We start from the raw sequence: 52,502 nt of genomic DNA, 5'->3' as shown, positions 1-52,502 counted from the left end.
ACCTTGTTATTTTTTCAATATTTCAATAAAAATACTCACATTTTCAAAAAATAAAGTCATTGAGAATTTATACTTATTTAGAAAGGAGGTCAGAACCTACCACGTGGCAATCTTACCAAAAAAACATGTGTCGGGCCGCAACTCGGACATGTCGAGAGGACAAGAAGGGCTCGAAAAACCCGCCTCTGATTATTTGGCGGGAACCCCCTATTTGGAATCGAAGATGTGGATATCAATTGTAAAAGATATGCTAGCCATTGGTAGATAATTTGTTGACTATCAGGTAAAGAGCACCAAAATAACAGGACAACGCTCTTCTCAAAGTTCTACTTTAAAAAGCAAAGTCCTTTCTCATAAAGGTATGCAATTTCTACATAATACTTACTAAAGTTCGATTCGCTTGATACAAGGGTCTCTATGCAGGTCATCAGCTCGACTGACTAGGCATCCACCTTGAATTAGAAACATTCAATATTGTGTTTCAAACTCCTCCTATAATATTTTACTGTAACGATTATCTTAAAATTTGAAGTTCAAGTACTTGGGGGAAAAAAAAACTTTTTAAGTTCAATAGATGTCTAAAATAATACCGACCCAATGCCTCCAAAGCTTTTATTTGATTCCGTTTGCTAGATTTCTTCTTGACATTTCTATTACTTGTTTGAACTAAAACAATTACATGAAAAGTGAGACCGAATTAATTTGTCGCCCAAGTAAGATGTAGGGTCGAGGAAACATAGATAGGAGGGGGGGCAATATAATGAATGAGATCGGCAAAGCATAATTTAATTTCACAACCACAGCGAAATTTCCTCATCTCTTCTAACCAATGCTGTCTCAATCTTAGCAATTTATTTTTTTCTCTCTTTGCTCCCTGCATTTTCACTTTTCTACAATCTTTTTAAAAATTTGTTTTTATTTTTCAGTGCTTTCTCTAACAATTTTTCATGTCCATCACATTTATCGTGACGTGTTTCATCATTAAAGAATTGAACATGTTTGGTGAATTTATGGTCAACATGAACTTAACTAAGAGATAAAAGCACTTTACAAATTAAGTCATCCTAAATTTGGGAGCCGAACATTCTCTTAAATGTCAACCGCAGCCAGAATGATTCTCCATTTGTTTCTAACATTTCATTTTTGTATATTATTTTATTTCGTGTTAAATCCAAAAGCTTAAATCAAATATAACTACAAATTTGAGTTCGGAGATTCAAATTTTCCTACTAAAAAAGTTACTAATATACTTTAACCATGAACTATGCTCGATTAATATGAAACTGATATTCTAATATGGCATTAAATCGTCATGAAACCTAAAAGATTAGAATATATTTAGTTTTTAGAGGGGAAAAAAGTAAAGGTGATGGGGGTAGTTTCGTCCTCCAAAATGCTCCATACAAGCTGGATACAATTGAAGCTTAAGGACAAGCTGCCATGCCCCCACCACCCATGTGCTTGGATTCCTTATTCTTGGAGGACAAGTCTGTAAACTAATTATTTTATTTATTTATTTTAATTTATAGAAGAAGAAATAATAATATTGATTTTTTTTTTTTAAAGTTATTTTTTTGGTTAGGGCAACTGGGCTACCTAACTACCAACCTTTTCTTACATCCTTAGGTAACCCATTTTTTCAAAAGGGTCATTTGTCAAAATTGGGTAATGGAAGTTGGAACTTACAACCCTTCTTGTGTACATTTGTATTCACACAACACAACTTTTCCACACCAAAATATGGGACCCTAATATTACTATTATTATTATTATTATTTGTATAGTTTGGTTCTTGAAGTATCCTATAGTTTTTTTTTACAAATATTTTTAAAGTTCTAATTTTATCTTTCACGTGTCATTTTTTTTTTACCAATTTTAGTGTTTTTTAATGATTATTTTTCTATATGTTTTGCGCCTTTTTAAAAGTTTGAATATGGCAATCTATACTTTAACCAATTGCTATAAGTTAAGAAAGGAAGAATGTAGGGTCAGTTGTACATTTTTGTAAATATAGTATAGGAAGAGAGAGTTGCAAAATTTTCACTAATTAGGGAAGGAGTCGAGTCTAGAGATGAATGGAGAATTATGGGTGAAAAAAAAACGTGCATCTTCATAGGAAGTTATCAAAAATCTTCTTATCTTTTCCGCATTTTAATACAATATTTGAAAAATAAAAACCTTATTAAGAGGGTTTTTTTTTTTTTACCTGGCTGGGTTTTTAATTGTATAGACACTGAATTGGATATTCAACGAGATATATATATAAATAAATAATAAAAACTGATAAAAATATTTGTTTAGTATTTGATAGAAGGCTTCTAAAACTTTTAAAAATATTATGATTTAAAATATATATATATATATATTTAACTATTAAAAATTAAAATATGGCACTGGCATGAATGTTGAACTAGGCCATATATTTCTCGAGTGGGCCGTTGTGAAACAAACTACAATGGCGATTTGCAAGATTGGGCTGACATAAAGCAGGCCCTTTAACTATTGGGCCGCTCATGATTTGGAAACGCATTATCTGGCCCAAGTTATTGGGCCTTATCAATCATAGATTCATGAGGTTTTATTTTTTATTTTTTTTGGGGGGGGGGGGGGGGGGGGGGGGTGGTGGGAATGAATAGATTTTCACGAGTTTAAACCGCATCTAGTCTAGTTTAAGACGAAAATCTTAAATTTAGATTCTTTCATAAAGGCGAATATGATACGTAGATAATGGAGTGGATTACATAAATTTTTTTTTTTTTAACTAGACATAATATTTGTGTCATGGAGATTAAATTTAGAATTACGAAAACTGAAAACAAAAAGAAAAAACAAAACAAAATTAAGACTAGAATAGGGAGGAGAACTTTTTTTTTTTTTTCCGTCCAAGAGATCTTATCTCAATCATTATTATCTTGGGTTATGGAAAAAATATTTACAAGACAGATTGCCTACTTCATTCATGGTTTATTTCCTTATTTTCAGGAGGAATATTTGTGTTTAGTCTTGAAAGAGTCGCAGCCCACACTTTTACCTCTAATTTATAGAGGTTTAATGTCTAGTCCCTCAAGACTAGTGTTACGAAACACTAATATATTTTTGTTGAAAAAAAAAGAAGAAAATTTGAATCTAAAAGGGACAGTTTTAACTTAGTATAATGCTCCTAAGAAAACCCTAAAATTAACCCGAAAAGGAACTATTGAAACATGAACCAAGACCATGAAAATGACATTATCCAAACCAACCTCGATTTCTCTTGAACCAAGAAATAAACACACTCATGGGGATGTCTCAATCTTGGTTTGTTTGTAATTAGAAGGAAAAAAAATAGTTAAAATGATTAAAAAGAGACGACATCATCATCATCTCTCTATATATAAAAATTAAATTGTAACATGATCATTAAGGTTAAGTGAAACAAAATGATGTGGCCCCACAAAGGGGGTGTAGGTAACTTAGCTAGTTAATTAATTTAAAGGGGTAGTAGGGCAGTAGGGTAGGGGTAGTATTGTCCTCTCATTAAACTCCAACATTACTAGTGAAGAATTTGCAAACAAACAAAACAAATCGTTAGTACACAACAACTATATATGTGATCTCTTTAATTTTGTCACTTTTCTCTTATTTCTTTAATTTGTTCATAGCTAATTTCCAAATTGCAACCATGTGAATGTGATTCCTAAAACCCTTCACATGCCTCATCCATGTGAAAGGAAAATTTATTATTTTAAACGTAATTTATATAAAATGGTCACCTTCAATTTTAAGAATTCCATTTTATTTTTGTCCCATGCAGGAAGTTTTACCATTAGTAGGAGAGAGTATAACCTTTTCTAGTGGATTTGTAAAATATGTTCGGAGTGAGTCCAAAACATCTCTCATCATGTGTGTCGTCGCCATCTATCGGATGAGATTCCTCTTGTTCCACAGCACAACAAGTTGTATTTTCTCAAAAAAAATTTTAACTTAAAAAAAAAATAATGTATGCGTGACTATTATTTTTTTCTTTTTTTTTCCCTTACTCTTCCAAATAAAAATGGAGTGATTTAGGTAATTGATAAAAATAAAAATATTGAAACGATAAAGACGTAAATGGAATTGAGATTTATTTTGAAATTGGTAATGAGAAAAGAAAGAAAAAAGGGTAATATAAAGAAAATGAGTGGATATGATTGTGATATCGGGGGTGCATGAGATTCTATACGCACGCCATGATTGTGTGCGGCATGATTGTGTTTAGTTTCAATTTGACTGCCTTTCAATTCTTTTTCTTTCTTTCTTTCTTTCTTCTTTTCTACACCATAAACTTTGACTCTCTCTCTTTCACTCTAAAATAATAATATATAAACAAAAATCTCTTTTTCCTTCTCCACTGCCTATTCTCTCTCTCTCTCTCTCACAGTTTTCCACTTTTTTCAAAACATGAAAAGAAATACTTTTCATTCCTCCGTGTCAAAGTTATTTGATCGTTTTTTATCCTGCAACAATTTAGTTTTTGTAATTTATAAATATATTTGATCATAGTCCTCGTCAATTTATCGCCATGTAGATTTATAAGAAACTCTATTAAATACTAACAATATTGTTTACGATATGGATCAAATCATTGTAAATTTTAAGTTATAGGGATTAAATTGTGATGTATTAAAGTTTATTGAACTAGATATTGTTTATAAATTTAAAAGTATAGAGACTAAATAGTTACGAAGTAAAGTTTAGTGACTAAATTATTACTTCAATGAAAAATAAGATCAAAGTATTTTTGCCATGTAATTTAGCTGCGTTTTTTTACTTATTTCTCTTCTCCTCATATTTTTACTTTGGGAGTAGGGTAATCTTAAACTTATTAAATCTCTCTTTTGAAGTTAGTAATTAAATTTGGGCAAGTAGGTAAAGAAATAGGGTAGTTGAGAAAAAGAAAATGTATCTATTTAGAAACGAAATTGAAAAAGACTCATTAAGCACAATTTTCGAAGTTTAATAACCTTTAGAAAATTTTAAATAATAATAGTAAATAGTAATATTAAAAAAACAAAAACAAAATTTTAAGACATGTTTACACTACTCTCTATTACCTTTGCAATAATAGTAATAACAAAATAATAATAAAAAAGAAATAAATATTATTTATTTATTAAAAAAATACTTTAAGAGTCTGTTTGGTATACATGGATGCGTGTTAAACTAAAAATTTTGTTATTTTATATATAAAAAAAAATAACTATATATATATGTGTACAAAAAGTAGCAATCAGCCGGTGATCATTTTAAAATTTGATTATTTGCTTATTATAATAATTGTCCAAAGTCCACAGACATGGTGTCCCTTGATCATGCATTTTACCCATTTTGGTTGGACAAGGAAAATGCAAAGATGCAAAGGGTGAAAAAGTTCAAGAGTTTCAGATTAATAAGGGTTTTACCTTTAGGGGAAAAAAATCCATTCAAATATTTTGTTTTTATGAAAAGGAAAGTATATTGAAAGATAATTATCCCTCATGAAAAAAATGATCAGCATGAAATAAACTTTGTCTGAATTTGAAAGTGAAATATGTGTTTGACATTGAGGTGGTGGGGGGTGGGGGTATACTGGGGAAGATGAAATGTGAAGAGAAGAGAAAGGGCAATAAATTAATTGTGGTAAAGGTGGCTGAGCTTCATTTTTCAAACTAATAATGATGAAGAACTCACTAACATGCCATGATAAAGGCCACACCTTTAAGTGAGCCAAAAGAGAAGCAAAATAATGAAACAAAACAAAACAAAACAAAACCCCTTTCTTTTACTCTCCTTTTTGTTGTTTGTGGGGAGCAAAATCAATTCCCAAACAGCTCACCCATCATCAATTTAATTATACCATTCACCATTCATACACAAATAGACATGGTTCCCAAAACCCTACTTACCTACCATTTCATTTTCTTCATCATTCTTTTCACCACCCGATTAGTTTAACCCAATTTTTTTTATTATCATTGAATTGCCCATCGTCTCGAGATGACAACGATCTTGTGCGAGATGTTTATATAATGATATTTAGGTCGATATACAACTTTTGATATGATATACAATATTGCACTTAAATTAATCTATTGGATGATGAATTTGTGTTTCTAGTCATATGATGAGCAAACATGGTAAATAATATGAGAATCAATCATACATATGATTGAAGGAAATTTGTCCAATTGGTTGTTTCATTAGGAAAGACATAAAATAAAGAAAGTACAAAATGAGGAGAGAATCATTTGTATGTATATATATTTTACGTGTTTTCAAGTTTCACAGCATATTCCATTCTTTCAGAGAGAGAGAGAGTCACTTTCATTGCTATCTTATCTACAACTATCATTTTTATGCAATGTAAAACTGACACACCTATTATCCAAATTTTTACAATAACATTTGAATATTTTTTTGCACTAACTAATATAAGTTTAGCTTTTTTTTAGTATAACAAATATGGGTATAGTTATTGTAAGGTTCGAGCCAGTACCACATTAGAATGGGAGAGATCTTGAGATTATGAAAATATAGTTAAGAAATACTTAACAAAATTGATAGTCACTATCTATATCAACAAGATGTACATTCTCTTTTAGTAGTTCAATAGTAAAAACCATCATTATGGATTTTGTGGGTTGCTCCTCCCCCATTAATTTTAAGATGGAATTCCATATATATATATATATATATATATCTCTCAGTGATATTATGGAGGAACTCTTTTTATCTTGTTTATTTTAATACTATTACTGAAAATCATTATCAAAGTCCATAATACCCATGCATAATCATTTTTTTAATTTTGTTATATATTATAAATATATATAATCGTAGCCAAGAAGCCATGTTATTGGAATTGGAAGGAAGATATAACTAACTAATTAAAACTATGTATAGGTCAGTAGCAGATTAGTTAAGATCAAGATTGAATTATACAAATAATTAAGATAAGGTAGCGTTAATTTATCCAGTAGAGGGCTACTTTAGAAACGTAACTAACATTTAACAATATATATTTCTCTAATATTCCCGAAACTTTTAAAGGGAAAAAGGGTCTAATTTGGGAACTTCATTTCCTTCCATTGCACGGCCGTAAATATCAAATCAAAACGCCTGAGATGGGACCACAGAGCACAGCTCAACGGACCCGTAATGAACCAATTCCTCAATCATCTGTTCGATGTGAGCCTCTTCCAGCGCCTCGAACGGCTGCTGCCAGCTCTCCGCCGCCGCCCCCTCCTTCTCGCCGCCTGCCGTCGCTGCCCTTCTTTTCTCCTCGCGGTGGGCGGCCGGTTTCTGCGGCGGCGGGTGCGTCAAATGGAGAGACGCCATGTAGCAGCGGTGGAGCTTGGCGGTCAAATTGGGGGAGAGGAGTTTGGAGGAAGAGGAGGAAGTGGAGTTGTTTGTGTTGAAGGGGAAGTTGGTTCTGGCTCTGGGGCCGCACATTAGACGGGCGGCTTCGTCGTAGGCTCTCGCGGCGTCTTCCGCTGTCTCGAAAGTGCCCAGCCAAATTCTGGTTTTCCTGAGGCAGAGGCAGAGCAAATTAGGAGTGTAGAACAGAGGTGAGAATTGAGAAGAAATTAATTAGGGGGACTTACAGTAATGGGTGGCGAATTTCGGAGACCCAAGAGCCCCAATGCCTTTGACGAACTCCTCGATATCGCTGTTGTGGTCTGGCCATGCTGTATTGGTGGGTTTTTTTTAATGTGACGAAAGGTGTTTGTGAAAATGCCTGAAAGGGAAATGAGGTGATGGTGGACGGTGTGTGTTAGACTTAGTGCCAACTGCCGAGTCCCTGCTACTGCTAGTGTGAGAGAATGGGGGGAGGTGGTGATTTAAGTAAGTTTGATAAGGAAGAAGTAGGGGCCACGGGGCGTTGTCTCTCTGAAAAATGTTCTCAATCAAATTCATATAGATAACAAACCATGATTAAGACCTATTATTAAAACTGCTTGTGGGTAAAAACCACACTCTCAAACTTTCAATTTAATTAATCACCTTCACGCGAAGTTTTACATTGCCTGATTTAAAAAAGAAAAAAAACTGATGTAAAGAGTTTGAGTTTGATTGAAATAATAGTTCAAAGTGTTCAGACATTTTGAAATTTTAAGGGTTTAATTGCTAACAATTTGGTAAGTTTACGAAGTTGATTGATCAAATTGAAAATTCAAGTGTGTGATTGCAGTGACAGCTATAGTTGAAAAAGGTGGTTTTGGCAAATATTATTATACCAATTCCTTTGGCTTTTTGAGATTTTTTGTGTTGGGTTTTTGTTGGGTAGGGGGAAATTGGGATGTAGAAAAGAAAAAGCATAACTACTTTTGTGTTGGGTTGTGCAGCTGGAAAATCTCACTGTTGTTAATACCTATCTTTTGATGTTCAAAAATTGTTGGCTCATGCCTTGTGTCTTGCTTTATAATTACCAAATAGAGGATACAACATGCACAATCATGGAGATTCTCTCTCTTTTTCTCATTAACATGGACATTTTGCAAAATCTAGCCATTTTTAAAAGTGAATACTCTGAAAAATGATGGTGATAGATTAGACAAAATGATTATTAATAGTGATAAATCATGTATTTTCTAACATATTGATGAATGATGAATCCTTGATGGATTAATTTTTATTATCAATCGAATTATTGTAAATTATTAATGTATTGCTCTTAATTATATTAATTTCTTCGAGTATCGAAGTTCCTTTGTTGTCCATTGTGCTTGTTGTCATACAATAAAAGTAGGAATTTTGATGCAAGAAGATGACAGCCCAGTAGATGGATTCCATGATTCAATCATTTTCAATCAAATGCGATAAACAATATTTAAAGTTATAAGAACCTGTAGACAATAAATACAAATAATATAGTAATTTATTAAACTTAAATCAAGTGCAATTAAAGATCATGAGCATGCATAAAGTAGAAAAATGGATACTAAATCAGTTTTTCTACTTTATGTTGAGGAGTTTTAAAAGATTTAATTATCAATATTTTTCCTATTATTGCAAACTATTTTGTGACAATAAAAATATTAACACGTTTTTAGACTAAATCAATCAATTAATTATACTAAAATTGAGTAGTGATACTTTGCCTTTTTAATTCTTATTAATTATTTATTTCCAAAACTTTATAAAAGGGAGCATATACTTCCTTGGGCTGCACACTTGAGTTCCCTAGTCGGGCAAATTTTCTCTCCGGCAAAAGTCGTCGCGAATTTTGGCTTTTCTTTTGCTTGGGGTTTCGGGAACCCAAAAAAGGAAAAAAAAACAAAACAAAATTAATTCTATTTTTTCAATTTATTTTATTTTTGCTTAAGTTGATTTTTTTTAGAATATTACATTGCAAATGAGAATATGAGGTTCCATAAAAATAGAAATTATTCCTCAGAGTAACTTATTGGAGAATGGTCTAACTTTCAACAATAAAATGCCACATGTCAACGCGAGCATAGTTCAACGGTAATTGGTATATACCTCCAACCAAAAGATTGTCAGTTCCAATCTCTTTCCTAACACGTTGTACTAAAAAAAACAATAAAATGCCACATTTGAGAAGTTGAGAAAAAAATAATAATTATTATTATTATGATGGCCCCGCGGGCTACCAAAATTGGGCCCAATTTTGTACCTACTCCAAATTGTCCATTGTAGCAGTCCGTGAAGCCCATGGCCGATTGTTATCCCGCAAGCCCGTTGAATATGGGCGTTTCACGGACGCGACACGTGCTGACGTGTCTCTTTATGACTCGTCTGTCACGATCACTCCGAACCATAAATCAACCACTCTTTCACGGTTTCCTTAATTTTATTCTTTCTTTTCTTTTCTTTTCTGTTTTTTTTTAAGATGAAAACTCCGAAAAAAAGTATATTAATTGAATGATGCAACAATTTACCGAATTTTTGTACGGTAAATGTTTGAGAGTGATTTCTAAAAATAACTTTTTTATTTTTCAGAGAAAAAAAACGGAGTAGGAACATGTCTCGATATTTGTTGAAAATTTTTAATTATTTTCATTGTTAATTTTGCAAGTCGGTGAAACATAATGATCCTAGAATTAAATAAATTTTGGAATAAAAAACAAATAAATAAATTTTAGAATAAGTAAAAACAAGCTGGTTCATTAGATTTTTTGTCGGGATTAATACACTCATAGTCTATTTAGAGACTTTAATTACCTAAAAAAAAATTGAATGGTATAAAATTTACACTTTTGTCGTAAAATAACCATTTAAGATGGTACCCATCCCCAAATTTACTAATATATTTTTTTTATTTTTAAAATTCAAAATTGGTTAATTGGGAGCTTACATCTTAAATCCCTGTAAAAAATATCAAATCCGCAAAACCTTCCATTATTGAAAAACTCAAAAACTTCATTCCTCCGGTTTTTCTTCTTCCTCTATCGTTATGTTTCCGTTCATTTCTTTGTCTCCGACCGTCGTCTGCGTTCCTTCATTTTCGGCCATCGTCGTCGTTCTTCTTCATCGTTGGAACAATCCGTCTAGCTTCTCCTTCGTCTCCGACAGCCTGTCCATTGTTTCTATTCATTTATCCCGATGTTTCTTTTTTGTCGCCAGCCGTCCGTCGACCATTTGAGTCCTCCGTTTATCTCGACCATTATCTAGTCATCGATCAAAAGGTTTGTAGGTTCTTTGCTTTGTTTGTTAATTGTAGAGGGATATAGTCGTATATATTTTATAACCAGATATATCTCCATATAAGTGTATGTTATAATGGCTATAGTTTATATCATCATTGTTAAGTGTATGTTTTAATGGCTATAGTTTATATCACCATTGTTAAGTGTATGTTTTAATGGCTATAGTTTATATCACCATTGTTAAGTGTACGTTGCTTAAGTTTATTGCCGGATATAGTTTATATTTTCATATAAATAAAAAGGTAACCGGATATAGTTTATATCTCCATATATATATATATATATATATAAATTAAAATAAAATCTTACCTGCAGAAATCGAAATGGGAATGAATCGCATATGTTGGTTGAGAATTGCTCGGGAATTCATTGATAGTGACTTTGCCAGGTTATAGGGGTTCCCCTCTTCTTTTTTGTCGATCGAGCCGCTTTCCCTCATTCCATTCGTCCAGCCCTTTTCACGAACTTGTACAATCGATGCCACAAAGATAGCCAACTCGATTATCAAAGAAATAAGGAAACGGGCGACGATTTGACACCAGATATCCGGAGGTGTGGAAAGAGCTGCTGTGAAAAGCGGAAAAACCATAAAAAAACGACGATTGTTCGTGAAGGTTTCCACAGAAAGATCTCTTAGTTCTGACAAATGGATCACAATTACAGGTACTTGGGAGCATACCGATAGAATGAACGAAATACGAACAGTTAACATAATATGGTCATAGATCTTGGATAATTGGTTTATATAGATCCTTCGAGGTTGTAAATAACTTTCTAAAACAGCCCTTCCAAAAACATTATCTTTTTTTTTTTTACATAAATACTGTTTTGATCTTTTAGATTTTGTTTGGGTTGAAAATAGAGCAGTTTCACATGAGAGAAAGGACTTTCAATTTTAGAAAATAGTTTCTTATTTTTTATTTTTTTATCTATTAGATTTTAGATAAACTTTCAATTTTTGGTCCACAGATTATATTCAGTGCACTTTTTAGAAAAAAAATAAAAAATAAGTGTTTGACTTTCATAAAGATATCCTTACTATTTTTAGTACAATATGTGAGGATGGGGATCGAACTCACAATCTCTTAATTGGAGATATATATCAATTGTCATTCTACTCTTGAACCTTAATTGGTTTTATTGTTGATACGCCTAAAGTTGATGATTTTATGTATTTTTTGACCAACTGTTGTGGCAGGTATTTTTTTTTTTTTAATTATGTATCCTTTTATAAAAGGAAATTTGAAAATACAAAATTGTCTTTTATCCTCGCATGTGTCAAATTAATTAATTAAAGAAATTAATCGTAAAACAATCATTAAGTCAAATTAAAAGTTCATAAAGATGATGATAATGGCTAATGATGATGGGTGGAGCTAGCTAGCATCCATAACGGCTAATTTTTTATTTTTTTTTTCAGAGTCTTGAGGTAAAAAGAAAAAGAAAAAGAAAAAATTTCAACACACAAGTTTTTTTTTTTTTTTTTGGGAGTTCCAACACGTAAGTCATAAAGGTAGGAAATATCGTGTGAATCTCAAACCCTTTTTTCCATTGTCCTCTTTGTTACTCCAATTATTAAATAAAATAAAGTGGGATCCTTAGTGTTTTTCAATTGTAAACAAGTATGTCACACAAACATTACCCAATTTCAACTCAATAGTCCCCTCCTTCTACGATGATGTGACATTAGTGGTTGAAGCTTTAATTTAAGAAATTCAAGAAGCTTTACCATAAAATGTTTTGCTTATATTGATTTCATTTGTCCCATTTTGAATCATTTTTAAGTTATTATATACGTTTTATTTTTACTTTTTTTTGTTCAAGTTGAGCTCATCAATAATAAGGTGGAAATTATTTGACCTTCTTCCCTCTTAAAATATTATTTTATGTCTTAATCAATAAAGTCATGTTGAAATTGGTACAAGTAATTGCATATCAAATATTTTTTTTATTATTATTTGCTTGGAATGATGATATTACTTAGGAAGGAAAATGTAAGGTGATTCCGACTATTACCTTTAATACTTATATTTGTTAGGATTATTTTTTCGATAAAACTTTACCATGGAGATCTACTTCTTTCTTGATAAAGACAATTCGAGAGGAAGCTCTTCTTCTTCTTTTTTTTTTTTTATTTTTTATTTTTATAGACGATTTGAAACAAAAATTAAAAAACTATTCTTTTCTAGCCTTGCATCTACCGACAATCTTTCATCACGTAATTTAAACATGATTCAAATAGTTAGACATTTTTATTTTTTTTCCTTTTTTTAACTAAGTAGACATACGTACCTCATCTTAACGGGTCATAGATTTGAATCTTTTTAATTCTTATTTATGTAATATTTTAAAAAGAACCATCATTCCAAAATATTTAAGAAGAGATCAACATAATGTCCACGATGGGAGTGAGGAATATTCATGGTATAAAAATTAAAAATTAATATCTTGTTTGAAATAGTACATTTGAGGTTAAATAATCAAAAGCAAACCATTAAAAAAAATATATCATACTATTGGAAAATTATGAAGATGGCTCACTGTCCTAGTACTAAATGCCCCTAGCGGTAATAAATAAATAAAAAATAATTTTTTTCGGAAGAGGGGGCCTTTTCTAAATGTAATAAATGTTTTTTATATAGAAAGAAAAAGAAGAAAAAAGAAAAATTGGAAGTCTTGAAAAATAATTGAACACGAAAGGTGAAGTGGCGGTATCACACTCGACGACAAAAGCAGAGTTTAGTATATAGTTGCAGTTAATTTATTTTTTGTGGTTTCAATGAAACTTACCTTATTTTATATCACTAATATTTAAATAGTCTATGGCATTGTACGTATTTGTAGAATTTGACTTTGTTGCACATTGAAAGTGATTTATCAGAAAACAAAAAAAGAAAAGAAAAGAGAAATCGTAGCGTCCCCAACTTTTTTGCCCTCTACAGATGAGTGCATTAAATTGAAATCAATAGATTAAATGAGACTATTTTGATTAAATCTAAAAAAAAGTGCAGTAATTAAGTAACTAATGACTTCATAATTAAAAGGTACATAAAGTAAACTTGGGAGCCGCCACTCAATTGGCAAACCAGAGACAAACAAATCTGGGTGGCCAGGAGCAAATTAATGACCTCAAACGATCAAAAGTCGAGTTTTTTTAAGGGGGGGTTAAATTAGCTAAATTAATTGATATTTTGTACATGATTAGGGAAAATAAAAATTTATAGTTGAAGTAAGAAGATCAGACGACTTAACGGTCAACTGTCAGATGGCCGTGCGGAGCTCAATTTCCCCGTAATCAAGCAGCTCCTCGATCATTTGTTCTATGTGGTCATCATCCAGAATCTCAATCATCAACGGCTGCCCGCAATCGCCGCTCTCCAGTTTGACTTTCATCGGGGTCGCTTCGGGTGCCACTCGGTTGGCCGGGGCAATGCTAGAGGCCACAGTAGCATCGGTTTGGATTGGGTTGATCAGAGGTCGATGGACGGCGGAGGATTGCTTGGTTAGCTGCAGCGATGCCATGTAGCAGCGGTGGAGCTTGGCGGTCAAGGTGGCAGAGAGGAGTCTAGAAGAGGAGGAACGAGAGAGAGACGCGTCGTAAGGGAAGTTAGTCCTTGCCCTTGGACCGCACATCAGCCGTGCAGCTTCGTCGTAGGCCCGCGCCGCATCCTCCGCCGTCTCGAATGTGCCTAGCCAAATTCTAGTCTTCCTACATTGTCAAAAACTACATTAGTTATATATTTCTTTAGCAAAAGAGCGAAGATTCAAACTTATAACTTTCGGAGGGATTAACTACTCACAATAAAGGGTGGCGGATTTCCGAGACCCAGGAGCCCCAGTGGCGCTGTCGGACACCGCGGAATCTTTGTTGTGGTCTGGGCATGGCAATGGGGAATTTTTCTTTTCTTTGAGAGGGGTTTTTGGGAAGTTTGTAAAGGAAGTGAGGTTGGGGGGAGGAGTTGAAGGTTTTTGTAGAGAGGAATGGTGACAAAATGGGAGCCATTTTCAAAACCTTGTTCTGGCAAGCAATTTTGGTCATTTACAGAAGTTGGGTGGGTTCCACTGGTGGTTCTGGGTCTGATTTCTCTCTCTTATATTCTTCTTCATTTTTTCTTCTCCTCTGCATATGCATGTGAGGAATATTAAATAATAATTCATAAATCAGGTCAAGTGTTAAATTCAAGACTCACCAAATTTATTCACATGATCTCGATATTCTAATAGATTTTGCTCCCACTACAAAACAAATGGGAAAACACTTAGAAAATTCAGCTCTCTCTCTCTTAAAAAGAAAGAAGGAAAAACTTTATATATTCTAGTTCCTATTGGTAAAGTTCCACATTTTTTTGCAGTCCTTTAATAGAAACCCTTATTTTTTACTTGCTCAATTTTCAACGTATATGGAACTGGCCGTTTGAGCTTCATTGTTGATTGAGATTTCGTATAATGTACTTTGTGCTTATGACATGATTTTTGATTTGTGGATCTCGTATTAAATTAAAAGTTGGGGTTTTTTAGGAACATTTTCGTTATATCTTTTATTAAGTTCTTTCTATCTTCAATTTTGTAATGGATCCAATATATTCCTTAAAAAAAAAACAATGAATTCTTGTTCTTAACTTTCTTTATATCTATTATTGAGTTTTTTTCCACAGATCCACCCTCAAGGATAACTTGGACGGCTTGGGACCTCAAGTCTTGAGGTCTTGGGTTCAAAACACATGAAACGTAACTTCACCAAAAAATGACTCATTGCATATGTCAGTTGGTATAGGGGCATAAAGGCCAAATATTGATACTCATCTTCTTTGTCTCACTTAAGTGAAGTTTTAACAATTAATAGAGAGGTTAGTTCATTTACACACCCCTCAAACTCTTCTTTAAAAGTAGTAAATTAAAATTACTACTTTGTAAACTAATAAAATACATGACGTCCAACTATTAGATTATCATTGAACTCAAAAGTTTAAACGGACGAAATTTGTATATATAGCCCAACAAACTACTATCAAAATTAGTTGGAGTTCTAAAATAAAACTTTCTACTCTGATATGATATCACGTTAAATTAAGATTGAGTTGGAAAATAAATAATATAAATTAAGGAAAGGAATAATGAGAATATAATAGGGGCCGGCTGGGGTGGGGGATGGGTTAAGGGAATGGGCGAAAATGGAAGCGCATGTGGGGAATATATGTGCAGGGCTCGCGCCCTGTTGCTGCAACTGCAAACATAACCCATCTGGGATCACTGCTTCTGCTTATAATTCCCATTCTTCTCCCTGTTCCCCCATGTGCCAAATATGTCTTTCTCTACCTTGTGGATCATGGATCATGCTTAAGGACCCGCGTCGTCTTGCACACGAACCGAGCTAAGAAACGAGCAAAATGTTATGTTCTAATTCTCTTATATATATATATATATATATATATATAAACGTCTTTCATGTTTTGCAATGTTAAAGTTCATTTGACCAGGACAAAAGGTATACCAGATAACTTACCATATCAAATACGTGACATATTTTTATTTACATGACACGTGTTAGTGTTTTCTATTTAACTAACGGCATATAGTTGACTATATATATATATATATATATATATATTTAAAGTTTGAAGCTGAGTGGAAGAAATTGGTAGAAATAAAGTGAATGAATGTTCAAGAAGGTAAAAGACATTTTAAGGACGTAAAAGATTCAAATAAAAAACTTTTAAAATTGTAGAGATCAAATTGAATCTTTAAAAAACTATAATAAATATTTCAAAGAGGATCGTGAATTATGCTTGGTAGATCCAATGACAAAGATTTGTTTTCTCATATTATATATTATATATATCATATCCAACCCCCCTTCACTCCTACCATATGCTTCCCTCTCTATTTTCATTACATTAATTATATAAAAATTAATTTGGCCATGTGCGGTAGGGACACCAACATAAAAACAAACAAACAACTTCTCCTCTTTCAAGCGATTTACTTTTATCATTTCTTGCACTCTACTCTCCTTCAATCTTATATCATATCATTCTCCTTATAATTGGTCTATATCAAGTGAATCAAAGTACAATATTTTCTATATTTAAATCTTCGCAAAGTTTTATATAACATATAATATATATATATAAAATATGTGGTTCTAGTTTATATTTAAACAATGTTGAAATGGTCTCTAATTTTGAACTCTTACATAACATTTCTATGATATATTTTAGATTTCATAAATTCGTGTATGAATGGAACTGTGAGGATTTGTGCAAGTTTGGTTGCCAGCTAAAATGGGAGAGTGATTGGTTTAATGAATTAAAAGAGGTCAAAAAAAGGTACATTCATCTAATCATTTGGGCCCACTTTATTTTTATTATTAGTTTTTGCTTTGATCATCATAATACCATATTTTACCCCATTATATACAAAACGCGTAACGTGGGCCCAACACACAACATGGGTGATGATACCAAATTTGTCCTTTTTTCTTATTCAAATTAATTTCTATGCTTTAATCAAAAAAAAAAAAAAGGAATTGTTGTGAAATTGAGGAACGAAACGAGACAATGTCGGGGAAATAAAATAAACAAAACAATTCAAATAATAAAGAAATTTCAAAATTCAAAATGACATTTCCCACCAACTTTCAAACTTGATTTCCCACCAAATTTCTCTTTAATTCCTCACAAATTCTCACCACTAATTTCTCACAAATTTTCACTACTAATTGAGCACCACATTGACCTTATTTATAGGCCATGGATAAGCATGTGGTGTGATTTACATGACACTAATAATGTCTAAAATTGAGACACATAGAGCATTATGATTTCAACACATGGTGCATGGATAATGGAACATATGTGGTTTATGAATAAAAGACACATAGAAAACATATGGAGCATGGATTTTGAGACACCTCAAAATTAGACACTAAGCAAAGGTCAGTGGGCATCTATTTAATTAAAAATTTATAATAAGAATGATTTTTTTCTTTTTTCTTAATCAAGTTTGCAACTTATTTATTTATAATCATGATTCATAAAAGATTAAAACATAATTTTAGATATTCAAGAAGCAATTGAAGCGTCTCAAAAGTTAAAGAACTAACAGACATTTTGAATCGAAGATTTCCAATCACATCAGTCGTCGTCGAAATGTTTCTCCCTTTCCCGCCCCAAGACATCACATGAAGAGTCCAAGGCAGAAGAAACAAAAAGTCAAGATATTTATTGTGGGATTTTGTCCATGATTCACAGGCCTTTGTAAGCTTCTGGAAGTGGGCTGATTTAATGGTTCATTCAAATTGCTTGTTTGCAATGCCAACTTCAACACCAATCTCGCTGAAAATTTTGCTGATTCATGGACGCGGTTTCTGAAGAGTTAAATAAAACTAGAAGAGGAGAAGGGGAAGAGAAGGAATTTAGTTTTGGCAGGCAGCCACTTCCATGGCCATCAATCAACATCATCCCTCAGGTGAAGATTTGGACTAATTCCTACTAACCACATGTGCATCCGCCTCCTCTCTCTCTTCACTTTAATGCCCGCAAACCTAAACCCATACTCAAATTTATCGTATCATATGTTAGAATTAGATTAATTGGAAACCATATCGGGTTACGAATACGTACGAAAACGAAGTTCTTTGCTACACGCTATAAGATAAATTGTTGTGTTTGTTCTATTGATCTAAGGACCATAAAAAGTATTGAGCCTTAATAGAAGCATACGTTTGCACTTGCTCATTTGAGTTGTTAATTTGTAGGAGACCGAAGAGGTGGGTCAAGTAAACTCCTCTAAGATCAATATTCTTTAATGTCTCCATGACTTTGAAGCGTGAGAGCATATGAATAATCATCTATTTCTATAAAAAAAAAAAGAGAGGTGTAACGGTCATTTTATTTATAATATGACATATAATAATAAATAAATAGGTCTAAACTTAAAGTAGACAATAATATTGTATTTGTAATGGGTATGTTGTTCAACTATATTTACTTAAATGGATGTAAATGAATTTGTTCAATAAAGTATTGTATTTATGTTTGTTTTATAATACAACATCTAGAGGTGGAGATTCGAATTTTTGATTTATTGAAGATAGGCGTTTTAATTAGTGGAGGTAAATTATGTTTGTGTTTGATTAGATTATATTGAATCAATATTATATAAAGAAAAGCCTATGTTTCATGCTAAATTTAATCATTCAACTCAGAATATTATTCCAATAATATTTATACCCTATATTAGCGGGAGACGACTTAGAATTAAATTTTGTACTCATTTAATAAGTTGTATTCCTAACCAATTATTTAGCTCAATGTTTTGTCGTTTTTTCCTTTTAAAATTAAAATTCTACATAGACTATAATCTATAACCCTTCTCCTACGGAAGTCGTTTCTCGTCATTAATTGTTAAATCACGTCATAATCAATCAAAGAAAAGCCAATTATAGTTAATTTAAAATAAATTGATGGAATCGTCAAATATTTAATTAATTGCAACCAAATTGAGATGTACATGATTTAAATATTAACCATTAAGGCATTACTTTTATCTAAAAAAAAACTTATCCATATGTCCCACAAATTAAGTTTAAAAAGAAATTAATAAAAAGTAGGATTATTGGAATGTTAATTAACTAACCTGGGACGAAATAGTCAAGCTCAAGCACGTGCTTCGACGGCCCGAGAGTCAACAGTTTTAACATGGGAGAGGGAGAAATTGGAGTAAATTTTTAAATAATTTGGACCAATCGCTTAACCTATAAATCCTCTTTTTTTCTTTTTTTTTTTTGTCACATTTCTTTATGAAACCATAGCTTAGTTTTTTTTTAAAGAAAATCTTTAATTATTAAACCATGAATTATCAGAGAATTACGGAAATTGCTTCTGCTCCATGTGAAGCCACTGTGTCTCGGGGGATTTTAAACAAATAAAAATATATGGAGGTTGAATTCAAATGGTTGTTACCTCTTTATTTTAACAAGTAAAATTTGAAATTATAGTGGAGCTTATATGTCAGCGTCACATTTATATTATATATTTTTTTACCTTGTAAATATGAGGAAGATTTAAACCTACGTGCTGCTAGAAATATATATAAATATGTCGTAACACATTAGGTTAAATTAGTCAATATTTGTTTAATAGATATATCATATTATTATTGAGTTAAATCTCTATAGTTATAATGATTATATTAAATCACTATTTAAATCTTAAAATTTAATTCAAACTTTTTAAAATTTTAACAACAAATAGACATAAGGTTTTTAGAAATAAATTTAAACATTAAGAAAATAAAAATATATAGAGATAATGTCTTAGGAGGGCTATATTTTAAACTTAATTTTACAAATGTCCAAAGTTTTCAAATTTTACACTTTATTTCTGCATGTAAGATTTTTTTTTATAATATCGATTTTACCCTTATTTATTACATTTACTTCTTATTATAGTTTTTTTTTAAATCTAAAAGATTTGAATCCCTAAATTGTAATCATATTCCTTTAATTATTGTGGGCCCCATAATTTAAAGCTTCATCCACCTCTTCAAAAAAGATTTATTCCCATCATTTACCATTATTATTAATGGAAAAAATATCTAATTTCATCTCTCTTCGTGTGTAAATTCCCACCGGTTGTTGGAAGCCACCGCCGGACGCATTTCAAATTTGATTCAACAGGTTCCTACCCGTTCGAGCACTTTTTCCCCCATATATCCCTATACACAAAAAGGTAAAGAGTGCAAGGCAACCATTATAAGATATATCGCATATATCCCTACACACAAAAAGGGAAATGCACAAAATTGTTATGATGCTTTGTATGCTAAGATCAAACTCACTATAAGATATATTCCCATATAACCCTATATGTACAACTATTGGATACTACTTGGTATGAAATGAATATTAGGATATATTGGAATATATAAAAAAAAAAAACAAGGTTTTCAACATTAGGATATATTAGGATATATTGGAATGCAAACTTTTCGATCGGGATAAACGAAGACGAACTGCTCCAGCGACGGAGAAAAACGAAGGTGGGGACTGGAGACAAAGGAGCGGACAAAAATGGAACGATGGTAGAACGGAAACGGTCTGCTCGGCGACGAGAACAGACAACTCTATGACGGATACAAAGCCTCTGAGACAGACGAAGCAAACGAATCAAAGCAGACGAAATCGAGGTGAATCGTCGGAGAAGGAGAAGGCGCAAGCAGTCGGAAGAATAATCCCGACGAACGGAGAAGAAGACACGAACCATCACTATTTTTCGAATTTGGGGATATTTTTGGAGGTTTTTGAATTTGAGGGATTTGAGGATATTTTTGGATGTTTTGGTATTTTAGTTTCTTTTGGAAAGTATGATTAAGCAAATATCATAAGATTCAAAATATAACCGTCCAATTAATGAATTATGGAATTTAAAAATCAATTAATATTAATGTGTATATACAAAAGGATAGTTTTGTAATTTAGGTGATGGATACTATCTTAAATAAATTTGTTTCATGACAAAATGTAAATTTGATACATAGGATCTCTAAATAATCCTACTAATCCCAAATATATAAAGCAATGTTAGGACCACCATGAGAAGAAGCCTTGGTCTTCGGCCCACGCTGTACTTCCAGGTAGGCCCATTTCAACGAGGCTTATATCTCGAAAATACCGGAGCGAACCAATTCGGTTTTCACCAAGTTCGGTTCGATTCACCTAATTCACAAACCGAACCGCCAATGAATTTTGTTTTATGGGCCAGCCCATTACATTTTGGATCATCGAATGGACTGGGTTTCCCAGGCGTCATTCTTCTAGCGGTCCATATAAAATCCTCTTCTCCTCCTTTTCCCGTTTTCTGAAACTAGGGTTTCTGCTTGTTGCTCGCCGTTCGAAGCCGTCGCAGCCGATTCTTCAATCTTCAAGATGGTAACTGATTTCTTCCTTGATGTGATTTCGATTTTGTATATTTTCTGGGGACTTGTTTTTGTTATTACGGAATCGACTGATTCTTGTTTTGGGAGGTTGTGTTGTGATGTGAGTTTTCTTCAATGTGCGCAGCCGTCTCACAAGACCTTCATGATTAAGAAGAAGTTGGCGAAAAAGATGCGACAGAACAGGCCTATTCCTCACTGGATTCGCCTGAGGACCGACAATACCATCAGGTCTTTACTCTTCCTTTCTATTTTCCTTCGTATTATCATCTCCGTACTTCTAAGTTTTGATTCTAAAGCTGCATTTTGATGTGTTCTTCAGGTATAATGCGAAGCGAAGGCACTGGCGCCGCACTAAGCTCGGATTTTGAGGTGTTTTGCTTATGATTTGCTCTTCACCCTTCGCAATTGTTTTGAACCTTTTTAAGCGTTAGTTGGAGAAGACAAAGGATATTGAGTAATTTCAATTTTAGATTAATCTCGGCTTTATTTTGTTGACATTATCGTAGTTCAGTTTGATGCTTTTTGTTTTAATGGAAATACGAAGTTTTATTATGGTCTTGATTTCTCCTTACTCCTAGAGTATGAAATGAGAGGAGCTTGCTACCTTTATTTCTACCGATTTAGCATTTTTTTTATCATTATATTCCCTGCCTGGTTGCTTTAGTTTGCATTTTTTGCAAACAAAATTTGGCTGGTAGAACTTTGTCACTTGATTTATGTCTACAGGTCCATTTATATTTTATTTAATAGATTCAAAGATCTCAATAATACCTTGCTCTAGATACGGTATTAATCTCCCATCTTTGATTTCTTTCTATTTTGGTTATTGAACTTTTGAATTCCAGTATGAACTTCCATTCATTTTCTGTTCTAATCTCTATACTTTTTTAAGTTTTGTTAAAAGGTCTTCAACTTCGATTATACTTCATGTTTGATTTCACTAGTAAAGATTATCAAGTTTTTACTGTGAAACTGAACTATGATAGTTGAGCTAGCAAGTAAAAAGACTTGTGGATGGTAAATTATGTCATTTATGGGGTTTAAAGTTTGAGAATCAAGAGAACAAATAGCAAGTTATTTGCCCTCCCGAAATTACAAAGTTATGAATAGTGATTTCAGTATGCACGATAAATTTGGTTTCAGTTTTCAACAATTTTTTTGAAAAAAAAGGTTCAAACTGTTTCAGAAACAACTTTAAGAAAATTCCTTTGTATTCTATTCTGATATAGAATGATTTTTGTTTTACGTAAATATTTCATCTTTCTGTATCTGTGGTGATGAACTTGTGTGTTCTAGGTGGAAATTTGCACATCCAATTTATATAGGGAAAGATTATTAACCGTTATTGTTTCATCTTTCCAATTTATACCGTTCAGGTTGGCTTTTTGTTTTTGTATATTGGACCAAGTGGAAAATGTGATATTACATGCATATGTGGTGATTAGCTCATGAATGTGTCTTGTATTTCACAGCTGTGATTTTGGTTGCAGCGTTTAGCAAAATTGGAAAGCAATGAAATCACACACCAATAGAAGAATATGGTTTAGAAGATCGCATTAGTTTTTTGTTCAAAATTGTGTTTTCAACTGCCAAAATTACTGCAAAAATGAATCAACTATTCACCAATCTATTGGTTAATTTGTGTTAACTGATAGTTCCTGTTCTTTTAGCCGTCTTTTTTCGTCGGATGGAAGGGACTACGAAGTATTGTTCTTACTTCTTAAGTTAGGCAAGGGACATAAAATTCTTCTCAATCTGTGATTTGATGAAGGATTTGATGGACTTTATCTTAATATTAATTGGAGTTGTTTCGTGTCCAGTATTTGATCTTGTCAGATATATGTTTTCATGGCTTCTTGTGCATGTTTATAATAAGTTAAAATCCATCCCAACTTGTGATCTTGCCATATTTGTTAGTTCACCATACCATAAACTCGAAGAAAGAAAGAGATTGAATTATGTGTAATCAATTTTACTGTTAACTTCAGGAAATTAATGGATTAATAACAAACTGAGATTAAAAGTTTTAACTTTAAAAACTTGATGAATTTAGGTTGAATTCCACAAAAAAAAAGAAAAAAAATCTTTTTGCACTTTGTTTCAGCAAATCCTATTGACCATGGTAGTTTTGAATTTTTTGAAATAAATGACCCTATTGAGTTCGGCCATACCCTTTTTATTTCTATATTGCAACATTGGATCTTAAGGAAGTAGTTAATGTCTTATCTACTTTGTTATATTTAGATAGACATTTTTGTTATAAATTACTTTCCTTACCAATAATTGTGCTTTTGAAATTTTAAATAGAACCTAGCTAGAGCTACTACGTGATATTCCTTGCATCTTCTTATAACACATTTATTTAAAAAATTGTAACTACAAATGATTATTAGTTTAATTATATGTAAATATGGAATATAACGATTCTTAGACCATATTCAATATTTTGTTCATCCAATTATTATTATTTTGATCAATGATATGTATAGAATTACAAATTAAATTAACAATTCAAACAAGTATCAGAATTTGATGTTATAGTAAGTTGTACAATATGATATATATTGTAATTGTGAATGTTAATTTGAGTATAGTTCAATTGATTAAAGTATATTTTTCTGACCCAGAGTGATTTCAATCCTCCTTTTTATAAAACGGTTCAAATAACAATTAATTGCTTTGTTTGAATATGATATTAAACAGTAGACAAATCATGGTTTCATGGTGTCGTGGTTAGCAGCCTGGACTTTGAATCCAGCGACCTGGGTTCGACTCCCGATGGGACCTACCTTCAATTGATTGCAATTAACATAATTAGTTTACTGCTTGCAAATAATTATAAATATTTTAGGCTGGGTTCGACTCCCGGTGGGACCTACCCTCTATTCATTGCCATTAACATAATTAGTTTACTGCTTACATCATCTTTTCAGCCGAATAAACCTCATTTTTTCATCATCTTCTTCTTCTTTTTTCAATAAAATGCTTGATTCTTTTTACTAAATTGCGTGGCTTGAATTTGGTCAAATAGTTTTAAAAAAATTAAATTTGTTCCATATAATTTAGTTAGACCCACAAATAATTCATTAACTATTTTTTATACACTAGAAAAGATCCACCCATTTCTTTTTTGTTTCTTTTCTTTACTCAATCTTAAACTTGCTATAGTCAACTAACCAAATATAAAACATGACATGAAGAATGAGACTAAACCATTTAAATTAAAATTTTTAAAATTTTGAAAATGAAAGGTGGGCCAGGCATCAAACCAGGAGGATAATGCTTGGAGGTTAAATAACAGTCGATCAAAATCAACAGACACGTGGCTTCATCTCCAGACACGAATCCAATTGTCCATTATATCCTTCTCAAGCAACCACAATTACCATTTCAGCCCCAAGCACACAGAGAACAGATCCAGCGTCCCCCGTGGTTCGCAGCAAAATCCCCCCTCCTCCTCCATAAACGATTGCTCCTCCTCGGACTCATCGCCTTTTCTCCTCCGCCACCAACCGCCTCATCTCGCCGTCGTTGAAACTTCATTACTGCTGATCCGGTTTCCATTCAGGTCTGTATCAAGTTATAACTTCATCGATTTGCCTTTCTGTTATATTAATTGTTCTTGCTTGCTCCATTCCTGAGCTTTTTTCTTCTGACGTGAATTTAGATGGCGTCGTCTGTGCTCTCTCTTGCTTCCGCTTCACTTTCCACATTTGATATCAACAAGGTTTTCTCTACCTTACGCTCGCAATCGCTGTCGTTTTTACCATATTGGTCACTAGAAGGCATGTTGTGGATTATAACTAATGGCGAACAATTGTGCATTCTGTTCCTGTACACAGGGGAAGTTGAGCCTTGGAGCTAACTGTCTAAGTTTTGATCGCGACAAAAACCATTCATTTGCGCAGACCAGGGTATGCTTACTCACTTCTATTTCTTTCTATATCAAAATCGATTACTTCACTTCTCTTCAGTCAGTTGCTCATCGTTGTTTTAATTTCTTGTGCCTACGGTAGTATTTAAAAAGAAAAAAAAAATCTCTGTTTTGTGTGTGTATTCATCTATTAGATTGAGTGTTTACATGTGTCCTCTTTGTATGCTGTCTTATCTCTGAAGGAAATCTGTGCAACCGCTATCATGATTCATGGACATATAATGAGGTGTTAGTTGTACTTATCTTTAAATTTTCTTGCTTATTTTGGTAGTTAGAGTTAGTGAAGTGTATGGTGGAGTAGAGTGCAAGGAAGTGAAAGGCGGATTGATACAGTACCATTTTTTGATTTTCAGTCCTTGAGCAGGATATCTATGGTTGCTTCTGTTAATGTCTCTCGGTTTGAGGGGATAACGATGGCCCCTCCTGATCCAATTCTTGGAGTTTCTGAGGCCTTCAAAGCGGATACGCATGAAAAGAAGCTTAACTTGGGAGTTGGTGCGTATCGTACAGAAGAACTACATCCTTATGTGCTTGATGTTGTGAAGAAGGTCAATATCCTTATCCGATTCTTAATTGGATTTTATTAATTAAGTCTTTCTATTTTTAGTTCTATTCTATTGAACTTTCCTTCTTTGATTAAACAGGCTGAGAATCTTATGTTGGAGAGGGGAGATAACAAAGAGGTACATTCATGGTGCTGAAAATGAATGTATTATTTGAAGTTCTTATGCAACTCAAGGATTTTGTATTTTCAATATGTAGTATCTCCCAATTGAGGGTCTGGCAGCATTTAACAAGGCAACTGCAGAATTATTATTTGGAGCTGACAACCCAGTCATCAAGCAGCAACGTGTATGTAAAACGGCTTGAGAATTCATTTCTTTCTATATTAATAGAATTTCACTTAATGAAAGAATAAATGCAATTAAGGCATATTGCTCCTCCCCTAGAGTTTAGAAGTTGAATCTCCCATCCCCACATTTGTTGTACTAGAAAAAAGAGAGTCATCGATGCTGTGAAATGTGATCCCGTTTTCTTTTATTCATTTCATATTCTCCTAGGTTGCAACTGTTCAAGGTCTGTCGGGAACTGGTTCTCTTAGACTAGCTGCAGCTCTTATAGAACGATACTTTCCTGGTGCAAAAGTCCTTATATCTTCTCCAACTTGGGGTTTGTATCGACACGTTTACTTTACTACTTTTTTTTCCTTGGTTCTTGGAAATCTAATTTTCTCGTGGTTGGAAAATTTTCATTGCAGGGAATCATAAAAATATTTTCAATGATGCAAGAGTTCCGTGGTCTGAGTACCGTTATTATGACCCTAAAACAGTTGGTTTGGATTTTGAGGGGATGATATCTGATATTAAGGTTACTGCCTGACTATATAATTTTCTCCTTGTGATATTTTTCTTCAGGTGCTAGTTTCCAATTTTTTTCCAAAATATTCCAGCTCATTGTATTGATGATTTTATTGCTCTATACATTGTCTTTCCACCCTCATCTTCCAGGCAGCACCTGACGGATCTTTTGTGTTGCTTCATGGTTGTGCTCACAACCCAACTGGCATTGATCCAACACCTGAGCAGTGGGAAAAAATTGCCGATGTCATTCAGGAAAAGAACCACATTCCATTTTTTGATGTTGCATATCAGGTACTACTACTGACTGTTGCTAAAGAAAACAGAAACCATAATATTTTGTTGTAACTTGGAGTTAGGTGCATCTATACACAGTTATGTCTATGAATTTGCTCATTTTTTGTCGGCATGCCTCCTAAAATTTGAGTGGTGATAATGGCCTGAAAAGTTTAGATTTCCATATAATTGGAATACTGCAAAAATAATTGTTCAAAAGAACCCTCTCTGGATAAAAATTTTCCTTTCGTTTGCTAGGGATTTGCTAGTGGAAGCCTTGATGCAGATGCAGCATCCGTTAGGCTGTTTGCTGCTCGTGGTTTGGAGCTTCTGGTTGCTCAATCATATAGTAAAAATCTTGGTCTTTATGCTGAAAGGATTGGGGCAATCAACGTTGTCTGCTCATCAGCAGATGCAGCAGCAAGGTACAGTGAACCAAATTTTATGCACTGTTCATTCCATGACTTTTTACATTTGTTGTCATTCCTGTGTCCAAATTGTTGTCTGCAAATGCATAAGAACTTAAGTAGAGGTTTGCTGGTAAGAACCTGGCTTAATATATAATATTGTATTACTGCACAAAAAAGAAATTGAAATAGGCGCTTCAATTTTCAGTTTTTTTAGTTAATCAAATTATTTTTTATTGGTTCATTCTGATTAATCATTCCTAATTCTCATGATGACTAATGTACTGAGTTGATTGTTCTTTTTCGCCTTGAAGTCTGTAGCTTGTGGAAGTGGTCCTTTTTGTTTTATTGCTATAAATTCCTAATGGGAACCTTTATGTTTTTAGAGTAAAGAGCCAGCTAAAGAGACTTGCTCGACCAATGTACTCAAATCCTCCAGTTCATGGGGCTAGAATTGTTGCTAATATTGTTGGAGATCCAGCCCTATTTAACGACTGGAGAGCAGAAATGGAAATGATGGCTGGAAGGATAAAGAATGTTAGGCAGAAGCTCTATGATAGCCTCTGTGCAAAAGATAAAAGTGGGAAAGATTGGTCCTTTATACTCGAGCAGATTGGCATGTTCTCATTCACAGGCTTGAGCAAAGTTCAGGTAATTGTTATGTAGATTCACTTTTATCTATTGTTCACCAAAACAATATACAGTAGTTTCCACATCTCGGTCCAATAAATTCTTAATATGGGAAACAATACTAGCCTTAACATATCCTACCAAAACTGATTGTAACAGTGAAACCTGTTCTGAATTCTTTTTCGTTATTAGCAAAATGCATTTTCATAATATATTGCTTTGCATTCTTTATGTTGAAGCAGAGCGATAATATGACAGACAAGTGGCATGTGTACATGACAAAGGATGGACGGATATCTCTGGCTGGATTATCTTTAGCTAAATGTGAATATCTCGCAGATGCCATCATCGATTCATTCCACAATGTAAGGTAAAATGGATATCAGATAGGTATATAAAATAAATATATTCTTCAAAGTTTTGTTTTCAAGTTCTATGTTCATCCGAGATCGAATGGGACTTCTTAATCGAGTCTAAGTTCAACTTAAACATTGATCTAAATTTTGTAATAAAGTGGCTGAGTGATAGTCAGAATTCTTTGATCGAAACCAAGTTGAAGCAATCTGTAATATTTCTTAGTACTTATTGATGGTATTTTCATGTTTGAACTTTTCATCGATGGTGCCAGTTCTTTTACTTCTGACCATAATACACATTTTAGGTTAGTTTGAAATTTTACATCTTATCAATATCTTGTAGAAAAATTTTACACTATTACAGATTTTGATGAGAAACAGTAACATAACCTCCTCGGGGTCCAAACCATTATGGCAAGGCAAACAGGATTTTAGGAGAAAGTAGGGTTTCAAGGTGAGCCTTGCCTCAAAATTGTACACTTTTTATTGTATCTGTGGAGGATAAATAAATGTAGTATATAACATTCCAAGTTTCCATCAGTCCTCTCACGGATTTCAACCGAGCACCCAAAGCAATTGCTTTTCACATCATCCACTGCAGTCTGCAGCAATCATATTTGCAGAAATTATAACAAATATGATTGAAAAAATCCTCCGTTTGAGCATTGAAGAGCCCTGAAATCACTGCTGTATATCATAATCGCTTCTCTTTATTTCACTTCTTCCTATCAAACGATACTTAAGCTGGAGCCACAGGAGGTTGTTGTGTCGGTGATCTGAGCGTCCCTCCAAGCTCGACGGGAACAAGAGGAATAAGAGAGTGCAAAACATCGGTTATTAGCGGGCGATAGCTTGGTTCGGGCTGCACACACAGCACAGCAACGGCAGCAACCTATGCAACCCACAGAAAGTTGCAACTTTTAATTCTCCATGGTTAGTCAAAGTAGTAACCAGTATTGAGAGTTTGATTGACGAACCTGAAATAAGTGCTTCGTATCCATTGTGTTTTTAATCACTGGATCGACAATATTGGGCAACTTCGATCTATCGGTGAGCTGAGGCATTGCCTGCAAAAAAATTTGCCAAATTTCATGTTATGTAAAGAAGCATGTTGAACGTCATAAGAGGCTTGGTTTAGCAAGAGCTCTACCCATGTGACAATAGATTGACATTGAGATGGTGCCAGTTTTTCGACGGGCCTTCTTCCTAAAAGAAGCTCCAAAAGCACAACTCCGAAAGCATAGACGTCACTCTTATCAGTCAATTTACCTAGACAAGTAAAAGAGAGCTCTTTTTTTTTTTTTTACTGTAACTAATATATAGTTAAAAACCAAACACATGTATTTTAGAAATCTTAATCCAAAATATACCAACTAGGGGAGGGGAGACTAAACCAAATTCTTATATTACTTGCTCTCTTTTTCTTGTCTCTTGTTTTGGTTGCATGCTACTAAACCTTTTACAAGTGAGACTAGATTCCAAGACAGATAGCATGGCCCACCACTCTAATTATATTACCTTTATCTTCTGGAAAAAGGAAAAATTAAAAAAGGGCTACTTATATCTTTTTCAGCTGTGCAAAAAGTATTGGGTTTTAGAGATAAAAGGTTAAGCAAATTGAAACATGATAAGACCCTTTTAACAGTTTAAAAGACAAACAGTAAAGTATAGTTACATTCTTAGAACATTAAAACATTTTATTGAATTTTTCTGATGGTATTAAAGATAAAAGACTAAAATTTCTGTTAATAAATATTAATCAATTTCTGGTTGAATTTGACATACCATCCAAAAGATATTCGGGAGCTACATAACCCATCGTCCCAGAAATCTTTATCTCGTTCTTGTTTTGTGCTCCAACAATCACAGACAGGCCAAAATCAGAAAGCTGAATCCACCAAAAAAAGAAAAGGAAAAATAGAAGAATTTTAGCTCTCTCTTTCACTGATTCCTCCTTCAAATAATTGAGGGCCTAGCCTGTTTCTTTTCAAACAAAAAGCTGTAGATTGGACTCTTTTCAAACTCTAAATGATGCATTATTTTACCTTGGAATTGAAGTTTGCATCCAAAAGAATATTGGAGGATTTCAGATCTCTATGTATGACTGCTGGCTTGCAGTGCTCGTGTAGATATTCTAATCCTCTGGTCAAACAATTTTCAAATATCAGAAAACACACAAAAGTACAAACCCAGTTGAACAGATCTTGTAAAACTTAAACCCCTCCTTCACCTTGCTGTATCCAGAGCAATCTTCATGCGCATGTGCCATGTTAATGCTGCGCCATGTGAAGGCCCTATAAAACATTTCAGAGAACTCTGAGCAACACAGACCATGTAATATAAATTATAATCGTGCCCAAATTAATAAATAAACTACAAAAATGGTGTAAGAAGAGAAGAGCCTCTGATTTGGGGGTTTCACCATGTAACAGTGTCTCCAGCGATCCATTTTCCATCAATTCGTAAACAAGAAGCCTTGATTCGCCGTGAATGCTGTAACCCAGTAGCCGGATGATGTTTAAGTGTTGGATTTTGCTCAACAGATCAACTTCATTCTGTAAATTTCAAGGAATGGAGTTCAGTTTTCTTGTGGGTTTCTCAAGATATGAGCAAAGAAGAAGATGATGGGGAAAATACAGTACCTCGAATTCTCTCTCGGAATCCTTATCGGTGCATTCCAGTTTCTTTACAGCAACGAATAGGTTATCATCCAATTTAGCCTTGTAAACCCGTCCAAATCCACCCTCGCCCAGAATTTTACTTTCCTCGAAAATGTTGGTGGCCTTTTCCAGATGTTCGTAGTCAATTGTTGGGACAGACGCTTTATTGTAACCCACCATTTTGTTGGAGCTGAACTTTCGCAAAATTGGAGCTAACCCAACGAGACCCTTCTCGGCATCTTCTTCAAAATCCAAATTCCGGGAAGAAATAAGATGTTATTTGAGGGAATTAATCGATTCAACCCCACTAAAATGGCGGATGAATGACCCAATTGAACTGAAAATGGGTTTTGTTGAGAAGCGAGTTTTACCTGAACTCCGAACGTTTCGTGAGTTTCTTCTTTGATAAATCCAGAAACAGAGTAAAGCCACTGCAACTACACCAAACGAAGAACACGCAATGAGGGCAATTACAATTTTCCTGTGAGCTTCATTTCTCAAGTCCTCCATTACCCTAGAAACTCCTGAGAACAAGAGAAGAACAGTTAAGAGTTCATCACATCACAACGATTTCTCCAATTGAACCCATTAGAAGTTCATTTCAGTGAGAGAACAGAGATCTGAACTGTACCCACCTGGGGAAGAAGCAGCCATTGAAGCCGAAAATGGAGAAATGGGAGAGAGCGAAGGAGGCAAAAGGGGACGAAGAAGAAGAAGGGGTTGTTGTTGTCCCGAAAAAGAGGCACCCACCAAAACAGAGCGAAGAAGGGCGACAGGAAGGAGATGAAGAAGCTTCATTATCTCACTTTCTTTCCTTTTTTTCATTTTGGGGATTACGAGCATATGAAGTTATTGAGAAATAGAGATATGGGTGTCGTCTTGTGGGATTTCTAACGGAAGATAGAAGAGAGAGAGTGAGATTTTGATTTTGGGATCGGAATTGGAAAGGACTTGTGTGTTGTTCTTGTCCCAAAAGTCTTCCCTCGAAACAAACTTTCTTCCCCCTTTTTCTTCTTTCTTTTGAGCAAAAATGTGCACACATACAGCTGATTGTGGGCTTCCTCAGCTGCACACCATACCAATCATGTGAGCAGTTATTGGGAAAAAGCTTTTAAAATTCCATGACTGTGAGAACTCTCTCTCTCTCTCTCTCTCTCTCTCTTCTTGATTCCATGGACAATTACAGTGAAGGAGGAGGGAGAGAGAATCATTCGATAACTAAAACCCAAGAAGCGGAATTGAAAATTCATTTCCAATTTCCAAAAAGATCCATGTTTTAAGTTTTGACACAATTTTGGCATCGTGGTCGTTGGCTAGTCAGATAAATTTCATGACTTTGTAGTTGCTTTGCTTCTTAATCGATTAATCAGTGATTAAATAAGCTCTTGTCCACTTCTGGTGTTCGAGAAAAGAGAAGGGGAAGATTAAAATGTAATTAATGAGCAACATCTAAGTAGGAATATGATTTAGTATCTCTAGAACTGGCTTATTACTTATTTGCCAAAGTTTGATGTGGAAAATTTGGCCAATCTTAGTATATGTGTGGTGGTACTTTTTATTCAAAGTTTAAATACTATTCTTTCTTTCTTTCTTTTTTTTTTTTTACTCAAATTATTAAAGCATCTCTAATAGAGAAGTCATGAGTTCGAACTCCCATCTTGATATATAAAAAAAAATACTATTTTTTTCGCCTGTGTTACTTTGGTCTCTCTACTTTCATTTTTTTTTTTTAATTTTTTCATTCTGGTATCTTTAAAAAGTAACTATTTTAATCTCTTAATTTCTACTTTTCTCTCATTTCTTTGGATCATAATTTTAACCTTCACTTCACACATTAGATTTCTTGAAGCTATAAATGTGTAGCACAGTGTTCTCAAAATTTATAAAATTTGTGTTAAAATTTTGCAAATAGAGACCATGTTGGTCATTTTTAAAATATAGAGACCAAGTTGAATGTTTCAAAAATATAATAATTAAAATGGACATCTTGATATTACATGGACTAAGATTAGTGATATGAACCACCCTAGGACTTCAAATTATGGTAAACTTTCCAATTTTATCACATTAGAAAGGATTCAAACATATTTTTAATTGTTGTGAATTTTTTTTTCCTTTTTTAGTACAACATGTGGAGGTGCGGGATCGAACTCACAACCTCTTGGTTGTAGATATATGTTAATTATTACTGAATTATGTTCACTCGTTTTGTCTTAATTATTATGAGGTTGTTAGATGCTAAAGTCTATTAGAGTATAGCATGTTAAAGTAACTCCAATTGAGAATTAATGGTAGAGAAAATGAAAGAAAACAATACAACTTTAATATGTATCTAGATTCTAGAATTGCATCCATTCCTATTTAGTAGGATTGAGAATATGAAAATGTCACCTGTCGTACCAGTCTTTATCAAATAATAAAGTTTTTTTTGGAGGAACTGCAATGAGAATTTAATGAACTAATAGAAAATTTTGAGATATGGTTAGGACTTGTGGGAATAAAAACCCTATATTAAAGTCTAGTTAATTTGCAATGAGAATGACATAGGTTTGAAATACGTATGACATAATCATAAAAATTTTATGATCGATAAGAGTTGAAGCATGCTATCATTTATATATCAGTATGTTTGATTTAAATACGGTATCAGAGAAGGATTTTATTTTCTACCAAAGAAGGTATACTTTTTTTAGTCCAAAGTTGGAGGAAGATGGGTTGGAATTTTTTTTTTTTTTCAGAAGAGGTTCGAAACTTTTAACCTTTATGAGATATTATTACAAATATCTAATTAACTAATTGATAAGGGATTGGCTTAAAATGCTAAATGATGGTTATGTAATTGGGCAGTAAGAAACGTATGCCTTTTACCATTAATTTTTTGACATATGGGAGAGAGAAACATTAGAAATTAGAAAGGCATAAAAAAAAAAGAAATTATAAACTTCTCTTCTTTTTTTTTTTTTGAAAATAAATACATGTCAAAAATTAGCCATGGACGGCCATAATTCTCTTGTTTCTTTTTTCTCATGGTTCTTTTTTTAATTTTTGTGAGGTATTGTCTGCACAAATTTATGATACAAAATATACAACTCTATGTCACCAACTCCATTGGCTATTGAATAATTTTCATTTTAATAGCTAAATGCAAATACAAATGTACTATGAAAAAAACATTTGTTTATTTCTTAGCTATAATAAAGAAAGGGAGAATATGGCTTAACTTTTCTTTTCCATTTTTGGACAAAAAGAATGTGGCTAACTAAACGGGACAAATTGATTGCATAATTTTGGAGTTTTTTAATTACAATATTATATATGTTTTCACCTCCAATATTTCATGTCTTGGAAACGAATAACCCATCGTGTTAGGTAAATTATTGTTTTTTTTTTAAGAAAATAAAAAGAGAAAAGTCAGCTAGCAACGACAAAACATTCAGCTGACCGGTGAATTTAGGCCCTCCTATTTAGCTAGTTTTTTTTTTTTCCTAATTAGTGAAACAAATAAGGTTGAATTTTGAATTCACCATATTTTAGTCTAAAATAGAAGGACAGTTAGAATTATGTTTAGATTGGCCTGTTTACGTAACTAATTATTACAATGAATGATTCTAATTTACTAAGAGGTAAAATACATTTTTGGTCCTTAAGGTTTGAGGTAGGTGTCTATTTGGTCCCTGAAGTTTCAAAATGAACGCTTTTGGTCTTTTGAGGTAGATGTGTCTACTTGGTTCATGAAGTTTCAAAATGAAGATATTTGGTCATTGAGGTTTAAAGTAGGTGTCAATTTGGTTCCTCAAGTTTTAAAATGAACACTTTTTGTCCCTAAAATTTGAGAAATAGTTCTAAATAGTCATTTATTTATTTTTTTACTTTTAATTAACTAATAATATTAAAATGATGTGGCAAATTGCAATTAAATTGTTTATTGTAGTTGTTGATGTGGCAAATTATATTAATTAAAAATATATGTGTAAGTGATTGTACTTTATCTCTCGTCTCCCCATCTCTTCCTCTCCCTTTCTCCTATCCTTTTCTAGCGACCACCACGTCTTTGTCGGACATATATCATTTAATTAATATAATTTGTCATGTCAGCAACTACAATAAACAATTTAAATGCAATTTGCCATGTCATTTTAATATTAGTTAATTAATAGTAAAAAAAAATTCATGGACCATTTAGAACTATTTCCTAAACTTCAAGGACCTAAAGTGTTCATTTTAAAACTTCAGGAACTAAGTTCAGGGACCAATTAAACACCTACCTCAAACGTCAGGATCAAAAGTGTTTATTTTGAAACTTCAGGTGACCAAGTAGACACCTACTTCAAATTTCATGGACCAAAAATATATTTTGTCCTTTATTAAAATATAGAATGTAATCAATTAGTGGGAACCACTTCAAACTTGAAATCACTGTGAAAAGGATATTTTTATTCTCATTCTTTATTTCAAACATACTACTTTTCAATAATTATTTTAATTTTTTACATTTTTTCTCCGGTCTATTAATTAAACTTATAACTTTTTAACCTATCATTATAATTTTAATTTAATTTCTTTAAGTATTTGAGTCAACATACACGCACTTCAATTTAAATCTCATCAGATGATTACACAACACGTACGTCTTTACGAAATGATATAATTTTATTTTAAGTAGAGGTTGCCACCATAAATTTGAACTCTTGATCCCAAAGTCTGTCTGATCTTTTTTCATTCTCTCCAATGTCATCTAGGTCAAATAACAATGATGACTTTCTTTCTTTTTGGCCGGAGTTACAATTCTCTAATATTATCCTTGATTTTGATAAGGTCTTCCTTGATCCTCCTTGTTTTGTAAGCTGAATTGTTATTGTGGAATATGATTGAAGTATTTGTTTTCTTTTCATTACTGTTTCTAATCCAATCCAACTTTGTATAGAAATGAATGAACATAAAACGGTAAATTTTGCACTAATTAATACGTAAATATGAACCTAGTTCGAGAGTAATTGATATATATTCTTTCTCTTGAAGTTAGAAATTCAATCGCGTGCACCCCGATTTATTTATTGTACTAGGTTGATAGTTACGAACTTTCGAGAAGTAAAAAAGAACGGGAAATTACGTTTCTGTATACTGTACATGTAAGGGACCCACTAGCAAAGGAATTTTGAAATTTATGTTATTTAAAAAAAAAATTGAAAATGTAGTAATTGGACGTTGATGGATCGGGTGGCAGTAGGGCCCAAGCCCAACAACCCTGTCACTTTAACCCGCCTTGTAGTTGTAGTTGTACGGCCACAAAAATATAAAAAGTAAATAAATAAAATTCCATTTTCTTGTATATTTTTAGTGAAAATTTTATAAAAGAAGGAGCAGCACACTCTTCCGACATACTGGCATGATCCTTTGTCATTCTTTAAATTTTATTGAACGATTTAAACTCTCCCAAAAAATATTTAATCAATACACTGTGTCATCTGTGAATAAATATATGCCACGTGGCAATGACATTGGGTACACCTCGAACCATCAAAAGGTTAAGAGGTTGGAGTCCACCTCAGACTACAAAGAAGTTGGAAGATATGAGTCTCCAAATATTCACACTTGAATTATTAGACATAATTGAGGTAGTTTCTTTTATCATTAGAACTCATCTCGACCCTAAACAAGGTTAGAGCTAACCTTTAACCCCAAAGATTTACAACTTTGGCAAGAGATGGTGGAATTCATCTCGACCACATGAGGTGGAACCCATGCATCCACACGAGGTTGGAACTCACCTCAGACACAAGACTACGAGATACGAGTATCCAACCAACGTGTCTCTAAGCACAACATATGACGTGCGAATATCCTGTTGACGTGTCTCCTGATGTACGATGGGAAACATTGAACCTAGGTATGAAACTACTAGATGGTACGATCGTCTCTTAGGTATGCTATAAATAGCAGAACTCGACACCCACCTCGATCTAAATAATAATTTAAGTATCATAATGTGTTAGGGCAGAATACCCACAATTACAAGTTCTCAACATAGATAATCACCTCGACTAAGTTACCACCACCTCATATCTAACCTAAGCAAAAGTTCACTTGTACGATTCTACTAAAATTATGCATCACATCCTCACTATGTTCAATTTGTTTTTTTTTTATAATTATTTTTTGTCAAATATAGTATAAAGATGCTCATAATTATTAGATTTAAATTTATAATGACAATGATGAGGCTATTTTTAAACTTTCTCCTATATTCGAAATATATATTACTTGTATTATGTTTTTATATATAAATACATCCTTTCAAGTCTAAGCGTTTGTTATTAAAAAAGAAAAAAGATGGGTCTAAATTCTGAAGCTTCGCCTTTTATTTTACTTTTATATTTGTATTTTTCAATATCTTATTTTGATTTCTAAATATCTAGCATACAAACTTTTGCTCTAAACATTATATTGAACTTATTAGAATATGTAGTTCTCAATCTTTTATATATATATATATATATATATATATATATATATATATATATTTATTTATTTATTTTAAATGCATTCTCAATATTATATGGGTCAATATATGTGACTATGCAGAGCTACATAAAATTTCAATTAAATACGATATGAAATTTTATTCACAAGTACCTACAAATAAAGTTGGTGTTATGGAGAACAAAAACGACCCGAAACGGGACAATGAGTTGAAGTCTGAGATCATTGATTGAGGGAGACCGGCCCGTGACATAACGGGCCGGCCCAAAGAACGACCTAACGTCGGGGCAGAGAACGAGGAAAGCGACTGACGGAGAACTAACCGAGCCAAGAGGGCTCGGTCCCGACTCCTGCTCGGTCTCGACCACTTCTCGGTCCCGACCCCTGCTCGGCCCACGGCCCAGCCCATGAATCTCCCGCCTACGATCTACGATCCCTCGGGCCCTGCAAAGCCGAATCAGGGTTTGGCTACGAAGGTTCTGGAATCATCTTCACGGCTATAAGTAGCAGTGAGATCCAACCCTGAAGGATAGGTGACTAATCCTTAGCTAATTGTTTTCTCAACTCTCCCTCGCTAACTTAAACATCGGAGCCCGTGTGACTAAGGTTACACCGGTTTAGATCGGTTTGATTTTGCAGGTATCGATTCCCTTATCATCGAGTTAGGTGTGTGCGAGAAGAAGAGTCGGAGGGTCAAAATCCATGCATCAACCGTTGGCACAAAAATAGTTTAAAATATAAAGATAAAATTAAATTTGAATTTATTTTTTAAAGTTTAGAGACCTATTAAACACAAAATTGAAAGTTTATGACCTTTTAGATACTTCTTATTATTTTTAGCTACCACTATAAAAATTTATAAGTTAAATTTGTAATTTTGCTTACCATTAATGAGGTGAGTTTATGAATATTTTAACGAATTAAGCTAAATAAAATTGGATAAATGAAGAGAATATTTGACGGTGGAGGGCATTGTTGAAAATGGTATCCATAGTAAAAGAAACGAGAAAATGTAATGGGATTTTGGGGACCATATAAAAAAAAATGGGTGTGATCCTAAATTATAAGGACAGAAAAGTCCAATGTGTGCGTCACACGCTTTTATTAAATTTGAAAAGAGATTTCAAATTCCAATTTCTAGAAATGGTTGGGAAAAAGTGAACGATGTTTTGGAAAAGCAAAAAGAAAGAATAAATAATAAACGACATCTTCCACGAACCGACACACACGTTCAATCTTCGACATGTCGTCCCACTTTCGGCCCATGACAACGCCGTGCTTTCTCAAGTCCCAGCCCAAATGGCCCATTTTCCAAATCCTGAAATCCGGCCAATAAATCCACGAGAGAATAAAACCATAGAATTAAAACGTTTATTGGCTGGAAGTTTGAATTAAACCCAGAGTTGACGTTGTTTGAATTGTAATTCTTTACAGAAATTTTAACTTAAAAATTTATTGAATTCGTCTAATTTTTGTTCCAAACAACTTAATTTATTCCAAAATATCAAGGCTGAATTTTGCCCCATCTTATAACTGTATAAGACTATAAGTGGAAGTAATGATGGATCATGATTTTTTTCGTCAACATCATAAAAGATAAATTGAGAGTCATCATTTTCTAAAACAATGTAACTGTATTTAATTAAATTTTACACTATCCTATATAAAAAATTAAAAAAAAAACTTTATATTTTTAAAGAATTAAAATCTTTATAATTTTTTTAAAGAATTAAATTTATTCTAGAATATTTATATATGTATATATGGGGTTTCCTCCCCATTGGGAAATCTCTACCCCGCCCAGTGCCATCCTTAGTCTTCAATATCTAGGTGTTTTTTTTCCAATATAATCTTTCTTGTTTAATGCTTTAATCTACAAAAAATGACCAATAAGCCAACTGAGGTCATCCAAAGCTCTTGAGCGGAAAACGATTCAGAAGGCTGAATCATTGAACATGAACCTTGTGAGTCCAACACATGGACTATGCACCATGAATCAAGTCCATGCAGTCAAACCAAGAGGTCAAGGAACACATGAGATCAACCTCATGGACAAAGCTTCCTATAATACTGACTCCACCTGTCCAGCCACATCGATCAAATCCATAGGTCAACTCCCTCGGACACCAGTCCATGAGATGAGTCCACTAGATTAGCCTCATTCTTTTGATTATTTTAAAGGTCTACCGACCCCAAATTAATGTTTCTCAAATTTTAGAAATTCAAAACAAAAAGATATTTAAAATCAAATCAATGTGCATTTTAATTGTTCTTTTAGGTTCTGTCAAATCTAGTAACTAAAAAAATGGTGAGAAAATTCTCCTAAATCAATTTACACATCAACAAAGTTATTGACCAATAAAATGTAATAAATACCTTATCCATAAATTGAATTATGACTTAATTTTAGAGAGAGATTTACTCTTTGAATTAAAAAAATATATATATAATGCATAATCTTGAATTAGAGTAATGTATTCTTTGCTCATATTGATTAAGGATATATCTTTAATAAAAAAAATATGTAAATTCAAATCTGATAAAATGGAAAAAAAAAACTAAAAGAATGATATCCTCCAACAATATATTCTTTTTTAAGAAAATAATAAAATCTAATTTATAATGGAGCATTAATTTTCAATCCCTATCATTTCATAATCAATATGCAATTTATAAGAAAGAATTCCACCATTATATATAAAATTAATAACTTTTCTATACTTATCCAACATAACTGACTCTTTAATACACGATAATAATATGTGATGTACAAAGAATAAAGACAAACTTCCTTCTCTACGAGCTAAAAGAAAAAAACAAACTTCCAAGCTTTAAGACGTAAAAATCGTCAATCAAAAAAAAAAAAAAGACGTAAAAATCGACCTAATTTTTTACCATTAAAATTGACGTTTAAAAAAATTACAATCAAAATTTATATAGGTGCAATATTTTACTTATAAAAGTTTGAGTTTAATTTTTATAATAAAAAGTTCAACAGTAATAATCAATATATTTTAAAATCGTTTGTAAAATTTATCAATTATTTTATTTTTTGTTCTCAGTAGGTTGAACCATTTGATATTTCATGAACAAAAGTAATATTTTGAATTTTAATTAATTAAAATGGAGCGACATTTCAACTTCTATTTTAACTAGCAAACTAATGCACTTTAGTAAATCGAAGAGTCCAATTCTACTCTATAGAAAACGTTTTTTTACAGCAACAAAAAGAATTATAAACTAAATACACATATTCCACCATTAATTTGCGAAATGATTTATTTGATTACTTTATTGTATAGTACTCATCATGATCAATAATGATTGCTAAAAGTGCAACTTTGAATTTTAAGTTTTTTTTCCCAATGACATTAACTCCTAGAAATCACGTCCAATATTTGAAATTTAAAATATACGATATTTTTATAAATACCTATTTATTTTATGTGATTTAGTATAATTTATAATTTCTTCCCAAACCATCCCATTTGCATTTAGCATGAGACCACAAAGAATGGGAAAAGTTATCTTTAATCCAAAATAAATATACGACTAAAAAAATGTGATCTTTTTCAATTATAATAAATCTAAAAACATTGTCAATAGATTAATGTAATTATTTTGAACGTTTGTAGCCCAAAAATAAAATACACAGTTCGGGCCCGGCCCAAGTGAAGCCCATAGTTAAAAACCAAACCTATATTTCGGCGATGCCACGTCGTAGGTGGGCCCGAACATTTAAAGAGGGGAAAGAAATAAAAAGGAAACCCGCTGTTTTCCCGTATTATGAATTACGATATGATTAAATTGAATTTAGAAAAAAGGAAAAGAAAAGAAAAGAAAAGAATAGTGAATACTGGAAAGAGGCGCGGGCCCCGAGGCCACGCCCCACCCACCCTCCCTTCTCTCCTCTTCTCTTCTCTAAGCCCACAATCAAAAAACGAATAACTGGAATCTCCTCTCCAGTTTCACTCTCTTCCTTTCAAAACTTCAAATCTTTCTCTCGAGATGGTGTTCAAGGACGAGTGGGTTAGCGCGGCCATGGCCGACGACAGGGTTGTGGTTGAGCTTCTGGTGCGGCTGAAGCAGTCACAGGCCTCTTCGTCGATGAAATCTCCGTTGCCCGCTGTTATTCCTCCCAGATGGGGTCTCAGGCAACGGCGTTCAAGGATTCTCTCCCCTTTCCGATACGATGCCATTGCCCACAAGAATAAGGACTCCACCTCCACCAGATGTAGTCCCACAACCCCACTCTCTTGGAGCGGCGACACCTCTCCCTCCGCCACCGCCGATGGCTTCGAAGAGTCCAGCCATCCCTCCCACCCCTCCAGATCCAAGGTTCTCTCTCGCCTTTTACTCCTCTCTCTGCTCTGTTATTTCGATTTCCTTATCTGGTTTTCGGTTCGCCCCGATCTTCGCCGTCGCGGTTTCTTTTTTGAGGATTTGCCGAATTTCTCCTCCTGCCCGATTCTGTAACCCCACGATATGAATTTCAATTTCCGTCCGCGTCCCGGGCGAGGACCCCACAATTCCCCCCTTTGAGCGATGACCCCTTTTCTTTCTTAATAGCGTTGGAATAATCGAGTTTAATTTAATCTATGTCAGAAATTGAAAGTTTCAGGACGGAACGGAGCCGGTAAGCACAGGATAGTGGTGAGGATCAGATCCATGGTCTGAGAACGGCGTTAGAGATAGGATGCCTTTGGTTTGGCTTTAGCAAAGTCTTTGAACAACAAACTGTGTTTGTTTTTTTGTTTATCTTGTGTTCTCGAGATCAGAGTAATTAGATTGTGCGCGTATGTCCCACGTTGATCCTTCCTAGAATCGGACGGCAGGAGTAGAACCATCAAGAGATGGTTTCTTTAGCCATTGTTTGATCCTTTTGGTTCTCAGATCTGAAGGTCAATAATCCCTTTTTTTTTTTTTTTTCTTCCTCTTCTTCTTGGTGGCAGTTGTATTTTTTTTTCTTATTTTAAATGCCATTAAATTGAATGAAGAGGCACGTGAAGGGTCACGCGAGCAATGAAAAGTAAGATTCTCGAGAAGAAGAAATTGGGTTTAGTTAGATTGATGAGAGCTACCATCCATGTTGGTTTGATGATGTGTCCTCTATTTACTGGTCACCGAAATTGAAAAAGAGTCCCACTTTTTTTTTCCTTTTTTGTCTGAATGCAATTCCAATTTTTGTTTTTTTCTCTGGAGCTACTGTATTGAGAAAACTGAAATCTGATGGGTTGACCTTTTGTGCAGGGCTATGGTACTACTAGTGAATTCAGTTGCAGCACTGCCATGGCCAAGAGGTTAAAGAGAAGAAAGGTAAAATTCCCATCTTTCTCAGTGTTAAAATAACTAAATAGTGTTGTATTTAGCCTGTGAGGAGGAGGGATTCTCTACTAATTATTTTAATGTAGTGTGACACTTTTGTTTGTAGTTTAGTTCTTTTTTTCTTTCTTACTTTGTTATTCTGAAATGCCCAAACTTTTCAGGCATTGGCTGATCTGAGAGTGGAGGAGTCTTTACTTTTGAAGGAAAGGGTACATCTGAAAAAGGTGTGTTTGCTGTACTTTTCCCAAGAGGGGTCCTGAATTGGAGAGAATCAGAGAAGTAGCAGTGTGATTGTGTGTTTGGAAATGTTTTTGCAATGGTTTAAAAGTGTTTGATTGATTAAAAATGGTTTTGGAGAGTGTTTTGAATTTGAACTTCTCAGATCTCTCCCCTTCTGAAAACTTTGAAAGATGCTTTAAAAAGTGCTTTTGAAGAAAGTAGTAAATTAGCGATCATTTGAAAGACACGACACTGTTTTCAAATTTCTCCACACACTGCCCATCAAGGTTTACTTTTTCTCTAAGAGAAATGGTGCTGCTGATTTATTGGATTTGTTTGATGAAAACTGGATCGGTTTTGAACAGGAGCTGGCAAGCTTACATGCGACTTTTAAGGAACAGACGACCAACAATGAGAAGTTGAAGAAAATGAAGGTGATTCAAAATTTTCCCCTCAGAAACCCGGATGAAAATTATTGTCTTAAATGTTAAGAAATGTGAGACCTCGATGATGCTCTTTTGCTAGTGTATGAACATTAAACATCTATGTTTTATTTCGAGTTCCGTGTTGGGGAGTTGCTTTTCCAGATCCAATCTTGCCTTATGACTCTTCTGATTTGAACTTTTTCTGTTGTTTCAGCTCAATCTGAATTTCAATGCATCATCAGATAGTATTTGTGATGAATCGAAGCAAGCAACTTCAAATCAACCATGCCAAAGCATGGATCCTACACCCGAAAAAATCCCAACTACATCACCAATACAAATCGTTCTTGGGAACAGTATGCAATCAGGAGCAACCAAGCCACATGAGATAAATCCAGTGGAAGAAGGTGGGTTCTTTCTACCAGATCTTAATATGATTCCTGCTGAGGACTGTCTCTGAGGCTCCCATAGCATGAGCTGAAGACATGTTTCGGCTCATCAAGGACGTTGCTTTCGAGATATAACGACTTATTCCGATGTCAAATGAAGAATGATTTGACTGGAGGTTGTTCTTGCAGAAGGATTTGCCCATATGATCGATCAGTCATTTGGCAACCTCGTGGGATTCAAATCAAATAATTTCGAAACTTAGGGACTTTCTTCTGTTGTTTTGAAATTATTTTGGGGCAGAATCCCTCAATTAAAATTCATTTCAAAAGTTGTAGGATCAAACATGTTTTGATTCTTTGTAGGTAAAAAGAAAAGTTAATCAAAACTTGTTCTAAGTTGTTGCTGTCTTGTTCTCCATCAACCCTTAACAAACCTTCAGATTGGTCTTCTTAACATATGATTTGATCTGATTTTGGTGGTGTTCTTCATTTTTTGTAAGAATATACGATGAAATCCACTTGATCGGCTAAGAATTCAAGAATTTGTTCCTCGTTTGATGGCTATTACTTCGGGGCTTTAGTGTAATTTGATCAAAGCAATCATTATAACTTAAATGAGGCAATGCATAACTTGGGGTACGCTGAAGTTGTCGATCACTTGCTATATTTTGATAATCAAAGGAAATTTTTGCTATATTTGATAATCAAAGAAAATTAAATTTAAGACTCCATATATAATCATTTTTGTTTTTGTTGTCTATTTTTAAAATTTAACCAAGAATAATTACTTTCACCTATGTATTTCTTTGTTTCCTTTAAAATCTAGGTTAAATTCTGAAGGGGAAAAAAAATATTTTTCAAAAACCTGTTTTGCTTTGGCTAAAAATTCAAATATAACTAAAGAGAGTGTGAAAATTTTGAAATTGCACGAAAAGAAACATAATTTTAAAAATAGAAAACAAAAAAGAAAAATGTTATCTAAGAACACTTAAAAAAAAATCTGTGTACAAACATATAAACAGTCATTCAGAAACGAGAATGAGAAATTTAGGACCCATTTAGTAACGTTTTTGTTTTTTATTTCTTGTTCCTTTTTCTGATTTTCTGAGAAACATACATGTTTGATAAATCATCCCGTTTCTCGTTTCTAAATTTTGAGAAGTGTTTCCAAAAAAGATGCTAAATTTTAGAAACTACTTTCACTTATTTTTCATTTCCATGTCTAGAGGTGGCTTTAGGTTAAATAATATATATTGTGTACTATTGATGTTGTTCAGATTCGTAAGTGTGGGCCAATAATTCCATTTCCCCTCCTAATCTTGGGCTCGATTCAACGTATATCAAACGAGTTCTTAAATCTGCACTACACACAAATGATTGTTTGGTAGATTATTTCCTATTTCAGATTAAATAAGTTATTTTTTCATTATCAAATCATCTCTTTCAATTATCATTTTTTTTAGTACACCTCTTTCAATTATCTTACTCTATATTAATATGTTATTTTGAATTTATCCTTTCTTAATATGCTTATAAAATTGACTATTTTTCTGAACAAGTATAATGGGCCGAAGGAGTTGAGATGGGCCCAAAACTTCAAAAGAAACAGTGGGAAGAGGAAAATATTTGGAGGAGAAAAATTGGGGATGGTATGAGACACTCATCCAAGTTTGGAAGGAACCCAAATCGAAACCAAAACAGAAATTGTCTCTTCTGACTATATTACACATGATATTTGACCTTTTTTTTTTTAATATTTACAAATCTAAATTTTTAGGATTTAAGTAAATTATTCTATTTCTAAAATGTCTTTTAAGTGTCATTCTATTACAATTAATTATTATATTTTAACCCAAATATTTACTAATGATAATATTTTAATAAATAGTTAAACAAATATAGTAACTCATCCCTGCACTTCTTATTTAATTTCTCGGCGGTTCTTCTTTAAATGTTAAGATTTAAGGTTTTATTCTTTATTAAAATAGAAATTGTCTCTAGTAGGTGAGATTTAGGATCTAGGATCTAGAATCTAGAATTTTATTTATTTATTAAAAATATATAAATATAGATAGCCCGGTAATTTTCACATCCATCTCGTCATAAACGGCCTCACAAATCTGTAAATATTATAATTTTTTAGTAAAAAAAAAAAAAAAAAAGAGTTGTGTTGTTATCCCAAACCAAAACGTTATCTTGATTCCTATTATGAATGTTTCCAATGACCCCAAAATCGACACGTCGGACCCTCTTCTTTTAACTCCTATTAACTCCACATTCTCCCCACTATTTCCTTTTTCTTTTTTCTTTTTCAATTTTTAAATATACAAACTTTTTCATTTCACATTTTTCTCACGTGTGTGGGTGGATATCATTTTTACCTATAATTTATTTTCAATAACGTTTTTTAGACTCCTTTTAATTTCTATATCTTTTCTGTTATTTGTTTATAACTCATTTTAGTTACTAGGACAAAGTAAGTGTTGAAAATTTCTTCTTAAGTTGATTTGTGTTAAAATCAAGTGTACTTTGAGTTGAGTGAAAGTGAATTGGAGTTTTTTTACTATTAGTTTAAGGTTGAACCTAGCTCCATTTTTAATCAATTAAAAAAACTCTAAAAGCATTTAATTGTAAATTTATTTTAATTTCACTCCTTTAATAAGCCCTTTAATTAACAATAAATCTGGAAAATTTTAACCCAACTCAACCCACGAAATATTTTTTTTTTTTTTAAATTTTGAATTTTTAACGCAATATACCAATATATGATTTAGGAATTAATTAATCGAACCACATAAAAACTTCGTATTGTATTCATAACTTTTTAAAGAAAATGAACATATATAAATGTGTATATCTTTAATATCAAATCTTGTCAAACATGACATCCACCTGATTTGATTTAGCCCTCTTGACATGACAAGTTTTTGACAAAATGCCTTGTCATCGTTTTCTTTTCTTTTTTCTTTTTTTTTTTATTTGACAATAAATTATCCGGTGGATTGCACTCATGTTAGTTGTTAGGCAATCATTTTATTTTTTTTATGATGTGCCCGGATTGAATATTAATACGAGCAAAATTCAATAATTATACTATAAATTTCAAGGAAACGATTTCAGAATAAATGAGGTAGATTAAAAATATACTAATTTTTTAATTATCGTTTTAATAAATCATATATGATAACCTCCAAGAAGACAAAATCGCACGTGAATAAATAGTATAATAATACCATGAATCTGCATATAATAACATTACACTTTCAATCATCACAATCGAGCCTTTTGAGAAAATGAAATTGTTAATATTCAACTTCTTAACTATATCAAAGTAGAATTAAAGAAGAATATAGGAGGCACCATTCAGATTTTTCCCCTAAAATTTGATTATATATATATATATTCGTTTGATTATTTCAACATTTATTTGTAGGATTAGAAGATCGACATCTCTAACGATAATAGAATATCTTATTTACTTAGTATATTCGAATTGGTTATTATATTTTTATTTAGTTTATGTTATTGACACTACTAAAACCACTTAATCTACAACATTTGATCGTCACAAAATTTGTGGAATTTTATCCGGTTATAGAAAGTCACTATGTGAACTGAATGCACCTTTGAAAAAAATTCAAGTACTTTTATTTATTGTCAATCACATCAACATTATTTAAGAATTAAGAATGGTGTGTGGCCTAATAACATTAAACAATTATTTATAAATGGAAAATCATAACAAATGAGTAAATACTTTTTCAAATCCTTTTGTTTAGGGATATTCACAAATCACGAGGGTCTTATTAACAAAAGAAGCAATGCACTCACGTCGTCATGCCCATTGGAAAAATTTTAGTTGATTGATATGATTTAGTATGTATGTTAGGGAGCGGAAAACGCTCTGGCACATGTCACTTGTTGAAGACAACACAAAGTCCGACCCAAGAAGTTCACACTAAATCAAACAACCACCGCTTGTAGTAAATTAGTTGATTTCGAAAGTTCGGAAATGGGGGTTCGAAATATCTACCTCTAACGCCCATGGCTACTACTCCGCGTAGTGTTGCATAATTTTCGAAAAAAATATCGTGGGCAATTATAATCTCGTTGTTAGATGCCTATAAATACTTAAAGTAAATCCATCGTGAGGTACACAGCACATCTCGATATCAATTTGAAAGTAATTTATAGTGAGCGTTGTTGGAATACTCATTTATCTTTTGTACGTCAGATTTCTATGAAATTAGTGGTAACACAGTAGATACAATTACAAGATAAGGGTCAAAGTTCAAATAGGAAGGTATGATTTAGCCATTCTTAAATATGATTTCCACCCATTATGTGTAAATTTTGAAAAAAAAAAAAAGAAAAGAAAAGAAAAGTAGAAGAAAAGGTCAAAGTTTAGATAACGTGGCCCCCCAAATGAGATGGAAAAAATGTTAGGAGTGCAGGTGGAAGAAGAGCCAAAAAGATTCCAATCCATATAATAATAATAATAATAATAACAACAATAATAACAATAATATTAGCCAAAATTCAAATCAATACTTCAAATCCAACTGAGTTGATGTTTTGGAGAAAGGTTCTGTGTACCCAAATTTACGCTTTTTTCTGTGTTTCGGATTGGGACGACCATCCATCCTCACTTTCCTTCAACCTTCTAATTATTTTTCTTTTCTTTTTTGCATCTCATTTTCTAAGTCACTTCCAATAATTATATGTCAATAACACCACATTTAGTTGCCTATGTCAAGTTTTAATTAATACTTGGACGCTTCCAAGTGTATAAGTGAGGAACAATATCTGCATTTGTGTGCCGTCTTTTAAATGAACAAAAAATATATATAACCCTCTTTCTCCATCAACAATTTCTTTTTCTTTTTGTTATCTACCTTTTTAAAAAACTTAAGCGAAATTTTGAAAAAAAAAATAGAGCATTTTAGATTTGGTTTTTGTTTTCTACTTTTAAAACTTAAGTTTATAATATAACCGTAAGTATTTCTGTCCATGTGTTTCCATGTTTATTATGTTTGTTTTTATTTTTTAAATTTGACTAAAATATGTTTGAACGAAATTTAGTACATATGCTAAAGTATTGTGAAATATATATAAATAAAATAGTTATCAAATGGGATCATAGTTTTTAAAAACCGATATTTATTTTTTAAATTTCACTATGAACCTGAAAACCGTTTTTTTCGAAAAAGTCAAAACGATAGGACTTGTGATACCAAATCCAGGCAGAATGGGAATATACACCTCTGGATGACCGAAGAACCGAAAGAGATGCTGGTATAATATGGTTGAAAGTTTTTTTTTTTAAGAAAAATGAAAAATATGGTAAATAAATTATAAAGAAACGAGCATAATTTTTATAATATAAAACTTAAATGAAATAATTGCCAAGGTCTTAGATTTTAAAGATAAATTATATATATTGTTATATAATACCAATGTTATAATTAGGGCTAATTTTTTAAAGATAATTTGTCTATATTATTGCATAATACCAATATTATACGAATCTCACATGCTAAATTTGAGTACATTATTTTTTTAATATTGATATATTTGTTTAGTTATTTTGTCTTATGTACATATTTGACAATACAGATACTAACGATCATGAATAATACATGTATATATGTGAAGGGGACCATAAATCTAAAGTACAAATATAAACTATAATTTACCATAATTAAAAATGAAGCTATTTTGATTCCCTTGCTTTTGAAATATTTAAATTTTATCTTTTTATTTTTTTATTTTATTGAGTAGAATATGTGGGGGTGGGATAGAACTCACAGCCCCATGCTTGGGAGTATATGTCAGCTAAGCTGCGTTCGTTTTGACAATTTAAATTTTATCTTTAAATTTTGTTAGGGTCTATATCATTTTTGTATTATGTTTAATGGATTTCGTAAATATAAGTTTACGTAATATTTTTTTAAAAATGAATCATAGAAAAATGTTGGCAATTAAATTACTTGAGAATTTTGATGCAAATTTTGTAGAATATAAAGACAAAAGGTGCAGAATTTTAAGAAGACTGCATTATGTTAATAAAGAGAGTTGTTTCAACAATATTGGCAGGTTATCCAAAACTTTAGTTTTTAGAAAATAAACACATTAATTAACTGCGATCTACTAAATTGAAAGATAGAACCAGAAGAAAAACGTGATCCAATCGTTTGATAATATTCTCGTTTATTGTTTGTTATTTTTATTTTTCATTTTTAAAGAAATGTACGTATTGGGTGAAAAATGATGTTTCTTAAAAAGGGTTTCAAAATATGAGTGCAAATTAAGAAACTAGAAAAATATGAGTGCAAATTTAAGAAACTAGAAAAAGAAAAGATTTTTTTTTAAGAAATTAAAATTAATTCTTCATAGTTATTTTTTTTAGCAAATTTTTTTTAATTCTTAATAGTTAATTAAATTTTAAAGATTTTTTTAAAACAAGATTAAAAACTTTATTTCCTACCATAATTGATTAGAATTTACTGGATACTATAAATTCTTGAAAATTATTTTTATATTAACTTTACTAAAATTTTTTTCTTAAAAAAAACACAAAAATGGTTATCAAATAATTTTTTTTTAGTTTTGTTTCTTTTATCAAAAACAATAAATAGAAATAGTTACCAAATATAATTATATATCTATTAAAACAAATTGAAAAAAAGCGAAGAAAACAGGAAACAAAAACATTTTCAAACGAGTCCTAAGACTTTTTATTCATTTTTCTTGGCTACCACCAATATTGAGGAAATGACTAAAGTTAAAGCACTCCCACTCTTGATAATATCCTATGTTTGATTCGAAAAAAGGTCAAAGGTCGTAAAATTTAGATTGGTGAGCCGATAATGAACGAGAGACCTATAAAATAGAGAAAAAATTCCGACGTTCAAGTCAGTATAAGTTCGATTTATGCTCAAGAGACTATAATTTCACATAACTGAAAAATTGAGTGGAGTTCTCTATTTACATAGATGAACTTCCGATAGTACTATAACGACTCTCCGATAGCCTTAAGAATCACAACGTGTGGTCTAAGATTCAATTGAAGGTTTTCGCATGCATAATCTCTTCAAAGTTGATTCGTCCTTTAAGAAGGTCGACCAAGACAGGAGTTGTAGGTCGGCCCTTTAAAAAGACACATGACCAGTCTCAAATGGTTCGGTTTGGCCTTTTGGAAAGTTCATGCTCTTGGCTCCTTTTTTAAGAGTTTGTTTCTCAAAGTGAATCACTATAGTGACTCACTCCAACATCTTTATTCTAATGTTTTAAATGATTAATCTAGCCAAATGTGATATTTCTATTACTTCTCAAATTAAATAAGTACAATCAAATTTCACTTAATATTTTTAACAATTAGTTTATGAAAAAGTTAAATATAAAATAAAATAATTAACAATTTTAAGAACAAAGTTGGAATTGAGTCAAAATACGGAGAACATAAGTTTATTTCATATTCCTATTTTTAGGAAGAATTGATGGAACCATGATTCTAAATATCCGTCGACACGTCGACATTTTCATGTTTTCATGAGTTCGACGTCGACATGAGGAATAAATCAACATTTCCATCGTATTACAAGAAAATCGACAAAATATGAAAAATATCAGCAAAATCATGTCACTTATATATACATAATATTAATGTTAATTATTTTTAACTAATTTAGAAATAGGAAAATGTTACTTGTTCATTTAAATATTTTTTACGATTTTTTTAATTTTTCTAACTTTTACAGAAATATCAATCGACATCGACATTTTATGGATATTTCCATGACATTGAGACCTCAACATTTTCATCGACATTGACATATGCATGAAGAGTTTATTAGACCACACTATTTTACATATGCATGAAGAGTTTTATAGCCTTTTTTTCTAAATTTTTGAGACGTATAAATTAGTGCTATTATTTTTTTTCTCATTTATGAGAAATATTTTTAAAAATATCTAAAAATTTTGAAAATAATAAAATCAAATTTTATATCTCTGGTTCGTGTTTAAATCTTTTCAAATATATAGATAAAATCATTTTCTACTTGTAAAAGTACCATAAATTTTTTTAATATTTAATTAAAACTTTTGTTTTCATATAAAATTTTTAATTTTTTTAATTTTAAATTTTAGAGAAATAAATGATTACCAAAATTTTCTTTCTCTCATCCTCAATAAAAACGAAAGAACAATAAAAAGTAACCGTTTCTAAACACAATGTGTTTCTCTTAATTGAAAAAGGATGAAACTAAAAATATAAATGAAAATAAAAACAAAAATAGAAACATTTAATTAAATAACTATATAGTAAAAAAGAAAGATAAATGACGTAATGGGAAGGGAGGTAAAATTACTTTCTTTTACTTTTCAAAATAAAAAAAAAATTACTTTCTTTTGTTACTAAAAATAAAAAATATGGA

General features: G+C 32.4%; 6 protein-coding genes across 7 annotated transcripts; 3 read left to right on the top strand and 3 right to left on the bottom strand.

The window, feature by feature from the left end:
* Nucleotides 1–6,895: 6,895 nt before the first annotated feature.
* On the bottom strand, nt 6,896–8,053 carry LOC148209391 (ethylene-responsive transcription factor ERF003-like). Its single transcript, XM_088127836.1, has 2 exons — nt 7,602–8,053; nt 6,896–7,525 (listed from the first exon to the last, which is right to left on the bottom strand). The coding sequence occupies exons 1-2, from the start codon at nt 7,682–7,684 to the stop codon at nt 7,108–7,110; spliced, it is 501 nt and encodes a 166-aa protein (XP_087983962.1). The 5' UTR covers nt 7,685–8,053; the 3' UTR covers nt 6,896–7,107.
* Nucleotides 8,054–13,681: 5,628 nt separating this feature from the next.
* LOC111004679 (ethylene-responsive transcription factor ERF003-like) lies at nt 13,682–14,803 on the bottom strand. Its single transcript, XM_022275801.2, has 2 exons — nt 14,468–14,803; nt 13,682–14,376 (listed from the first exon to the last, which is right to left on the bottom strand). The coding sequence occupies exons 1-2, from the start codon at nt 14,704–14,706 to the stop codon at nt 13,929–13,931; spliced, it is 687 nt and encodes a 228-aa protein (XP_022131493.1). The 5' UTR covers nt 14,707–14,803; the 3' UTR covers nt 13,682–13,928.
* A 6,654-nt stretch (nt 14,804–21,457) lies between these two features.
* On the top strand, nt 21,458–22,157 carry LOC111004596 (large ribosomal subunit protein eL39z/eL39x). Its single transcript, XM_022275651.2, has 3 exons — nt 21,458–21,597; nt 21,730–21,833; nt 21,925–22,157. The coding sequence occupies exons 1-3, from the start codon at nt 21,595–21,597 to the stop codon at nt 21,971–21,973; spliced, it is 156 nt and encodes a 51-aa protein (XP_022131343.1). The 5' UTR covers nt 21,458–21,594; the 3' UTR covers nt 21,974–22,157.
* A 2,830-nt stretch (nt 22,158–24,987) lies between these two features.
* On the top strand, nt 24,988–28,825 carry ASP5 (aspartate aminotransferase 5). The gene is made up of 12 exons (XM_022275988.2): nt 24,988–25,173; nt 25,273–25,332; nt 25,448–25,519; nt 25,893–26,087; nt 26,184–26,222; nt 26,302–26,391; nt 26,601–26,709; nt 26,798–26,907; nt 27,048–27,191; nt 27,432–27,598; nt 27,967–28,231; nt 28,453–28,825. Exons 2-12 carry the CDS (start codon nt 25,273–25,275, stop codon nt 28,582–28,584), a joined length of 1,383 nt encoding a protein of 460 aa, XP_022131680.1. The 5' UTR covers nt 24,988–25,173; the 3' UTR covers nt 28,585–28,825.
* Nucleotides 28,826–28,995: 170 nt separating this feature from the next.
* On the bottom strand, nt 28,996–32,383 carry LOC111004799 (putative receptor-like protein kinase At1g80640). Of its 2 annotated transcripts, none has more exons than XM_022275990.2 (10): nt 31,862–32,383; nt 31,598–31,750; nt 31,209–31,468; nt 30,989–31,121; nt 30,797–30,860; nt 30,612–30,708; nt 30,352–30,454; nt 29,717–29,835; nt 29,544–29,633; nt 28,996–29,458 (listed from the first exon to the last, which is right to left on the bottom strand). In XM_022275990.2, the coding sequence occupies exons 1-10, from the start codon at nt 32,067–32,069 to the stop codon at nt 29,306–29,308; spliced, it is 1,380 nt and encodes a 459-aa protein (XP_022131682.1). In that variant the 5' UTR covers nt 32,070–32,383; the 3' UTR covers nt 28,996–29,305. The 2 variants fall into 2 exon arrangements, with proteins under 2 accessions (XP_022131682.1, XP_022131683.1); XM_022275991.2 differs by having other exon boundaries at nt 31,209–31,465; nt 31,862–32,381.
* Nucleotides 32,384–41,610: 9,227 nt separating this feature from the next.
* Nucleotides 41,611–44,535, top strand: LOC111004554 (uncharacterized). Its single transcript, XM_022275595.2, has 5 exons — nt 41,611–42,044; nt 42,957–43,022; nt 43,193–43,255; nt 43,616–43,684; nt 43,890–44,535. Exons 1-5 carry the CDS (start codon nt 41,715–41,717, stop codon nt 44,133–44,135), a joined length of 774 nt encoding a protein of 257 aa, XP_022131287.1. The 5' UTR covers nt 41,611–41,714; the 3' UTR covers nt 44,136–44,535.
* Nucleotides 44,536–52,502: the final 7,967 nt, after the last annotated feature.

The sequence above is a fragment of the Momordica charantia genome (genome assembly GCF_013281855.1).
Source record: "Momordica charantia cultivar OHB3-1 chromosome 8 unlocalized genomic scaffold, Mcharantia_2.0 BLBB01000008.1, whole genome shotgun sequence".
NCBI classification, from domain to species: domain Eukaryota; kingdom Viridiplantae; phylum Streptophyta; class Magnoliopsida; order Cucurbitales; family Cucurbitaceae; genus Momordica; species Momordica charantia.
The sequence above is the reverse complement of the archived record's forward strand: the minus strand, read 5'-3'. Positions and strand labels throughout refer to the sequence as shown.

What these genes read in the sequence shown, in the direction of transcription:
- LOC148209391 (XM_088127836.1), bottom strand. Translation starts at nt 7,684, where the DNA reads ATGGCCAGACCACAACAGCGATATCGAGGAGTTCGTCAAAGGCATTGG. An exon ending in GAAATTCGCCACCCATTACT is followed by an intron (nt 7,526 to 7,601) that starts GTAAGTCCCCCT and finishes CCTCTGCCTCAG; the next exon opens with GAAAACCAGAATTTGGCTGG.
- LOC111004679 (XM_022275801.2), bottom strand. Translation starts at nt 14,706, where the DNA reads ATGACCAAAATTGCTTGCCAGAACAAGGTTTTGAAAATGGCTCCCATT. An exon ending in GAAATCCGCCACCCTTTATT is followed by an intron (nt 14,377 to 14,467) that starts GTGAGTAGTTAA and finishes TTGACAATGTAG; the next exon opens with GAAGACTAGAATTTGGCTAG.
- LOC111004596 (XM_022275651.2), top strand. An exon ending in AGGACCGACAATACCATCAG is followed by an intron (nt 21,834 to 21,924) that starts GTCTTTACTCTT and finishes TGTGTTCTTCAG; the next exon opens with GTATAATGCGAAGCGAAGGC.
- ASP5 (XM_022275988.2), top strand. Translation starts at nt 25,273, where the DNA reads ATGGCGTCGTCTGTGCTCTCTCTTGCTTCCGCTTCACTTTCCACATTT. An exon ending in TCAGCAGATGCAGCAGCAAG is followed by an intron (nt 27,599 to 27,966) that starts GTACAGTGAACC and finishes TTATGTTTTTAG; the next exon opens with AGTAAAGAGCCAGCTAAAGA. An exon ending in CAGGCTTGAGCAAAGTTCAG is followed by an intron (nt 28,232 to 28,452) that starts GTAATTGTTATG and finishes ATGTTGAAGCAG; the next exon opens with AGCGATAATATGACAGACAA.
- LOC111004799 (XM_022275990.2), bottom strand. Translation starts at nt 32,069, where the DNA reads ATGCTCGTAATCCCCAAAATGAAAAAAAGGAAAGAAAGTGAGATAATG. An exon ending in GCTGGAGACACTGTTACATG is followed by an intron (nt 30,861 to 30,988) that starts GTGAAACCCCCA and finishes AATGTTTTATAG; the next exon opens with GGCCTTCACATGGCGCAGCA. An exon ending in GTCAATCTATTGTCACATGG is followed by an intron (nt 29,634 to 29,716) that starts GTAGAGCTCTTG and finishes ATTTTTTTGCAG; the next exon opens with GCAATGCCTCAGCTCACCGA.
- LOC111004554 (XM_022275595.2), top strand. Translation starts at nt 41,715, where the DNA reads ATGGTGTTCAAGGACGAGTGGGTTAGCGCGGCCATGGCCGACGACAGG. An exon ending in CCCACCCCTCCAGATCCAAG is followed by an intron (nt 42,045 to 42,956) that starts GTTCTCTCTCGC and finishes CCTTTTGTGCAG; the next exon opens with GGCTATGGTACTACTAGTGA. An exon ending in AAAGGGTACATCTGAAAAAG is followed by an intron (nt 43,256 to 43,615) that starts GTGTGTTTGCTG and finishes GGTTTTGAACAG; the next exon opens with GAGCTGGCAAGCTTACATGC.